The sequence below is a fragment of the Astatotilapia calliptera genome, chromosome 2, assembly GCF_964374335.1.
Source record: "Astatotilapia calliptera chromosome 2, fAstCal68.1, whole genome shotgun sequence".
NCBI lineage: Eukaryota > Metazoa > Chordata > Actinopteri > Cichliformes > Cichlidae > Astatotilapia > Astatotilapia calliptera.
Window position 1 is genome coordinate 10105057 of NC_137423.1, and position 69849 is coordinate 10174905.

General features: G+C 41.6%; 4 protein-coding genes and 1 long non-coding RNA gene across 22 annotated transcripts in view; 2 read left to right on the forward strand and 3 right to left on the reverse strand.

Annotated features, from left to right (window-relative positions):
* Positions 1-7092, reverse strand: part of LOC113031874 (polyadenylate-binding protein-interacting protein 2) — an 11307-nt gene extending 4215 nt beyond the window's left edge. Inside the window, exons 1-3 of the mRNA XM_026184366.2 lie at positions 6953-7092; positions 6553-6695; positions 4095-4274 (exon numbers count right to left, since the gene is read on the reverse strand). Coding sequence (XP_026040151.1) covers positions 4095-4274; positions 6553-6693 — 321 coding nt within the window. The 5' untranslated portion in view covers positions 6694-6695; positions 6953-7092. The remainder of the gene's footprint in view (positions 1-4094; positions 4275-6552; positions 6696-6952) is intronic.
* A 1181-nt stretch (positions 7093-8273) lies between these two features.
* Positions 8274-19857, forward strand: LOC113031851 (uncharacterized). Of its 12 annotated transcripts, none has more exons than XM_080305286.1 (23): positions 8274-8404; positions 9054-9945; positions 10902-10963; positions 11378-11416; positions 11805-11905; positions 12282-12325; positions 12429-12545; positions 12987-13112; positions 13196-13444; positions 14319-14443; positions 15216-15690; positions 15745-15873; positions 15948-16130; positions 16203-16293; positions 16481-16497; positions 16892-17014; positions 17230-17358; positions 17960-18088; positions 18171-18301; positions 18496-18712; positions 18924-19035; positions 19116-19231; positions 19335-19857. In XM_080305286.1, exons 1-23 carry the CDS (start codon positions 8304-8306, stop codon positions 19386-19388), a joined length of 3762 nt encoding a protein of 1253 aa, XP_080161412.1. In that variant the 5' UTR covers positions 8274-8303; the 3' UTR covers positions 19389-19857. The 12 variants fall into 12 exon arrangements, 11 of the variants coding, with proteins under 11 accessions (XP_080161412.1, XP_080161414.1, XP_080161410.1 ...); XM_080305288.1 differs by having other exon boundaries at positions 16206-16293; XM_080305284.1 differs by having other exon boundaries at positions 15216-15660; positions 15715-15873.
* Positions 19858-20363: 506 nt separating this feature from the next.
* LOC113031893 (uncharacterized) lies at positions 20364-33978 on the forward strand. 5 transcript variants are annotated; one of them, XM_080305323.1, is made up of 22 exons: positions 20364-20536; positions 21325-22222; positions 23226-23287; positions 23459-23497; positions 23994-24088; positions 25789-25826; positions 26013-26129; positions 27236-27361; positions 27446-27634; positions 27983-28107; positions 28356-28761; positions 28839-29036; positions 29109-29199; positions 29386-29402; positions 29798-29920; positions 30106-30234; positions 31279-31407; positions 31490-31620; positions 32307-32577; positions 32671-32809; positions 32910-33025; positions 33138-33978. In XM_080305323.1, exons 2-22 carry the CDS (start codon positions 21479-21481, stop codon positions 33195-33197), a joined length of 3345 nt encoding a protein of 1114 aa, XP_080161449.1. In that variant the 5' UTR covers positions 20364-20536; positions 21325-21478; the 3' UTR covers positions 33198-33978. The 5 variants fall into 5 exon arrangements, with proteins under 5 accessions (XP_080161449.1, XP_026040217.2, XP_080161463.1 ...); XM_026184432.2 differs by having other exon boundaries at positions 20491-20630; positions 21322-22222; XM_080305337.1 differs by having other exon boundaries at positions 20491-20630; positions 21322-22222; positions 29112-29199.
* A 5-nt stretch (positions 33979-33983) lies between these two features.
* On the reverse strand, positions 33984-45853 carry LOC113031883 (uncharacterized). Of its 3 annotated transcripts, none has more exons than XM_026184398.2 (22): positions 45674-45853; positions 41580-42535; positions 41362-41423; positions 41242-41280; positions 40094-40152; positions 39978-40012; positions 39760-39882; positions 39507-39632; positions 39065-39181; positions 38827-38951; positions 38096-38730; positions 37932-38022; positions 37691-37827; positions 37457-37593; positions 37292-37364; positions 37147-37172; positions 36933-37064; positions 36282-36412; positions 35339-36197; positions 34839-34905; positions 34590-34711; positions 33984-34506 (listed from the first exon to the last, which is right to left on the reverse strand). In XM_026184398.2, the coding sequence occupies exons 2-22, from the start codon at positions 42498-42500 to the stop codon at positions 34474-34476; spliced, it is 4050 nt and encodes a 1349-aa protein (XP_026040183.2). In that variant the 5' UTR covers positions 42501-42535; positions 45674-45853; the 3' UTR covers positions 33984-34473. The 3 variants fall into 3 exon arrangements, with proteins under 3 accessions (XP_026040183.2, XP_026040174.2, XP_080161387.1); XM_026184389.2 differs by having other exon boundaries at positions 39969-40012; XM_080305261.1 differs by lacking the exon at positions 45674-45853 and having other exon boundaries at positions 39969-40012; positions 41580-42550.
* A 21305-nt stretch (positions 45854-67158) lies between these two features.
* LOC113028852 (uncharacterized) lies at positions 67159-68260 on the reverse strand. Its single transcript, XR_013901776.1, has 2 exons — positions 67922-68260; positions 67159-67690 (listed from the first exon to the last, which is right to left on the reverse strand). It is a non-coding gene; the product is annotated as an uncharacterized LOC113028852 (long non-coding RNA).
* Between the last annotated feature and the right edge of the window lie 1589 nt (positions 68261-69849).

Here is a 69849-nt window from a genome sequence, read left to right on the forward strand (position 1 = left end):
TGGTGATTTATTAAATGTATAACTGTTATTCTAATCTGCTGCTGAGTCTCTTACACTTTTCTTTATGCAGTGATTATTACGGCTGTTGCAGTGATTATTACGGCTGTTTACATACCCCCACAAGCCGACACTGACCGTGCACTCAGGGAACTGTACAGCGCGATCAGCAGTGAGGAAACCGCACACCCAGAGGCAGCGTTTATCACAGCCGGAGACTTTAATAAGGGAAACCTGAAGAAAGTCTCACCAAAACTCCATCAACACATCCTTTTTAACACACGTGGAAACCGGCTACTCGACCACTGTTACACCTCTTTCCGGGATGCGTACAAAGCCCTCCCCCGCACCCCATTCGGCCAATCAGATCACTGCTCCATCCTGCTCCTGCCCGCCTACAGGCAGAAGCTGAAACAGGAAGCTCCAACCTGGAGGGCGGTGCACTGTTGGACGGACCAATCGGAGTCTGCGCTGCGGGACTGTTTTGATCACGCGGACTGGGAAATGTTTCACGTGGCCGCCAGAGACATTGATGAGTACACAGACTCAGTCTGTGGATTTATCAGGAAATGCGTGGAAGATGTCGTCCCATCCAGAACAGTTAAATCCTTCCCAAATCAAAAACCCTGGATTAACGGAGATGTTCGCGCGGCACGGAACACCGCCTTTGCCTCCGCGAACACATCGGACTACAAACACGCACATTACCAACTCCGGAAGACGATCAAAGCAGCCAAACGTGAGTACAGGGACAGGGTGGAGCAACAGTTTGACAACCCTCGGAGTATGTGGCAGGGACTAAACACGATCACAGACTTTAGAGGGAAAACCAGCACACCGCAGACCACGGCCTCTCTGTGTGAGGATCTAAACGTATTCTACGCTAGATTCGACGCAGCGAACACCATGAGACCGGACAGTGTGCGCACCGCGGATGACGTCAGTGCGCACACTGTGTCTGAGGAGGATGTGCGGAAGTGCTTCAGGAAGGTGAACGCACGCAAAGCTACTGGTCCGGACGGGATTCCCGGCCGCGTCCTCAGGTCATGCGCGGCTCAGCTGGCTGGAGTGTTCACACACATCTTCAACCTTTCCCTCTCTCTGTCTGTAGTCCCAGCCTGCTTCAAAATGGCCACCATCGTCCCTGTACCCAAATCCTCCACCATCTCCTCATTGAACGACTGGCGACCTGTAGTCCTGACCCCCATCGTAAGCAAATGCTTCGAGAAGCTGGTCAGGGACTTCATCTGCTCTGCACTACCTGACTCACTGGACCCTCTACAGTTCGCATACCGCCACAACAGGTCCACTGATGATGCCATAGCCCTGACACTACATACTGCCCTGTCACACCTGGAGAAGAGAGACACGTATGTGAGGATGCTGTTTGTAGATTACAGCTCAGCATTCAATACCATCGTTCCCTCGAAGCTGGACAGGAAACTGCAGGATCTAGGACTGAGCAGCTCCCTCTGCAGCTGGATCCTTAGCTTCCTGTCTGACAGACGCCAAGTGGTCAGACTGGGCAGCATCACCTCATCCCCCATCACACTGAACACTGGTGCTCCACAGGGGTGTGTACTGAGCCCTCTCCTGTACTCACTCTACACCTACGACTGCGCAGCCACTAACAACTCCAACATCATTGTGAAGTTTGCGGACGACACTACAGTGGTGGGTCTTATCACCAACGGTGATGAGACGGCTTACAGGGAGGAGGTCAGCGCCCTGACCCACTGGTGTCAAGACAACCATCTCACCCTCAACGTCGCAAAGACAAAGGAGTTGATAGTGGACTTCCGGAGGTGCAGAGAAGTACACACCCCCATCACCATCAGCGGCGCTGCTGTGGAGAGAGTGAGCAGCTTCCGGTTCCTTGGAGTACATCTGGCTGAGGATCTTACGTGGTCGGTACACACAAACAAAACAGTGAAGAAGGCGCAGCAGCGCCTCTTCTTTCTCAGGAGACTGAAAAGATTCGGCATGAGCCCCCGCATCCTCAGGACCTTCTATCACTGTGCCATTGAGAGCATCCTCACTGGATGCATCACCACCTGGTATGGCAACAGCACCGCCTACAACTGCAAAGCTCTCCAGCGAGTAGTGCGGTGCTCTGAACGGATAATTGGAGGTGAGCTTCCCTCCCTCCAAGACATCTACAGGAAGCGCTGCCTGAGGAAAGCGGGGAGGATCATCAAGGACTCCAGTCACCCCAGCCATAAACTGTTCAGACTGCTTCCATCAGGAAGGAGGTTCTGCAGCATCCGGTCCCGTACCAGCAGACTGAGAGACAGCTTCTTCCACCAGGCCATCAGACTGCTGAACACTTCATAGACACCTCAGCTTCACTACTGGAACTTCAACATTATGCACTCCATACTGTATATAAATGCCACTTGTTTTGCACATATTCAACTCTGTATATTTTATATATTTTATTATTATTATTATTATTATTTTTTTACTATTTAATTTGTAAAAATGTGTATACACACACACACACACACACACACACACACACACACACACACACACACACACACACACGTAGGAAAATATTTAGTATACACATCCAGAAATGCATACACTATTATATATTGTACATATATTTATTAGTTTCAGGTTGGCCATTCTTGTATTTTGCTCGTTTGTGTTGTTGTGTTTGCACATCTCTGTTGCTTGTGGGGCTCGCACACAAGAATTTCACTCGCATGTGCTGTGCCAGTGTGCCTGCACATGTGATGTGACAATAAAAGTGATTTGATTTGATATATTTTCACGTCTCTGGAATAGTTGGAAGTTAGATAGTCAGCTGGGAAACTTTGTGTTAACTCATGGAGCTGAGAATATCGTGGATATCGTGGCTATGCTGACCTCGCTCCGTGGTGTACAGGGCCGTTTACCCTCATGATTAATATTCACAATAAAAATATTAGCCGAACATCATGAAGTCTGTATGTGTTTCATAGTGTCGAACAACCTTTGTACAGTTAAAGCCAGCAGTTACTACATGACAGAAACACCAACGTTATCTCTTTTATGTGTTTATACACAGGTCACGCTGATACTGAACAAAAACCCAAAGATCAGATGTTAAACAGATTTATTTGCTCTCTCTCCTCCTTAAACATGTTTTTAATGTTAGTTAGAATTCAGAATTGGCGACTGAAACATGTAGGACACATAAGAACATCAGGAAATAAAACACCGATAAATATAACCTCAGTAAAAGAACTCAGCGGGGGTTACTACAGCTGTGTACCGGGGTCTGCGCTTTGTCGGTGGGATTGCTTGCGAGGCGAGCGGGTCTATCCCACGCTTTGCCGTGAGACTGGGCAGACGTCTCCGAAATCATCGAAACACTTTTGCAAAGAGGCTGTATCTTGACAAAACGACCAGACACATGAAGATTAAACCACTACATTCTCGGCTAAAAAAATATTAAAACGGTATTTGGTAACACACAAACAGGGTTTTTCAAAGCTCAGTTCTGTTAGCTTCCACATGCCGGTTGTTGTGTGCTAGAAACAATGGCCACCAGGCCAAAGCAATGGTTTTGACTCGATCAGCGTTAACCCCGCCCCCTGAGTTTGATGGGTGAGGCTGACAGATAAAATTATTTCATGATGAGAGCCAGGCGCCAGGACTGCCAAAATGAAATAAATAAATATATCATTAAATAATTAATTAAATGTGTCAATAATTAATTAAAATGTGAAATACATAAATAATTAATTAAATGTGTCAAAAATTAATTAAATGTGTCAATAATTAATTAAAATGTGAAATACATAAATAATTAATTAAATGTGTCAATAATTAATTAATTAAATGTGTCAATAATTAATTAAAATGTGAAATACATAAATAATTAATTAAATGTGTCAATAATTAATTAATTACATGTGTCATAACTATTTATTTAATTAATTAATTCCAATTTTAATTAATTATTGCCACATTTAATTAATTATTTAATGGTGTATTTAATTAATTCATTATGGCAGTCCTGGCGTTCCATACTTCTGGTGTCCTTTTATTCTTATGGCCAAAACACGAGTTTTCTCTGTAACCAATGGTAAAGGTGATAAACTCACCACCACATCCAGGTCTTTGTCGCCATCGAGGACCAGGAGGCTGATCTGCTCTTGCAGCTGGCTGACGCTTTGAGAAGGGAGATCTCTGGACGGGATGAACCACTCCCACTCCTCCTCCTCATCCAGCATCTCCTGGAAACAGCGCTCGATGAACTCCTCCTCCCACAGCTCCTCCTCCACCTGCCGAAAACACAGGCAGAGAAGCAGCAGTCACACTTTTGTTGGACCAACGAAGAACCAAAACTTTTAACATGTCGTCCAACCTGAGAGCGAACATCACACAGATAACACTTTAAGGAGAGATGCTACAATGTTCTTCGGGTGAATCTGCTCTGCACCCCCTTCTACTAATCCAGTTATCCTTGTTTCCTTCTCTGCCTAAGATGATGCTGGTTAGCAGCTCAATAAGTAAGCCCAGGCTTTCCTAATCTAGCAATGAGCGTGTTCACATGTCAGAGGCGGGGTTTGCAGCACCTGACCAATCACAACGAGATGACTACTCGAAACAGAGCGGCTGATTTTACAAATATAAATCGGAAACATTGAAAAGAGTTTAACACAGAACAGAGTTAAAGTAACACAGCAGCTGCAGTCCTCCTTCCTTTGTGAAACGTAACGCTCTCTAAAACACAGCTCCACAGACTGTTTCCTTTTTCCAAACAAAACATCCTTATGGAAATTTCCAACCGGACGCCTCCCACCTACTCCTCTGTTAACTGACTCCACACGCTGTCAGCTGATTGCATAATCAGGCCACTGCCTGACCTGAATTCCAGCTCAAGGAGCCACTGCTTTGTGGTGCACACAGGCTTCAGCTGCTCAGTGTAATTTTCCTTCAAACTGTAAATTTCCACCTTAAAATCACAGCTACTTTTAAGAATGCACAATTTCCAAATGTTAACCTTCCTTTAACCTGTAAACAAACCCCTAGATTTCCACCTTAAAAACGTGAATCTGTAGGCAATGACCTTTGTTTTCAGTTGAACAACACAGGTGTTGGAAATATTCTATTTAATCATACTTTCACCTTAAAGTGCACATTTTTTGCTGTAAAAATCACAATTTTTGACAAACAGATTTCCACCTTAAAAACCAAAATCAGCTGAGTTTGTACGTAAACATACAAAGTTTCTTTTTATCTTCAACTTAGAAGACAAATCTTAAGGTAAAAATCTGGACATCTGTATATACAAGATGTACAACAGCACAATTTCTGGATTTAGCCTGTAAAGATAATTACAGATATCCACTTTAAAAAGTCACCCATCATGCTTTTGGATACTTTCCCTGCCTTCAAATCAAATCAACCTAATTTCACTTTATCTCTCTTAATCTCAATAAACTACAATTTAAAATTCACATTACCACCTTAAAAATATGTTTCTAGATACTTCTCAAATAAACAAGTCCAAGTTAAGGCTATTTTTTCTTGTAACATAAACCCCAGATTTGCACTTTAAAAGTCTATCTATGGAAACTGATCTTCCAAGCAAAGCAGATTGGAATTATACTGCAACACTATGACTAAAACAACAAAATTCTGACATGTAGTTTCCCTTAAACCTCCAATTCCAACCAGGAAAGTCTGTCTGCAGAAATCTACACCATAACATACTGCTTTATCCGCATATGGGAGCTTCACATTAGAGCAACGTGAGTGTAATCTATAAAAAAAAGAACAGATTTCCTCCTTAGAAGTTGACTGAGTCTGTTTGAAAATACTGATCTTTGCTTACAACTAAAAACAACCGTTTAGGTACAACTTATCTTAATCTGCAGATTTCCACCTTAGAAACAGAGCTCACTGAGCTCATATAAAAATGAACAAATCTGCAACTTCATGTGTTTATTCCCACCTTAAAAATTAATCTTGGAGTGTTTTTCAGATGCCTTGTCTGACTTCCAAAATAAATCACCCTCAAGTCAAACCTTAAAGCAGTCAGAGGAGATGTGCAGATGCTGATCTTTCATTTTAAGTAGACGAATACAGACTTGAGGTGTAATCTGTCTGGAAAATGACAGATTTCAATCTTAAAGGAGAAAGCTATATTTGTCTGCATACACAAGTTTTAGAGAACAATTTCTGGGTGTAAGGTGAAAAACAGATTTCCACCTTAAAAGTTATCTGAGTCCACCTTACATTGGACATAATGTATCTATAAAACAATAGTTAATAAAAAGATAATTAGTCTGTAATCTCAGGCAATAATTACTCTTTCAACATATTATTCAAACATTAGATTTCCACCTTAATAGTCAACTGAGTCTTTCTGTAGCTACTGATTTGAGGTATAACTTCTCTTTAAATGTGTTCTACCTGAAAAGATCAACCTGCTTTGTTTTGGATGACTTTTCCTCCTCCATAATAAACTTAATTTCAGACTCTTTAACCATTTTTCCGCCCTAAACGCAGATTTTTTCACTTGCAGTCCAGGTCATCCTCGTCCCAGCTCCTCACCTGCCTGTTGAACTCCTCCTCGTTCTCCATCCACATATACTCGGCGAACGGGTCGTCCTCGGCGTTGAACTGGCTGGTGAGGATCAACTCGGTGCCGGTGGTCATGTTCGGGCCCCCGCTGCTGATGCTCGGGTCTTTCATGTCTACAAGGAGAACCAGAGGACACAGTGAGGGAGAGGGACAGGGGTCAGCGGGAACAAACACGTAGCTTCGGCCGTTATAATGCTCGCTGTCATGGCCGCTGTCTGACGGACAACAATAGCAAGCAGCTAGCGAATAATTTTTGGCGAGAACACAACAGAAACAGAAAAATATCACCGCGAAAACACCACCGCGAGCACCCAGCCGCGTTAGAGGAGCACGGGGGGACGGGCATCTGTGTTCTTATGAAGCACAATACCTTCGGGGGTGATTTATTCGACGACAGAGAAGACAAACAGTCAACTCGCTGGAACTCGGTTGTTGCTGTAATGGCCGCGCTGCTTCTGTTTGTTTACATCTCCACCGTAACCGTCACCGTGCGCTCGCTCCTCATTGGTCGTTGACGTGTTGCCTTCACGGGCCTCGTGGTTTAACATCGGAAAATAGGAATCTGACAAGAGGACCACATAAGGTAAACGTTATTTATACCAGAGGTTAAGAATCTCCTCTGGGTCTCTGTTTCATTTTTTATTCATTCACTAAATATCACAGTTGGGTACAGAACCTTATGTCTGGATACACATTATAATTGACGCTACACTTTAGCTTGTTATTTTTTTTATATTTAGTCATCAATGTAAGTAGATCACTGGACATCATGAATAAATATCAGCTTAGGTATTTCTCTAAATTGATGTAGCTACAGTTTCCATTCGAGAGAACAGTCATGGGTCTCTGTTGATTATTATGTTTACAGATGACATTGTGGACTGCAGTGAGAGCAGAGAGCAGGTGGAGGAGAGGTAGTCTCTGGAGAGAAGAGAAGTAAAAGTCAGTAGAAGCAAGACAGAATACATGCATGTAAATGAGAAGGAAACAGGTGAAAAGGTGTACATGAAAAGAGCTCAGGTTGAAGGTTGATGAGTTTAATTAATTGGAGTCAACAATCTAAAGCAATAAACATTGCACAAGGGGAAGAAGAGCATGCACACTGGGTGAAGTGGAGTGGTTGGAGACGAGTGTTGCGGTGACCCATAAGGGGAGCAGCCAAAGTATAAAGGTTCAGTAGGTGTAGGTGTTGTGATTCTTTTATGTAGAACGGTTTCAGTGTTGTCTGGATTAAAAAGCAAACAGTGAGATAACTATTTTGTGTGGGTTTACAAGTAGAGTAAAATGTTTGTAGATCTTTTACACAACTATAATCTGCCTAGGATAAGAAAGTCCATGTTTGAGCAGTCCTTGTGTAGTTGTTTTTTTATCTGGAAATCCACTCACACCCAGCATATTTGTTTGTTTTGTAAATTGATCTAATTCTTTCAATTTGAGAAGGGCTTTCATCACGTTAGGTGCTGGCACCTTTTCTGACCTTGAATGCAGCACTGTAGTCCAAACTGTAGTCCAAACTCTGAAAGCCCGCCTTCCTCCGAAAGTTTATAAAATCCACTGATTTAACAAGCCTAAACCCATTTTTTAAACCAAATACATATCCTCTATAGTGATAAGAGAACCTGAGAGAAATTATTAATATAGAGGAGCTAAGTGTGTGTTGTGTTAATAGCTATTTTCATAGAAAACGTTTAAGCAGCGAACAGAAACAAAAACACCGCCTGATGCAGGAGGAGAGGAAACATCGCGATACTTCACATGCTCTAGTTTGGTCACCCGTCTCGTGCTATTTACTAATCAGCTGCGATCGGGTGTTGGAGAAAGGGTAAGAGTGTCCGTAATTACAGATAAATCATATTATACACGTAAATGCACAGTTAACAGCTTCATCCACAGTTTACACGTTAAATATCAGATAACTTAAGGCTGTTAGCTATGCCAGTGTTGGCAGGTAGGAGGACATGTATGTTAGCAAAGTTAGCTGCGCAGCTTATCTGAGTCGTTTTTGGTTTCATTTTTCTCATTAATGACAGCGTACTTAATCTTTTAGTTAACATGTCAGGTTAAACAACGTAGACATCATAGCGCTGTTAGCTCGACCCGTAAAGCGTGTTTGGTACACCTTTCCTTCTCCTCTCACTGTACCTGCACAGATGTTACTCCTGGTCTGCGTCAGGCTGTGATTCACTCAGAGGCTCGTTGTAATCTCGCCTCTTGTCGATGTTTTCGAGGACTCAAGAGTTTCTCTTCCTCAGTGAGGCGGTCTCCAGCACTCTGTTTGCATCAGGTCATGTTCCTCCTGCTGGGCTGAGGTGAATCTTTCTCTCTCTCCTCCTTTAACCGCCTCCTATGTTCCCTTTGCAGTAAAGATCAGAGTCGTGCTCCTCCGTCTGTTGCTCAGGGCCTCCACTGGCTCCTGTTTTCTTAGGAGAGGCTTTGTTTGAAGCTTTTTCTACCTCATTGTGTCTCAGCAGAAATAAGACTTGCCACCACAGAAGAAAAGGAGCTCCTGCTCTCTTTGACCACATTAAGTTCCTGTCATCTTTGAAGACCTTTCCAGCGCCTGTTTCCTTCTTTATCTTGGCTCTCTGTGCTGAATCCAGAGAGCGGGACAGAATTTTTGATATCATGTCTCAGAAGACGCAGGCTGACGGCGCTCAGAAACACTTCGCTGTGGGTCGGGGGCTCCTGGCCGCTGCAGAAACCTTGAACTTCAACATGAACGAGCAGCGTCCCAACAGACCAATGGGTGTGGGTGTGGGCATGGGCATGGAGGGCCAGGACGGCAGCGGGCAGATGCCCCGACGTGGCAGCGGCGGTGGCGGCAGCACCAGCAATCTTGGCAGCACCATGAAGCTGTTTGCCAGTTTGGGGCTGTCGCCCTCTGACCTGGACGCTCTGGCTGAAATCCCTGAGGAGGAGATCAGTGTGGAGACGCTGCCACACATCCTCAGACAGCTGAAGAGTCGCAAGGGGGAAGCAGGAGAGCGGCGGGCGGCCATGTCCTCTGATGCTGCGTATCGAGGAGGAAGCTGGGAAGAGGGACACGTGGGGAGGATGGGTGGTTCTTCTCTGGGACAAGGTTCAGCCAAGTCCTCCACAGACTTTGGGTACAGCTCCCTGCAGGACGTCTCCTCCGGCCGGGGCTACGGCTTAAATTACAGCGGTGGAGGTGGGAGCAGAGAGAGGCCATACTCTGAGCTTTCCCACCGCAGTGGGCTCGGCATGGGCCCGTCTGAGCCAGTCTTTATGCAGAGGAGGATGGGCTCCCCGTCAAACGGAAAAGTCCAAGACTTCTTGGGAGTCATGCCCCCCATGTTCCCCCACGTGTGCTCTCTTTGTGACTTTGACGTTCATTCCACCATGGTGAGTACGTCCAACCTGCTTCCTCTTTTCTTCTCGGACTAACTGTAATTGTTTGAGCTCCAGTCTTCCTTCAGTCAGTGACAGGCGCTGATTCAGGTCCGGTTTACTTCATATAATTTCCTTGTTGTATCTCCTCACAGCATGTTCCCTGTCTCCATTTTCTCAGCTGAAGCTCTCCAGCATTGACCAGTTAGATTTGGATCTTTCCAGCGGTCATCCAATTAAACCAAAAATCTCTTTTTATAATTAGTATCTGTTCACATGAGCTGGTAAAGCTGTTCATGTTACACATTCAGTCTGATATACTTGATCTTTTCACTTTTCACACTCACACATTCATGGACTTATCGAATTGGCGGCTTTTAAACCTGTGAGACTTTTGGCAGCAGGGGTCTTGTGTTTGTTTTTCTTTAGTTTGTGGTGTCAGGAGTGAGAAAGAAGGATTTAATCGATTATCACTCGAATTTGGAAATTTAAATTCTCTCTGAGAAGAAATGTACACTTTTTGGCTTTAAAGCAAAAATTTTTAACATGGTTCTTTTCAATGCTGACAAAAACATAATTTACCAAAAATCAACAGGAAGTTCGTAATCTACTGACCAAAGTCACACAGTGAGCAGGTTTGAAGATATGCGGGTGAGCTCTTCTTGCCTGTATGACTGTCACTGATGGCTTAAGAAAGCATCAAATACTGTCTGTTATAGTGATTATTGCACACAAAATATAATGAATTATTCGTTTTTGTAGGTCTTAAAAAGATCTTAATCATGAATTTTTGGTTTTAAAATGGAAACCTGATGAAGTGCATTTAAATTCTTAGTAAATCTGGTCCTAAGTGATTGTCTGGGTGACGCTATGAAGGTTAATAACTGTGTGAACTGTTCCTTTAATATACAGGTTGTATTTTAGGAGAAACGGCCTGTTGAGTGTCAGTAATGCTCTGTTTGTGTTTGTAGGAGTGGAACCAACACGTTAATGGACTCCGCCATGCTGAAAACAGACGGCACCTTCTGGACATGTGAGTTGTTCTTAATACACAACAGTGAGCCAAAACAGATTAAGTTATAAATCTGTTAACAGCATGTTCACATCAGAAGAAATTAGGTTGGTTTTTAGAGTTTCAGTACCCAAACCAACGCAAACGTGCTCCTGTGCAGCCCTCCAAAATCCCAGCGCTGGACGGGGATGACTCTGGCGTTAGTCAGATTAGTTTATGACGTACCTGGTAAGAAGTAAACCGACCTTTGTAGTACAGAAAATTTAAGGTTAACCCTGAAGTTACACGAATGAGATGAAATCCTGTTCCGTAGTACCGATCTCTCTTTGACCTCAGCAGGAGGTTGTAATCATTCAGCTCATCGTTGTTGACTAAATGTTCCTTTGAGGTCTGTTCCTCTTTATCAGATGTGTAACACTGAATGTTGTTTTTCAGGTATCCAGAGTGGGACCCTGGTATGGGCCCAGGCAGAGGGTAAGAGATGCTAACATTAAGCTCCTCATTTAGTGTTTGAGATGTTAGATTTAGAGTCCTAAAGGACCTCGACCTAACCTCGGAAAAGTGTTATTACTGACAGCTGTGCCCAAACAGATTGTCCTGCACTGATTTGTCTTTCTGTTGTTTGCATTGTATGTCATGTATGGGCCACAGCAGCAGAGAGAGCAGCAAGCATACTGTACACCTGACAGGCAACTTCCTGTTTGGTCAGATGGGCTTCATTAGATTAGATAAAGATTCAGAAACTCTCCTGCCTCCAGAGGGTTCACACACTGTCTCTGTGGCCTGGTGTTAACAAAGCTTTGTGTTGTGTGTTAATAATCCAGGTGTCTGATAACTGACGATCTCATGTTTTTAATTCCAGTGGTCGTCCTTGGGAGACCCCCAACCTGTCTGCAGGACTGCTGGGACCAGCCCCCATGTCTTCAGGACCAATGGCAGGGATGTCCTCGAGCTGGGGTGGAGGTGAGGGACCCACAGATGTCTTATTTTATCACTATTAATACTATTAGTATTATTTTAAGTCATTTGTCACTTTCTCTCTGTGCGGGGAGTCACTATTTTATTCATAAAGATGGTTTCAGACAGCTGACGTCAAGTCTTTAACTTCCAACTGATCAAGTCTGGTTCTCCTGTGAGCTCAGTGTTACATTTATGTGCCACGCTTGCTGACTTTGGGATAAAAATGGTTAAAAAGCTCAGGTACAGTAAATACAGAGAGCCATTAGAAAGAGTGGGTGAGGGTTAAGAGACCCAGCTGTTTAGTGCCCTCAGAAAGCTGCAGACACCTTTTGAAATCTGTCTTTGGTCATGTGCGAACATCGGTGTGTTTGTGTGTCAGGAGTAGGTGGAGGACGTGGTTCCGGTTCATTGGGACAGAATAAGGTGAGTCTGACCTCCTCTGTCTCTCTGCTGTGTCTTCCTGTGGATCAGCTCATTTCTGCAGAGCTCAGCTCGTTTCAGTAAAGACTATGTGTCGTGTCCTCAGCTGAGGAGCAGGGTGGTGGTGGTGAAATATGAAAAGAAGCCTCTCAGCGACAAGACCCTGTTCGCCCTCGTTGAGCGCTTCGGCTGCCTGAGGGAGCACCTCATCCTCAAGAACAAGGTAGGAAAACTCACCTCGCTGTTTCCACCTCAGTTACTTCTAACTTAGATGTAGACATTAGTTAAACTTTCTTCTTCATAAATGTAACTGAACAATACAATCAGCTGCCTCACACTCTTTCATCCTGCACATGAACTTCATCTCCTCAATCTGAAACTGCAGCTGGTAGTACTCATTCTCCTTCGCAGCCTCGCTGAGCTGAACCCACTCACAGAGGATCTCCACACCAGGAGGAGGACTGCTGGCACCAGCTGCAGTCCAAGATGGTAGAAATGGAGTCAGACTGAGCTTGTGATAAGAGACTATAGATAGCTGGGGATTAAAGAAGTCTAAATATAATCCAGTAATAACAACATTAAATACGTGGTTGTGAAACTTAAAGCAAACCTCTCTGAGGAAAACTGAATTTCAGCATTGAAGTCTAATCTTTGTGACCATCAGGCTTTTCTGGAGATGAGCACACATGAAGAAGCTCTGGACGTGGTAAACTACTACCAGCAGCATCCACCGTTGTCGTACGGCAAACCCGTCACCCTGTACCTGTCCCAGACCCTCATGTTCATTGAGGTAACATCCCCTCGCTTGCTAAATAAAACTCACCGCTTCCCCACAGACTCAGATCCTCAGAAGTTTCTGTTTCTAACCTGCAGAAGGACGAGCGACCAATGGATCGACTGATGGACCGACTGACAAAGCGGCCGGTAGACCGACCAGGGGACCAACCGATGACCCGGCGGGTGGAGCGGCCGATAGACAAACCTGAGAAAGAGGTCAAAAGTCAAGGCAGCAAGGTGGTCTTCTTCTACCATCTGCCCCGAGAGGACGAGAAGAAACAGGAGCTGCTGACCCTCGCCGAACGCTTCGGTGTGGTTGAGAAACACCTCTTCTTAACCGACCGGGTAAATAAACCAGAGCAGGAAACTCCAAAAGTTGATTTTGTTCATCTGGACGTAGTGTTTTGAGGGAGAAACATTTCGTCACTCATCCAAGTGACTTCTTCAGTCTCAGCTGACTGCAGGTTTCCCCAGCCTTATAAACAGCCTTATACATCAGGGGAACCAAACAACCTCTGGCGAAGTGGATGGCACATCACAGAAGAGCTACCTCGTCAGGTCAGGACTCTGCAGTCTATTTACACCTACAGGCCATTGGACACTCTTTCAATGATGAGGATGTGCACATCCTGGACAGGGAGGAACGCTGGTTTGAGTGCGGAGTCAAGGAGGCCATTTACGTGAAAAGGGAAAGACCATCTCTGAATCGAGGAGGGGGCCTAAGGGTACATCTTTCACCATCTTACAATGCTGTGATTGCAGCCATTCCCCAACTCTCTGTGAATGGTACTCATGGCCATTGATCAGTGGTCTTTGATCAGTGAGCTTTGGTCAGTGGTTGTAGATCAATGGTCATGAGAATTTGCATAATTAAGATTAAGGAACTGACCTCCCAGCCCATTGTTCCTTAAGTGGCCTGGTTTCAGTCATTATGCAAACCTGCAGTCAGCTGAGACTGAAGAAGTCACTTGGATGAGTGACGAAACGTTTCTCCCACAAAACGCTACGTCCAGATGAACAGAATCAACTTTTGGAGATTTACTTACCTGGATGATTGACCATCATCAAGACAGAGCAAGAAACACTGCTACTCTTTGAGTGCTCATGTGATGCCAGCATTACTACAGAAAGTGTGGAGATCAGATTTGGCTGAGTATAGTCTGTGATAAGGTGAATAAGTTTGAATGATGGCTGCTTTTGTGTTCGTCTGTGTGTCCAGGCGTTTATTCAGCTGGCAACTGTGGAGGACGCAGAGATGCTGGTGAATCATTACACCGAGAACCCCCTCGTCTTCAATGGGAGAATAGTTCGTCTCAACATCTGCACCAAATACAAAACCCTCAAGTGAGTGCCCGGCTTCAGACACTGCTACCATGACATGGTGTAGGAACTGTAAACACATACATGAATGAAATGCAGTGAAAGGGACAGATACACCCTTTGACTGGAGGTTGTGGGAAATAAATGACATAAAAGACAGTTACCTGACCAGAACTCTCCTTTCTGCCGATGTGCAGAACCATAACTATGTATCTAATCCATGAGATATTTTAATATAAGAAAAATGGACGGGTATGGGGAGCATCTGTATCAGTAGTTAAAGCTGCAAAACTTATGAAAAGACACTTAAAGATCTTCCTCCAGATGTTCCAAAGCCATCCAGTGGGCCAGATTGGAGTGTTTGCCAGGCTGATTCTGGCCCCCAGGCCATATGTTTGACACCCCTGCTCTAAATTGTGGTGATACGAGCTGTGAAAATGTACCCAGAATGCATTTTTTCAAGTTCTGTCAAGTCAATTATAAGAAAACATGCAGGGTACCAATGGTTGTTCCTGTTCCTCTGTGTCACAGACTTTAAACTGGTGCAGCACAGCTGATCCATGATATTTCAGCTTTCGTAGATCATAGCAGACGTCATGTTGAAAACAGCAGGGTGTCAGCAGAAGTAGCTCCAGATTAGCCAATGAGCAAACCCAACTCTTTATTAAAAGTTAGAAACTGAACATCATCTCTGACCTCGTTATGAGAGGTGGTGTTAGCTGGCTAACTGCTAACACAGTGTATATATGTCAGGATACACATGGAAGCTTAAACTCATACACACTCGTTCATACAGTGTGAAGCACAAACAGGGCGGAGGAGACAGTTCGAGCCAGAAGAATGGCAGAGCCGAGTCCTCCAACTCCAAAACCTCCTCATCCAGCTCCAGGAGCAGACAGGAAAATAAGGAAGAGAAGGACAAAGTGAAGATGGTAACAGAGGAGGAGGACGAGGAAGTGTCAGGAGTGATGGAAGGAAGGGAGGACGGAGAAGAGCAGCAGGCACCTGATGGCGAGGAGGAGGAGGAGCAGGCACCTGATGGTGAGGAGGAGGAGGAGCAGGTACCTGATGGCGAGGAGGAGCAGGAGCAGGCACCTGATGGCGAGGAGGAGCAGGAGCAGGCACCTGATGGCGAGGAGAAGCAGGAGCAGGTACCTGATGGCGAGGAGAAGGAGGATCAGGTACCTGATGGCGAGGAGAAGGAGGAGCAGGTACCTGATGGCGAGGAGAAGGAGGAGCAGGTACCTGATGGCAAGGAGAAGGAGGAGCAGGTACCTGATGGCAAGCAGGAGCAGGTACCTGATGGCAAGGAGAAGCAGGAGCAGGTACCTGATGGCAAGGAGAAGGAGGAGCAGGTACCTGATGGCAAGGAGAAGGAGGACGAGCCTAAGGGAGAAGAGTCTGTGAAGGAGACGGTAGAGGAGTCTGAGGATGCTCGACAGGAGGAGGAGAAGGTGAGAAAACAAAAAAGTTGAAACAAATATTAAAGCCAAAAGTGATTCCTGGAATTAAACCGAACTGCACACAGGTTACCGATGATGTCACTAATGACACACCTGGAGACACGGGTGAGGTAAAGCAGGAGGCCGAGTCAGAGCCACAAGCAGAAACCTTGGCCGAGGAGCACAAGGGCAAAGGGGAGATGAACATGGAGGCGGCTGAGAGCTCGGAGGCTCCAGAGGCAGCGGAGGGAGATCTACCCGAAGAAGAGGTGATGCACCTGCTCTGTCCTTCAGTCTGTAATCCAGGAGTGGCACAGGTGTGTTAATGATGTCTCTTCCAGCAGGACTTCCCAGAGAACATGGAGGACTTTGTGACGCTGGACGAGCTGGAGGAAGACAACGACGAAGCCCATGGAGAGTCGGACAATATCGGTACCTGATCAGATCAATATTTAGAGATCAAAGTTAACACTTGTACCTGTAATGTGCTGCAGCACCAGCTTTTCCTTAAAAAAGTCATTTTCCTTCATGGATGTGAGGACGATGTCTTCAATCAACAAAAAGGTGTTTGAAATTAACGCACATCTTCCTCTCTGTTTGTGTCTCCTCTTCTCTGCAGACAACACGAGGCGAGGGGTACGTACCCGAGCGCCGTCGCTCTGATACCTTTAATATTTGACTTCATGTTTCTGTGGATCACTGCATCTCAAGAATCTCAGTTTTTCACTTTATTAATACATTTGAAATATTTTGACCTTTTCTGTGGTCTATTGTTTTACAACTGAAGGGTGGAGAGCTCATTGGTGAATTAATGACTCCCTCAAGTTGAATAGTTCAAATAGTTTGTGAGTGAGGGGAGATTGACAAAGTTCAACTGCAGTTGAACTTTTGATTCACAATAACTTTAGTTTTATATGAAATTGCACTACTTTCGACATTTTATGAGATTTCCAACATAATCTGTGTTCAGAAACCTGTTTTCATTCACTCTGTTTCACTGGAATTCCTCAATTCTTGCTCCTCCCATCAGGGTATGAGGGTGGTGAACATCGTCGGCTTCAGGCGAGGGTACCAGTACCTCAACGAGCTGCTGAAACTCGCCCAGCCTTTCGGGAAGGTGGTCAAACACCTGGTGCTGGACCTGAGACCCGAGGTACTCTGTTCAGTGTTAAGTGAAAGTTTAATCCTGGACATTTGTATCACACCAGTAAAGCAACTTTTTCAAACATCAGTTGAAAAATGTTCCAAATGCAAATTTGGAGAAGTGGTAAATATAGAAGTGGTAAACGAACCTGCATCCAATTGAAGTAGTTGGATATTTCCTGAAAAGTATTTTTGAATATCGCATTGTCTCCTCTCCCTCTTCAGGCGTTCCTTCAGTTTGCTACAGAAGAAGAAGCACGGGCGATGGCCAACTTCTACAACGGGAACATCACGGCGTCAGTGTGCGGGCGGACGGTGAAGATCAGTCACTCCATGAGCTACCCCACCATCCAGGTGATTTATTTAAATTTTTTTAACCTCCATGTTATGTTTTCATCTGATTTATTAATTTCTACAAAATTTGAAACCTGAGAATAAGGTTTGTGTCTAAAATGTTCTAAATACATACACCTTAGCCAGACTGCAGTGGTCATTGGTTAACGCTAAAATATAAAAAATAAATAAGTAAAATTATCTTTGAGCAGTCATTTAAAACAAACCCCAGATTCAGCTGTTCCAATGTTTACGAGCTACAACCTCGAAGTGTGATCGGCTCTGGATTTACAATAAGATCATGGATCAATTAAAAGATTCTGATCAGATGATCAAACTGCTGTTTTAAGGTTTCAGCAGGTCTGCTACATAAGCAGATGCCTGGCTGTGTTGGGCTTTATGTTTATAGTAAAACTAAAATGAATTGTGACTTACACTGGAAATCGGTGACAGGAAGCAGGATCAGAGAAGATGTGGATGTTATTAGTGTTCCAGATTATTGTGGGCCAGTAAAAATGTGATATTTGTGACATTTGTCAGATAAAAGAAACACGACCGTATGAGGACAGTCGGTGTTTGTTTTCTTCTTTGTGGGCTCATTTTCTCTGTGTTTGCTGTTCAGTCCGGTTCCAGCAAGGTGGTGTACATCGGGCAGATCCCCAACAGCAAATACACGGACGAGGAGGTCCTGAAGCTCGCCGAACCATATGGGATGGTCAAGAAGTACTTCCTGAACAGGATCCGGAGAGAGGTACGGAACTGGGACAAATGCACGTCCGACCTGAATCCACATAACTCCTGCTGCTTTAAAGCCGTCTGATGCTTGTCCTCAGTGTTTCCTCGAGATGTGTAATGCCGAGGACGCAGAGAAGATGGCTGCCGATTATAAAGCGAAGCCACTGAGATTCAGCGGGAAGCGCCTGACCCTCTACGTGAGCAGGAAGTACAAGCAGCTCAAACACGGGTGAGTTTCTTCTTTTACTTCTTGTGTGCTCGCTGCACGAGTCTGATTTATTAGTTTCTCTTCACAGCAGCAGTCGTCTTCAGGCCTTTTATCTAAATGTAAACCTGGAGATGACACCTGTCTTTTACAGCTTGTGGATGTACTTTGCTTTAAGCTGAAGCCTCTGAACCCCTCAATCACGTCTGTCCATTAAGCCATAGAGTGCCGAACACCAAGAAGAGAGCGAGCGAGAGCCCGCCACTAAAATCCTCCCATGACAGCGAGGAGCCTCCAGGGAAGAAGCCCAAAGAGGAGGTCAAACAAGAGGAAGAGGAGAAAAAGGAGGAGGAAGTGCAGAGCTGTGAAGTCAGTGGTGAAGAGACGGTGATGGATGAAAATTTGGGTGCTGAGAAGCTGAAGGACAGCGAGGACGTGAGTCGTTTGTACAGCTCGTTATTGAAACGTTCAATCAAAGACGACTTCGGTGACATCGAATTCATTTAAACATCTTTCCATCAACTGACCAGAGATTTGAGCTAATTGCTAACATGCTAACAATGGGGAAACTTTGTTTTTAAATTTTGATTTGAAATAAAACAGGTAAACAAGACGAATCTTTTGTTTTTCTCTTTTATTTTCGCAGATGGAGACATCGACTAATCAGAATGAGCAGACAGAGGCTGTTCCTGTCGCTGCGAACAAATCCAGCACAGCGTCTCTGCCCCTGCCGCTGTACGATCCCTCCACACCCATCGGTGAGAAAGCTTCGCCAGGTCATCGTCAGGTTCACGTAAAAAAAAACTCGCCGTCATCATCGTCATTGTTACTATTTCAGGTATTGAACACGTGAAGGCGGGGTTTTACTGCCGCATCTGTTTCCTGTTTTACTCCAACGAAGACACGGCGAAGAAGATGCACTGCAGCAGCCAAGCTCACTACAACAAGCTGCAGGTGCCCACATAATGATACACCTTAGACCTAGCCACATTATAACATACCTGAAGTACATATGCGACACTGCCCCGCCCACATTACAGCATATGTTTGTTTTCAGAAACACCTGGAGAAGGAGCAGAGCAAAGCAGAGAAGAAGGCGCTGCCGACCTGAGAACACCTGAAGCTGAGGAAGAGACGTGAATGTCAGATTTTTTTTTTAAGGTTTTAATTTTGTTTCTTTAGCCATGTGTGAAACACACATCTGAGTGACTTCCTGCTGCTGCTCTGTGGGCTTAAAGCCTCAAAGACTCTGTTATTGATTAGTTATGTTATTGATTAGACAAAACAAAATGTTGACCAAACAGTATAAAAACATTTTGCCTGTGCAGGTTTTTCCTTTGATTTTTGAAACATCTGGTTTTTCAAACTAACATCTGAACAATAAATTATTTTTTTAAGACTCATAGATGTGAATATTTGTTTAACGTCTGAAACGGACTTGATTTTGTTCTTGGTTTCTCAATAAAATGTGTTAGAATTTTGTTAAAATAGACATTTTTATCTTGTATTTTTATTTATTTAGGGTTAGCTTTTTTGTAGTTTTTTGTTCCAAAAATAATAAAAAGATTTTTTTTTTTTTTTCAAAGACATCAGTTTTTCTTTGATAATTTTCAGTTTCAGTACCACATAAAGGGCAAAAAATTTTACTTCTGCATGAGGCAGCATGTGGTTGGCTGGGCTTCCACTGTAATTTACCCGGTTGATCAGGTGATCCATCTACCTGGATTATTTTCTGCCAGGTAATCAACCTCATTCTCTCAACAGTTTTCCTCACTACCTTCCTCTAGTTTGACTGATGCTGCTGTTCAGAAAAACAAGATGTTTAAGCAGAAATAAGTAAACCTGTGAAGCTAAAATAAATGCGAACGAAGGAGATTTATTTCCTTTCTCCTCTTATTTTTTATTATCCTAAAATTACAAAAAGATGACATTCAAGATGATGTATTTAAATGATGTATTTAAAACTGGCTGCAGATTTTTGAGCTTTCATACAAACTGAACAGACACCTTTTGTTTGATCGTTACATTCAGACACGTGATCGTACTGAGACGTACCATTAAACGGAGCACGGGGGGAGAGTCCATTGTTTAAACTTTATTCACAAGCCCTAACTGTCCTTCCAGCTCTTCGGTCTTGCTGATGATAAGAGTAGTTTAATTAACTAGTAATAAAGACAGAAGAACTTGCCGAGCCCTCTATTTGCACTAGAAAGAAGAAAAAGAACCGCGAAGAGCGGAGAAACCTCAGTAAAACCCGCTGTGAGTTGAGACGAAATATCGCGATACTTCGTAGTGTGCGGTTGTCTCTCACGCAGGCTCATAAATAACTGATCTAAAAGGTTTTGGAGAAAGGGTAAGAGCGTCTGTGTCTACAGATTAATCCTCATTATACACGTTATATATCAACAGCTTCATGTACAGTTTGCACGTTAAATATCAGATAATTGAAGGGTTTTACCTATTCTAGTGTTAGCATGTAGCAGGCGACGTGTGTTAGCAATGTTAGCTACCTTAGCTACACAGCTTGTCTGAGTCATTGTCGGTCTGCTTTTACTCACTTTTGGACGCCTAGTTTTAATTATCTATGCTTTTAGTTAAAACATGTCAGGCTAAACAGAGTAGTGTTTATGGATGATATTAGCGCATTTAGCTTAGTTTAGCTGTTAGCCCCTCCCCCGTAGGCGTGTTTGCTGCAGCTTTCCTTCTCCTCTCACTGTACCTGCACAGATGTTACTCCTGGTCTGTGTCAGGCTGTGATTCACTCAGAGGCTCGTTGTAATCTCGCCTCTTGTCGATGTTTTCGTGGACTCAGAGTTTCTCTTCCTCAGTGAGGCGGTCTCCATCACTCTGTTTGCATCAGGTCATGTTCCTCCTGCTGGGCTGAGGTGAATCTTTCTCTCTCTCCTCCTTTAACCGCCTCCTATGTTCCCTTTGCAGTAAAGATCAGAGTCGTGCTCCTCCGTCTGTTGCTCAGGGCCTCCACTGGCTCCTGTTTTCTTAGGAGAGGCTTTGTTTGAAGCTTTTTCTACCTCATTGTGTCTCAGCAGAAATAAGACTTGCCACCACAGAAGAAAAGGAGCTCCTGCTCTCTTTGACCACATTAAGTTCCTGTCATCTTTGAAGACCTTTCCAGCACCTGTTTCCTTCTTTATCTTGGCTCTCTGTGCTGAATCCAGAGAGCGGGACAGACTTTTTGATATCATGTCTCAGAAGACGCAGGCTGACGGTGCTCAGAAACACTTCGCTGTGGGTCGGGGGCTCCTGGCCGCTGCAGAAACCTTGAACTTCAACATGAACGAGCAGCGTCCCAACAGACCAATGGGTGTGGGTGTGGGCATGGGCATGGAGGGCCAGGACGGCAGCGGGCAGATGTCCCGACGTGGCAGCGGCGGTGGCGGCAGCACCAGCAATCTTGGCAGCACCATGAAGCTGTTTGCCAGTTTGGGGCTGTCGCCCTCTGACCTGGACGCTCTGGCTGAAATCCCTGAGGAGGAGATCAGTGTGGAGACGCTGCCACACATCCTCAGACAGCTGAAGAGTCGCAAGGGGGAAGCAGGAGAGCGGCGGGCGGCCATGTCCTCTGATGCTGCGTATCGAGGAGGAAGCTGGGAAGAGGGACACGTGGGGAGGATGGGCGGTTCTTCTCTGGGACAAGGTTCAGCCAAGTCCTCCACAGACTTTGGGTACAGCTCCCTGCAGGACGTCTCCTCCGGCCGGGGCTACGGCTTAAATTACAGCGGTGGAGGTGGAGGTGGGAGCAGAGAGAGGCCATACTCTGAGCTTTCCCACCGCAGTGGGCTCGGCATGGGCCCGTCTGAGCCCGTCTTTATGCAGAGGAGGATGGGCTCCCCGTCAAACGGAAAAGTCCAAGACTTCTTGGGAGTCATGCCCCCCATGTTCCCCCACGTGTGCTCTCTTTGTGACTTTGACGTTCATTCCACCATGGTGAGTACGTCCAACCTGCTTCCTCTTTTCTTCTCGGACTAACTGTAATTGTTTGAGCTCCAGTCTTCCTTCAGTCAGTGACAGGCGCTGATTCAGGTCCGGTTTACTTCATATAATTTCCTTGTTGTATCTCCTCACAGCATGTTCCCTGTCTCCATTTTCTCAGCTGAAGCTCTCCAGCATTGACCAGTTAGATTTGGATCTTTCCAGCGGTCATCCAATTAAACCAAAAATCTCTTTTTATAATTAGTATCTGTTCACATGAGCTGGTAAAGCTGTTCATGTTACACATTCAGTCTGATATACTTGATCTTTTCACTTCATTAGCTTTAACAAAGTCCTGGGAGGATCTTGATTTGCTCCTTGTGTCTCCAACATGAAACATTTAAAGCTCCTCACACATTCATGGACTTATCGAATTGGCAGCTTTTAAACCTGTGAGACTTTTGGCAGCTGGGGTCTTGTGTTTGTTTTTCTTTAGTTTGTGGTGTCAGGGTTTCTTCTGGGGCATTAAGTATGAACTTTTAAAAAAGGAATTAAAATGGTCTTAAAATGTTCTATTTCCCAAGCCTTTGCTAAAGATTTGAGAAATATACACATGGTATTTTATAACCTTCTTAAAATCAGTGACTGTTACTGTTTTGTCTAGCCAGTTTAGAATCCAAAAAGATCCACATTACCCTTTTCTTTTCTTGGAAAAAAGGCATCAAATGCTGTTTTTCATTTCTTTTTTTAAGTCATTTCTAAAAGATCTTAAAAAGCACTCCTTTAATTTTTAAAACGGTACAGGAACCATTTTATCATACCCTTTAAGTAACAGGTGATAATATATATATATATTTTTTACTTAGTTTAAAAAACAAAACAAAAACAATTCCCTGGGTGCTTTTCTGAATGAACCACTTAAGGTTAATAACTGTTTGAACTGGACCTTTAATATAGAGGTTCCATGTTAGGAAATGAAAGTGTTTGAGCGTCACTCATTCTCTAGATGTATTTGTAGGAGTGGAATCAACACATTAATGGACTCCGCCATGCTGAAAACAGACGGCAGCTTCTTGACATGTGAGTCGCTCTTAATACACAACAGTGAGCCAAAACATTGAAACCATCTGCAGTCAGTCAAGATGTGTCACCTACTTGGTTTATGCTGGATTGAACTCGGAGGTCTTTCCCTCTTTAATAGATGTTTAATATTGTGTGAATGTTTTTTTGTTTGTTTGTTTTTTCTTTTAGGTATCCTGAGTGGGATCCCGGTATGGGCTCAGGCAGAGGGTAAGAGACACTGATACTGTTAGCAAAACAGTAATTATAGTGTAGAAAATAATTCATCTGCTGCTCTCTGTAATCATGACTGAATTGTGGACTCCATTTCTAAGCTAAGTGATAGCAATGATAGCACTAGCATTTCTAAGTTAGCTTGTGCTGTCATTGAAGCACTCAGAAGTGAAATCATGACATGGACTAGCAGAGTCGGCCCACATGCTGCTACAGGCAACTGAGGGGGACATTACACTTCAGTCTGTTCACACACTGGAAGTAAAAATACTTTAATACTTCAAATTAAAGTAAAATCTGTGATAGACTGCAGTTGAGAATCAGACATCATATCATAAAAAATCAAATTCTGGGGTTCACAGACTCTTTGCAGCTTCTATAGCTTGTTTGTGCTAATTGAGTAATTTTTATATTGTATTACATCATATTATATTTTGTTCTAATAATCCAGATGTTTGATAACTGACTCACACCCTAGTTCATTTATTTCCAGTGGAGGTCTGTCAGAGACCCCCAACCTGTCTGCAGGGCTGCTGGGTCCCGCCCCCATGTCTTCAGGACCAATGGGAGGGATGTCCTCGAGCTGGGGTAAGATACATGCAGATGCCTTTTCTTCTTCTAATTATTACTGTTATCATTATTGCTGGAGGTTTTAGTCCACTCCAGGACATAAATCGTCTTAACTTGTCCTTATGTATTTTTTAAAATTCTAAAGGGCCGATCGTGATATTTTAAATCCATCATTTTTTTTAATATAATGAACATTTATTTGTTCATTTAATGTACTGACTTCACTTGCATCCTTAGCTTAGTCTTTTTACTCAATTTAATTTAGTTACTTTAGCTTATTATAATATACTCATTTAATTACTATACTTATGTAATTAAAGGAATTGAGTAAATTATCTTTAATTTTGTTTCAATACTTAGTTGTCTGTCTTATTTACTTTACTTATCTTACTGTACATACTGTACTTACTTTACTTACTTACCTAGTTCTTATTTTCCCTCATTTACTAGCGGTACTTGTTTTACATATCTTACTTTACCTTCTTTACTTACGCACATTCTTTTCTTACTACACCTAGTTTTGTTACCTACTTTACTTATCTGAATGAATCAGCCAGAGCTTTCTTATTTTTCTCATGGACTTGACTTAGGTTTGAACAATTTGAGAACAAGGTGATGCAGGATTTTGAAATTCATACCATAGGTGCATCTACTAGGAGGCTGAGAGGTGGCAGAGGCTGCTGCCAGTATTTTCTTTAATGTAGTTTTACTCTTACCGTCCTTTACTTACTGACTTATTTAACTCTCTGTACTTTGTTAACTTTACTTTCTTTGCTTACTTTTTTCAATGTACTCAGTGTACTCCTTTGTTTATTTAGTTTACTTGTCTTACTTAATGACTTCATTATTTAACTTTACTTTTACTATTTCTGTTTATTTACTGACTGTACATACTTACTCTATTTAAGTAAGATAAGTAGCAAAACTAAACATGTTTTACTTTTGCTTTTCTTCCTGTAATTTGTTTTCTTCCTTGTCAGACTTTACTCACTTTATTAGCTGTACTTACTTTACCATATTTTCTTTACTCTTCTCACTTCATTTACTGTTTATTGTACTCACTGTATTTAGTGTACTTTACTTACTGTGATCACTTTAGTGAGTAAAATAAATAAACTATAGTTGCTCTACTTGGCTTACTTTACTCAGCTTTCTTACTTTACTTGTTATACTTACCTTATTAATTTGGTTAGTGTACTTACTATACTTTTGTTACTGTACTTACTTATCTTACTTTATTTACTTGCTGACTTACATTACTTATTAAATAATTGCTCTGAAAATGTTCGGGCACAAAAACCATCACAGATAAAAAAGAGAAGTCAGGTGCTCAAAATAATCTTTAGACTCAAACATTAGAACAGGCTTTTCCCAGCAGCACGCCATGTAATAAATACTCACAATGAAAATGGCAGGCATTACAGCTTCTATCTAAAAATGTATAGATTCAGGCGTCGTGTGCTCCAGGTATACTTCACGCAAATCGAGTTGCCCGAGATTCACAGCATTTACAGAAAATGCGCTATTTTGTGATATAAAGTGTTATCAGGATGGGAAATGTTTTTGCGATATTTTGGTCATATCGCACAACCCTAATTTAATGTAATCAGAGCCTTTAAAAAGTTTATTTCTGTATAAAATAAAAACCCTGCATGGTAATTTTGGTCACTTAAAAGATCCTAAATTGGTGGCCTAAACATTGTGTTTTTCTGTGTCAGGTGGAGGTGGAGGTCCTGGACAGCTGGGTCTGAATAAGGTCAGTCTGAACGCTTGTGTCACCTGCTGTGTCTCTGACCCTGTGGATTTCAGAGGGTTTCAGTAAACATATTTCCTCCCTCTGTGCCAAACACATTGTTTAAAAGTTCACGTCATCCAGAATATCTTTGAAAAGCTTTGTGGTGCTTCAGTGACGGTGCAGCAGTGTTAAATGTCGTGTCCTCAGCTGAGGAGCAGGGTGGTGGTGGTGAAATACGACAGGAAGCCTCTCAGCAACAAGACCCTGTTCGCCTTCGCTGAGCGCTTCGGCTGCCTGAGGGAGCACCTCATCCTCAAGAACAAGGTAGGACAGCTCACCTCGCTGTTTCCACTTCATTCATTTCAAATCTGAGGAAGGGAAAAAATACCTTTTAATAATTTTTAAAAATCATAGGGAACAAAAAAACAAACAGATTTTGGCTTTAGATTGGGACACTCACATGAATTTGATGTGGAAACCAGCTGTACTCATGAAATTAAAGTAAAAATAATAACACAAATTAAAAGTGCAAAATTCTGAGCACCCCTATGAACTCTGAGGGCTGTAACTGGAAATATTCATTGTGTGAAGGTAAGATTTTGCTGGGCTTTGCGAGGTTAGCTGATTCTGTCGGGATTGGGTCGGAGGTAGCGATTGATTTTAAATGTGACGACTCATGTAATTTAATATAAATCAGAAAGGGAAGACTAATGAGTCATAGGAAGGTCAGTCAGTCGAAGATGTGTCAGATGTCTGGACTTTTTCTTTTTTCTTCTTCTTTTTAAGAAAATACAAATAATTTTTTTGATGTGTTGTTTGAAGTATTTGTGTTTTGCTCTGACTCAGAAGAACAATTTTCAAAATGTTTTTTAAAAAGGAGAGAAAAAGAAATATCACGTTAGCGCATCTTAAATAAAATGCTGTAATATAATAATAATAATAATAATATATGCTTCAATAAAACAAAGTGAGCTTAATAAAAATCAAACTAAAATTCAGTATAAGTTAATAACGTACTGACTGCAGCAAGTTAAAATCTACATAAATGGCAAAAAATGATGTCTGGATCAAATATAATCAAAGTTTAAAAAAGAACAAAATGTTAACTACAAATTTTATTTAAATTAAGCTGAATATGTCACATAACTCATAAAGTTAAATGGGTCAAATAAGGGTTGATTTTTCAGAAGGATTTTTAAACAAGCGCACCAAATAAACCAAAAAAGAGAAGGGTGACTTGAACTTAAGGAAAAACTTCCCCAGAAAGTCTGTATAGAGGAAAAACTTTGACCATCGCTCAGTCCAAGCCCTCACACTTTACAGAAACGAGCCAAGCTTCAGTATCGTCGTCCTAAAGATCACAAACCACAGGATCTGACCTGTTTCCTGTTTCACAGTAAGACCTGAAGTCTAATATCTGTGTCCATCAGGCTTTTCTGGAGATGAGCACTCATGAAGAAGCTCTGGATGTGGTGAACTACTACAAACAGCACCCGGCATCTCTGTACGGCAAATCCATCTCCTTCTACCTGTCCCAGACCCTCATGTTCATCGAGGTAATGTTGCCCTCGCCGGTTAAATAAAACTCACTGCTTTCTGACACACTCAGACCCTCACAGGTTTCCGTTTTTGACCCTCAGAAAGACGAGCGATCGATGGACCGACCGATGGATCGACTGATGGACAGACCTGTGAGGGAGGTCAAAGGTCAAGCCAGCAAGGTAGTTTTTTTCTCCAACCTGCCCCGCGAGGATGAGAAGAAGAAGGAGCTGCTGACCATTGCTGAGCGCTTTGGTGTTGTGGAGAAACACCTCTTCTTAACAGACCAGGTACTGGTGCCATCGCTGACTTTAAGCTTTAGCAAAAAGGAAAGTTTGAAGCCTTAAAAGTCGAGCAGGGATCTGTCTGGATCCAAACTTCTCATCCCTCGACCACCACCCCAAAATTTTTCAGACACCAGTGTTGCTTAAACCTGGCATGTCAGCCATGTGGTCTGGTAGTTCTAACTAACATTCAGTTATTCATTAATGTTTTTTTAATGCTGCTTTTCGTGATTGTGGATAGTGTGGAAAGTGTGTTTTTTGTTTTTTTTGTTTTTTTTTGTTTTTTTATTGGTCACAAAATTGGCCTGTACGCCCTCCATGAGCTAAAATGAGTCTGACTTTCCATGTGTGCAGGCATTTATCCAGCTGGGAACTGCAGAGGATGCAGAGATGCTGGTGAAGTATTACACTGTGAACCCCCTCACCATCCGAGGAAGACGGATCCGCCTCAATGTCTGCACCAAGTACAAAACCCTCAAGTGAGTACCTCAGACGCGTGATGGCCGTGACATTGTCTGTGACCTGGTGCAGGACTCTTTCCTCTTCTGTGCAGTAGGAAACACTAACAGAATTTTGTAACTTGGATTAAGTTAACAAAAAGCAAGTAAAGAAAATAAAGTAAATTTGACCAAAAAAAAGTAATTATAGAAAGTAAATAAGTAATAAAGCTAACTTGAGTAAGAAAAGTTAAGTCAGTAATGCATTAATGCTTCTGTGCTTCACGCAGTGTGAACGCAAGGAAGGGCGGAGGAGACGCTTCGAACAGGAAGAGTGGCAAAGCCAACTCCACCTCCTCCGGCACTGGAACCAGGACCTCCTCCAAAACCACCTTATCCAAATCATCCACCTCCAGGTCCAAAGAAGACAAGAAGAGGGAGGAGAAGGAGGAGGAGAAGAAGGAGGAGGAAGAGAAAGAGGAGAAGAAAGTGAAGGCAGAGCCAGAGGAGGAGGAGGAAGAGGAGGAGGAGAAGGAAGTCTCAGGTGTGATGGAAGGAGGGGAGGATGGGGAGGAGCAGGCAGCAACTGATGGAGAGGGGGAGGAGTCAGAGGGAGCAGAGTCTGTGAATTTGACGGTAGAGGAGTCTGAGGATGCTCGACAGGAGGAGGAGGAGGAGAAGAAAGAGGAGGAGAAGGTGAGAAAACAAAAAAGATGAAGAAAAATATATTAAAGCCAAAAGTGATTCCTGGAATTAAACCGAACTGCACACAGGTTACTGATGATGTCACTGATGACACACCTGGAGACACGAGTGAGGTCAAGCAGGAGGCGGAGTCAGAGCCACAAACGGAAGCGGCAGAAACAGAAACTTCGGCCGAGGAGCACGAGAGCAAAGAGGAGGCGAACATGGAGGCGGCAGAGAGCTCAGAGGCTCCAGAGGCAGCGGAGGGAGATCTACCCGAAGAAGAGGTGATGCACCTGCTCTGTCCTTCAGTCTGTAATCCAGGAGTGGCACAGGTGTGTTAATGATGTCTCTTCCAGCAGGACTTCCCAGAGAACATGGAGGACTTTGTGACGCTGGACGAGCTGGAGGAAGACAACGACGAAGCCCATGGAGAGTCGGACAATATCGGTACCTGATCAGATCAATATTTAGAGATCAAAGTTAACACTTGTACCTGTAATGTGCTGCAGCACCAGCTTTTCCTTAAAAAGTCATTTTCCTTCATGGATGTGAGGACGATGTCTTCAATCAACAAAAAGGTGTTTGAAATTAACGCACATCTTCCTCTCTGTTTGTGTCTCCTCTTCTCTGCAGACAACACGAGGCGAGGGGTACGTACCCGAGCGCCGTCGCTCTGATACCTTTAATATTTGACTTCATGTTTCTGTGGATCACTGCATCTCAGCTGCATGACACTCCCTCTAAATCTGATCCTCTGAGGTCACACTGTCACTCTAACTCTATTTAGTGCTTCGTCAGACGCGTTTACTTTGATAAATACTCTGAGTTTATAATAATCAATATGTTTATAATGGTGTTTGCTCAAACCTCCACACAGAGGAAAATTTTGCATTAATAATGGTTTTTGATCCATAATATCCTTGCTTTTGTATGTAATTGCGCTAGCTTCAGACATTTTGAGATTTCCAACATAACTTTTGTTCAGAAACCTGTTTTCATTCACTCTGTTTCACTGGAATTCCTCAATTCTTGCTCCTCCCATCAGGGTATGAGGGTGGTGAACATCGTCGGCTTCAGGCGAGGGTACCAGTACCTCAACGAGCTGCTGAAACTCGCCCAGCCTTTCGGGAAGGTGGTCAAACACCTGGTGCTGGACCTGAGACCCGAGGTACTCCAGAACTCACTCACAGTATTTAAAATATTTAAAATTAGAGATTAATTTTGAAAATCAGTAAAACTGAGAGCTCCTTTCAGTCACTTGTGAAGCATCTTTTAAGGTTAAGGCGTACGCGTTACAGACATTTGTTCTGTGCCGTTTAAACACCTCTTTGTTTGTCTCCTCTCCCTTGTAAGGCGTTCCTTCAGTTCGCCACAGAAGAAGAAGCACGGGCGATGGCCAACTTCTACAACGGGAACATCACGGCGTCGGTGTGCGGGCGGCCGGTGAGGATCAGTCACTCCATGAGCTACCCCACCATCCAGGTGAGCATTCGGCTGGTTTTATTTCATTACACCACGCGACTTTGTTTGACTTTGTCAGACATGTTTGAAACCTCTATTCATGTGTCTGAGTCTGCTCTGTCACAGAACTGAGCCACGAACAAATGAAATGCACCACGTGAAACATCGGCCATCTAAAATCCAAAAAACTGGTGAAGATAAAGGCAGCCCCCAGTTTTAATCTCCAGCGTATATTTCTGAGCTTCTCGTAGGGCTGTGCGATATGGCCAAAATCTCATATCCCCACAGAAGACAAAGGCTGTTAATGGTCCCACAATCTCCTTTTAACCCCAGATTGTGGAATGCCTTACCTCCATCTTTGCACTGTCTTGATTTTGTTGATTGTTTAAAGAAGCAGCGGAAGACTCATTTGCTCAGAGTCTCTTTTAACCAGTTTTAAACTACAAAAGCAGGCTGATGATCTGACTGTAACATGTTAGACTTTTAGTATGGAGTGAGAAAGTATTTAAGGGAACTGAACTCCTCATCTTGAGTTTTAAGGTCATTTCTGATCCCTGTAAATACAGACGAGGTCTGAAACATTGTGAACATCGAAGCGAGATGTTTGACCTTCTGCACGAGAGTCTGTATATTTCACACTCTTTCCCTCATAACATTTGAAACATGACAGCAACTACTCCAGTTTAGAAAAGGGCTTCAAGGATTACTCCCAGTATGCTTCATGTTGGTAACGATGGACAACAGGGCAGTGGATGAATAGTCAGTTTTGCTTAGGAAGTGTCTGAAGTTAAATTCTCCACATATCAAAAAAATAGCTTCAATGCTTCCTCAATAAATCTACGGTCACTCTGGATTAAGAGATTTATATAAATACTCTTAATCCAGATTATGAGCTAGATTAACTGATTCAGAGTGTATTTAAGGTTCTATAAAGCTCAGTTTGCATCAGTAACGTCTGTTTTACGGCAGCCTTTAGGATTATAATGAATTAATTTTGAGACCTTTTGAATTTCCCCCACTCCTTTCTTTGATTTGATCACGTTTTCTTTTCTGCTTGCTGTTCAGTCCGGTTCCAGCAAGGTGGTGTACATCGGTCAGCTCCCCAACAGCAAATACACAGACGAGGAAATCCTGAAGTTCGCCGAGCCATTTGGCAAGGTCAAAAAGTACTTCCTGAACAGGATCCGGAGAGAGGTACAGAACCAGGGCAACCGCACGCCTGAACTGAATCCGTTTAATTACTGCTGCTTTAAAACTGTCCAACATTTTTCCTCAGTGTTTCCTCGAGATGTACAATGCCGAGGATGCCGAGAAGATGGCTGCCGATTATAAAGCGAAGTCGCCAAAGTTAAACGGGAAGCGCCTGACCATCTACGTGAGCAGGAAGTACAAGCAACTGAAACACGGGTGAGCGTCATCGTCGTCTTCTGTGGCCCCTGGGTGCATGAGTCACCACTAACGGCTGTTCGACTGGCGACCAAATAAAAACTACAACCAATCTAGAAACACTCTTTTACCACAAGCAGCAGGAACTGTCGCTGGAACATGTTTCTGCCATTAACTGCTGGAAAATCCTGTATTTCCAGAATGATCTCCAGGCTGACATCTGAGTGCATGATGTCATCACTGTGCAGGAAACAAAAAAAATTATCACAAAACTTAAAAAACAATTCAGTCATGAAAACTTCGACTTGTTTAAACTTTAAATACTGTTTTTATGTTGAAGTGTCCCGAGAGCCTGCCCTCTAATGTCGGCCAGGGATTTTCACTCTTTGGTTTGCTAATTTTGAGAAAAACATTCGATGGTGAAAAGTCAAACAACTCTTTCTGATGTTTTATAAGCTTTGTTGAGGTTCTATGAAAGCCTTGGGACCAGCTGACTGTCGGGTCAGACGACTATTCTGTAGTGTTGATGAAACATCACATTTTAAAGCTTTGACCAAGGGTCACACCTTGTTAGTCCAAAGGTTCTGTTCAGTTTTATCTGCAGTCCTGTTTTTGAGGCTGTGGTGAAGAGCATACTGAGGTGCATGCTGGGAGTTTGTGTTTGTGTCACATTAAACGCTCTGTCTCATCTCACTGTGTTCACTCAGCCATCGAACGCCGAACACCGTGAAGAGAGCGAGTGACGACTCGCCACAAAAGTTCTCGAAAGATGCTGAGGAACCACCGGCCAAGAAACCTAAAGAGGAGGCCCAACCAGAGGTGGAGGAGGAGAAAAAGGAGGATGTGGAGAATCAGAAGGAGGAGAAGCAGCAGGAGGAGGAAATGGAGACCCCTGATGTGAGCGAAGAGACAGCGGTGGAAGAAAAGTCGGCCGCGGAGAAAGTTCCTGAAGTTTCTGCTGAGAGGAGCAGCGAGGACGTGAGTCGTTTCTGAAGATCTTTAATGACCGATAACGGCGTGATTATTGATTACTTAAAATACAGTTGGATTAAACAAATTCTCTCCTCTCAGGAGAAACAGGAGGAGCTGGTGGAGCAGATGGAGACATCGACCAATCAGAGCGGGGAGACCGAGGCTCCTCCTCCTGCTGAGAACAAACCCAGCGTGGCGTCTATGCCGCTTCCACCGTACGACCCCAACACGCCCATTGGTGAGGACACTTTCTGATCACCAGGCAGTTGGCTGGTTTATGTTTAAAAAAAAAAAAAAAAAAAAAAGGCGTCATCATCAATACGATTGTTTTCCTGCAGGTGTCGAACATGTGAAAGCAGGTTTTTACTGCCGCATCTGTTTCCTGTTTTACTCCAACGAAGACACAGCGAAGAAGACGCACTGCAGCAGCCAGGCGCACTACGACAAGCTCCAGGTGAGAACCCGCCCCACTCATAGCTCCACCCACACATGACCTTTGAGCCTGAATCAGCTCCACACATCTGACACACGGCTCCACCAAACAAACTGAAGTTTTTGTTTTTCAGAAATACCTGGAGAAGGAGCAAAGCAAAGCGGAGAAGAAGGTGAAGACGACAACGCCGTGAGAACATCTGAAACTGAGGAAGAAGTGTGGATGGACTTTTTTAAAAATCTTTGTTTCTATAGCAACGTTTGAAGCACACATCGGAGCGACTTTCTGCTGCCGCTCTGTGGCATTGAACCCTGAAGGACTCTGTTTGTAGCCACGCCTCCTTTTTTTTTTTTTTGCTTCATTTCTGCAGGTATTGATTAGCTCTTTTATTGGTTCTTCTTCTGTCTAAACGGTCAGGAAAAGGAATACTGTGTTTAAGATCCCAATTTTAAAACTAAACAAAAAATTGATACCGTACAGGTGTTTACACAGCTGTCAATCACTTTCTTTATTCATCTAAAAACATCGGATCAACAGAATCATCAGGCGACCCCAACTCCCCCTCTGCTCAGATCTTTCCCATGATTAAGCTACAGCGTCCTGAAGATGGACTCTCCTTACACGTCACCTGAGTTCACGCAGGTCACATAAAAATGTGATTTTACTCCAGATTACCTCCGTGATCTTAAAATAATCTGGTTATTTTCAAAATAAAAGACCCAGTGTTTTGTGCTGTCACCATTGGTCTCGTGCCATTTAGTCACGGCTCGATTTTCATCTCTTTACCGCAGTCTCACCGCTACATCAGTGTTACGTTTGTAAACAATGAAGCGACAGATCAATGGCTGTGATCGTGAACTAGTCTTTGATCTATGACGGCGTCACGACTTCCTGGGTTGACATGTTGAACTGTAAGTCTCACTTTTTTTGGAGTTTTCTGTTGATGTTTTAGAAAAATAAAATAATAAAACCACTGTTGTTCATGTGAGATTATTTATTTGACAACACCACAGATTCTTAAATTACATAGCTTCTGTGAAGGTGCGGCATGAGTACAATTAGACAAAAACTGATTAGAGCCCAGGGAGCAGTTAATATTCTGACAGCACTAGAACCTGGTATTTGTTTCTAAATTTTCTGGGTTGACCAATCAACACCTTTTAGGACTAGAGCACTCGAGTAGGAGAGAGCCTGGAGCTTAACAGAAATGTAGGCAAGTGGCTTTTTACAGTCACATCTCACCCTTTCTCAAACATACAGTTGCTGTTCTGCATGACATAAAACTTAAATATTTATACATTTTTGGATTTTTCAGCAGAAGCTTTTTAAAAAACAAAATCTTTGTACAGAAACTCAAAGTCCAGTGGAGAACAGACAGAAATCAAATCATGTTTAGGATCTCAGTCCCGTTTCAGCTCTGATAAAGTCAATTAATAAAATCTGAAGGTAACCAATTTCTCTGCAGATGTTCAGCTCGTCCACGGATCCCTCCCAGTCTTCTCCTGAAAAACCAAACAAAACAAGGACTTAATTTAAATTCAGCTGAAAAATAAAAACTTAACATTAAAACCTTTTTTCCCTCCACCTGGTATTTGCTGTAATGCGACAGGCTGCTGCAGTGCTGCTGTTTGGCTTCATCCTCTTCAGCGAAGATCTGCTGACACAGGTTACAGAAATAACCGACGACCGGTCGCACGAACTCCGTCCCTACAAAACAAACAAGCGACAGTGAATGCACCGCTGCACGTGTTTAAACTTCCTTATTATGCAACAGGAAGCAACAAACTAAACTGTAACTAAATGGGATTTCAAATAAGCTCAGAGGCTTTCTTACCAACAGGTTTGGTGGGTTTCTGAGGTTCAGCAGCGCCCTCTGCAGGTTCAAACTGGGGCTTCGCGTCCTGAAAGTAACAAATCAGTCATGAGCTTTAATCCTGCACTTCAGGGCAGATTTTCATTTATTTATGGCCAAAAATCTTTTTCCATCATTAACTGTGTTTTTAACTGCTGTGCAATATATTTACATTTAAAGTCTATTCATCGCACAGGTAATTTTAATAAGAAATATTTCATGGCTGAGGCAATTTGAACAAAACTACATATTTAAGACTGAACTGCAGATAAAATGAATGGAGCTATTTTAACAGCTGATTCAACATTTGAGATCTGTCAAACACAATGGGAATGCCTTTTTAGAAATTTTGTTTCTAAAAAGGCCGTTTTGTTTTGGCGTTTTGAAACTATGTGAAATGGCATTTAAGACTTTGATGTTATCCTGGGGAAACTAATATTTCTGTTGAGCTGGGATCACAGCACCTTCGCTTTCAGTTATACCTGTTCAGGTGGTGGTTTTGAGGGCTCTGTAGAGGAGACTGGTGGATCTGGACTCTCTGCATCTTTCACATTTGGTCCTGCTTCCATACAAACGTCTATTGGTGTTTCCTCCTCCTCCTGCTTGAATGTGCGTGGTGTTTCCTTTTTGATATAATCTTTTTCAGATGGCGCTTTATCAGCTGCTGGTTCCTCATTTTGTTGAGCATTTTCTTTCTTTAGTTCTTTCTTCACAGTTGTCTGAGGCACTGAATTATTGTCAGGAGCTCCTTTTGGTTCCAGCGTCTCGCTGTCTGGAATCTCTGCACACGATGACCCTTTCTCAGGAGTCTTTCTCCCTGCGGATTCCTTCTCCGGGCTGTTTTTAAGGACCTTTTCTGGAGGCTCTTTGTCCAACGATTCCCTCTTTGGAGACTTTTTGGACTCTTCTGCTGAAGTTTCTCTGAATGTAGACTTGGTTTCCAGAGTCTTTCTGGATGCGGACTTTTTCGCTTGAGTCTTTTTTGTTGTAGAATCCTTACCTGAAGTTTTTTTAGATGGCAAATCTTTCGCTGGAGTCTTTTTCCCAGTGGATTTCGTTTCCAAGATGTTTTTGGCATCCTTTTCTGGAGACGTTTTGGATGTGGACTCTTTCTTTGGGGTCTTTTTCCCTGATGAGTCTTTCTCTGGAGGCTTTTTTGACCCAGAATCTTTTTCTGGAGTCTTTTTGCCTGATTTCTCTGATGTCTTCTTCGGGGACTCCTTCCTCCCTTTAGACCTCCTGTCGGTCTCGTCCTGGTCTGAGGTCTTGGATTTGCTTCGTTTCTCGCGCTTCCTGCCTCGACTGTCCTTGTCATTGCTGCCGTCCGAGTGAACAACCCATCTGCAAGAAAGGGGTAAAGTATGAATTTCATGATTAAAAGTTCACAGAAAAGAAATTAGGAAGAGTGAAGAGGCGGTTTCGGACCCGTTGTCAAGTCTGTAGTATTTGGTGGAGATGCGGGCTTTGAGTTTGGGGCAGTTGTGGATGGCTGGTTTGCTGACGAGCTCTTCAACAGCTTTCACGGCCGCTGAAGAACTCGACATCTCAATGAAACCCTGAAACACAAAAAGAGTCTGAAAATGGTCCCAAAGGTAAAGAATCCACTCAACTCTGAACTCTAAGGGTCACAACATAAACAGGATCAACGCAATTACTATAACTCTTACTGCTAGTAGCAAATACCAAAGCCAACATACACAAACACAGCAATGTAAGATAGCCTCAAGCCAACTTGGCTGGCCAATCAATTTCCATATTATTATTTTTTTTATCCAATAGGATGGAGCCGCCTGATGATGCACAGGGATTATAATCATCATTCCTATTGCTGGGCTGAATCAACACAGTTTGGATTCCTCTATCAGCTGACAGAGGTCATGAAAATGACTGTGATGAATGATGTATATGATCAATGTATCCTTTATGCAGTTTGTATTCAGGCTAATAACTGTATCAAATTTGATTTTCATTTACAAAGATATTCCCTTTGTATCATGTATTTATAATCGGTATTTAAATTTTAAAAAGCTAAAAAAAATAAAAAATTTTTTAATCTCATCTCATTTTCTTACTGACCTCTCGTCGATTGCCAATCAGGTAATAGCGCACCACCTTCCCAAAATTTCGCAGCAGTTGGAAGAAGTCAAAGAGGGCGTAATTAGGTGGCAGGTGGCCGAAGTAAAAAACCCTGCTGGATTTCGATGTTGACTACAAGCAAAGAAAGAACAAACTGTTAAATCAGCAACATATCAGACAAAAACTCAGCCGTTATATTAAAGGTAACACTTACCTTGGGCTCATCTGCTGATTCTCCACCTGCAACAAAATCAAACAGGAAGAATATCAGAAACTGAACAGTGAGCTTTAAAAGTCAACCAAACGTGCTGGTACAACAATATGTTTTGTGTTCAGCATCACAAGACTTCCAGGTATACCTTGGTCGTCAGAGTCATCTTCTTCCAGTTCATCCAGAGTGATGCAGTTTTCCAGGTCTACAGGGAAGTCCTCCTGAAAAAGCACATCGCTGCAACTGAATCCCTTTTTTCCACTTTAAAGCTTAAAATATGTCCACACTAACATGTTCATCTAAAAGTCTTTACCAAATCCTCCTGTAGAGGAGTCTCTGTTGCTTCCTTTGACTCCTCTACTTCCTCCTTCTCTTCCTTCTTTATCTCCTTCTCCGACGCAGGTTTCTCCTCATTGCCAGGCTCTCCACCTATCACCTCCTTTACTTCATCTGTAAGGGAGTTTTTTTTTTTTTAACAAAGTCAAGCATTTCCTTTGTTTTCCTTTAAAGCCAGCTTTGCTGTGAAAGCTCAGCTCTCATTTTCTACCTTTTTCAGGTGCTCTCTCTTTAGGACTCTCTTTTTTCTCTTCCTCTTGCAGAGCCTCCTCATCGTCATCTGCCAGATTCTCTCCATCCTCAGCAATCACCTCCATCCCCTCGATGTCGCTCTCCTCTCCAGGCAACCTGAAGTGGCATCTTTAGTTAAGACTGTTCTAGTTTCACTTGCAGAGGCTTTTCTGCAAACAAAAAAAAACCTAAAACAAAAAACAGCAACATGAGGAACTCACGCTGCCTCCCCCTCCACTTCTTCTGTGTTTGAAACTTCAGGTTTGGAGTCTTCGAGAGGAGACGGTTGTCCTTTGGATGTGGACTCTGCATCTGTGTAGAAAAGAAGATTTCACACCAGCCTGTCTGGAGCGACTGGTCCTGGCATCGTGTTGGGTTTTCTTACCTGGTTTCTCTGGTTCTGCCGTCTTTTCTCCGTCCCGTCTGGAGGACTTGTTGCTGGATCTCTCTCTAGACCTGGATTTCTTATCTCTGCTGGATTTTTCCACGGATCTAGATTTGCTCCTGCTTTTTCTTTCTTTGCTTGACTTTTCTTGGGTTGTAGACTTGGCTTTTGTCTCTCTGCTGGACTTGTCTCTGGATGCGGACCTGGTCTTCTGGTCTCTGTTGGATTTTTCTCTCGATTCGTCTGGCTTCTTCGCTTGGGACCCTTTCTTGCTTTCCTTGTTGGATTTTTCTTTTGTTTTTTCTCTGGACCCTGACTTAGACCTGGTCCTGGTCCGCTTCTCACTAGTGGACTTATCTCTGGACCTGGACCGGGTTCTGCTCTTCCTTTTTCTATCCAACTTGTCTTGGGACCTAGATCTAGTTTTGGCATCTCTGCTGGATTTTTCTTTAGATTTATCCCTGGACCTGGACCTTGTTCTGGTCCGTTCCTCTTTGCTGGCCTTGTCTCTGGATCTGGACCTTCTTTTCTTATTTTCTGTCGTTCTGTCTCGGCTTGAGCTCCTTGTCCTCTTGGTGGTACTCTTCTTTGTACTTTCGTTTTCTTCTTCGTACCTCTTGGCTTTTGAAACCCGCCTACAGGACAGACCAGACAAAAGCAGGACCATTATCACTGATCACCCCTGGATGATAATCCGCCAGTTACCTTCCTATCGGGTCGGTCGTACTCACATGAGAGTCTTGTACTCTCCAGAGAAGGAGACACAAATCAAGTCACTGTTGATCCTCAGAGTGTTGGACAGATAATAATCCACCAGCTTCTGAGCATCAGGGGCGTTCTTCATCTCAACGAACACCTGAAAACAACACCTTGTATGTGTTTTCTAAAGTCTTTTAAAGTGATTATTTAAGAAAAACAAAGAAACTGTCTTCCTCTCCGGTATAGTTTTTTAAATGGGCTGAGCCTTACCATTGATGGCAGGAACAGGGTGTAGAGCGGCGGGCCGAAGCGTTTGATGATATTGATCAGGTCGGATTTTCCGTCTTCTCCCGATGGAGCGGGCGTGAAACTCACTACCCGGGAGCTCTGAGGAGACATCAAAGTGTGAAGAGACTTTATCAACAATGAAAACAGACGTTTTTCTAAATACTGAACTGTACAACGTCACAAAGAGGGAATACTCTCATATGGCCCGGCTGTAACACAGAAGCCCCACCTGCCTGCAAGCAGGGATTTCCCTGCATGTAAAAAAATAAATAAATAAATGTTGACACCTCTCGCTGTGTTTGTGAGACGGGAGCTTTTCCAGACTGAGATATTTTTCTCAGTAATAACCAAACGTTTGACACTGGGACTTTCTGTACTTTTCGTATGCAGGAAAAACTGGACACTGGAAGTGTTTCTCTTCTACCTGGAGAAAGTTGAAGGCGCTGGAGACGCTGAACACGAGCTGCTCTCCGTTCACAGTTGGAGGATAATTGCTGTGAAACTTCACCAAGTCTTTGGCCTGATCAACCGAGCCCATCTCCACGAAGCCCTGCAGGGTTTAAACCCACTTTAATAATCCTCATGTGCAAAAAAGAGAAAGAAAGCTGCTGCTCGTCTTTAAATGAACGAACATGCAAATATCATCGGTGTGATGATGAAGAACCTCGCAGACTCACCAGAGACGGAAACATGATGACCTTGATGATCTTCCCGAACGGTTCTGCAAGCTTCCTGAGGTATTTCTCATCGACAGACTGAGACGGAAACTTGATGCACACTACCTTCCCTTTCTCCAAATTCTGACAGGAAACAAACACAAAGACTTTCAGCTGATTCAGGAGGGGCTAAAGCGAACCTCATCGAGATCTTAGACACGTGTCTCTACCTTCTTTACCTTCTTCTGCTTCCACTTGCTATTCGACTGCGATGCTGCCGAACAGAAAGAACAAGTTTAAGCAGAAAAACCTAAACGTGTAAACACAAAGGCACAGCCGAGTGAGGCAGACTTACTTTGACTAGCTGCCGGGGCGCCTTTTCCTCCATCTTTCTTCTTCTCAGATTTATCGTCCCTAAAAATGACAAAAAGAGGACGATCAAACAAATTAAAAACAGAGCCACTGAATGAAAAACAAACATCTTATCAATAAAAAAAAAAAAAAAGCTGATCACAGCAGCTTTGGATCAATATCAGGACCGCTAACATCTGGACCAAAAACCCGTCCTTCAATTATTAGAAAAATAAAAAATTGATTGATTTTTGGCAGGGTCACAGCTTTTTATTAATTTTTTTCCCAGACTTAGTTGGCTGTGCTGAATGAACATCGCTCATATTTGCCATTCTTTCTTTTTTTTAATTTTAGAATTGTTCTCTCAGTTCCTTAAATTAGTTTAAAATAGCTAAGCTACACAAAAATGGCCACATTTCATCCTGGAGCCAAAAAATGCTCAATTGAAAATCACTGATCCCACATTTATCTTGACATCAACCAAAGCATTTCTTTAATGTTGGATCACTCGCCTTCAATTTGAAATTTTTATTTTATTTGTCCGCCAGATGGCACTACTTTTTACTATTCAAAGCATGGACACAGTAATTCGGTGGTCATTTTCAGTGGTCACAAGTCAAAAAGTTAATCAATTCAAATCTGCTGGCTGCTGCTGCTGCTGCAAGCCCCTCTCCTCAGCATGCGTAAGGGCGGTGTGAGTTTTGCACGAACAGAAGAGCCAGCAGTGCCACGTGGGAAGCTTACACGCAATAACCAGTCTGTCCATTTGCAGCCTCTGCTCCACCTCAGCTGGGGTCCCTATTCTTTAAAGAACTATATCATTGATACTTGACATTTATATTTCAGGCTGAAGTAGTTTTAAAAGATCGAGCAATTTAAAATGGGAAACTTACTAAAAAATATTTTTACAGTCGTTTGTTGAAATGTGGCGCTTTGGTTAAATGTCATATCCTTGTAAATTGGTCAACGTTTTTCAGGGTTCATTAACATCCACGTTGTTCAGTTGATCCATGTTTTTTTGGCTCGCTGATTATTTATTCACATCAAAAAAACAACATTTCATCTTTGAGACATGCCAAAGTTTTCCACTTTGATAAAATTCAGATCTCTGTTCAGAGGCGTGAGAACGATGATGTGGTTTCGGTCACTGACCTTCGGACCGTCTGCATGCGGCAGTCCCAGTTAGGAAACCTGTGGAGGAGATGGGAGAGTGTTATTAAACCCTGCAAGCAGTAGATGGAGAAACTTGGCGTTGATGTGAAGTAAACTCACTGCTGCAGGAGGCTGAGCTGTCCATCTGCATGGTGCCTGCCAGTCACGTGCTGAATCCAAACCTAAAAACAACAGGAAGTAAACCCGTTACCATCTCTCTTTGTGGCACTCCGGTCTCATAGGACACGTGCAGCTCCCATCATCCTTTGTTGCTGAATGTAGACCCTCACACCACCCACACAGACTGCAGAGAGAGATTCGAGGACAGGTGCACTTACCTTCTGCGACAGTACAGTGATATCACATAGCGAGCACGAGTACGGGAACGACGGCGGGACCTTCCCGTGGAAATCCAGAGCTTCTTTCCGTGTAGGCATTGAGGGCGAGGACTGACTGCTCCTCGTGGAGGACGTGTCACGGCGGCTTGCCAGAGGTTTGGACTGGTGCTCGCTAGGAAGAGGAGAAGCCGTCACCAGCGCTGATGACCTGTAATCAGCTGGTCCAGCCTCAGAGAATCGAGATGACGGCGCTCTATCTCCTCGCCTCGCTGGGCTGTAAGAAGGAACTGGACCAGCCTTACCATAATCAGAGGGGCCCTGCCTGCGGTGGAAGTCCACCGTGTACCCCAACGACGACGATGATAAGGATGACGATGGTGGCAGCTCTGCTCGGCCGGAGCTCACGGTAATCGGATTATTCCAGCGATCCATGAGCTGCTCCGAGGGAGGAGGTGGTGGTGGCAGGTGGTCCAGCGGGTACTGGACCGACGTGCGATGGAGCTGGTCCCAGTCTCTAGAGGAGGAGGAGCTGGGAGGGTAGGAGGAAGAGGAGGAGGGAGACGGAGCCCGGGGAGGGAAAGGTTTGACGGTCCCTTTCTTGCATTTGATCTGTCTGAGGATGTGTGGCAGAGACTCAATAGTGAGGACGTCTTCGGGCAGCTCAGCTAGCAGCGCCAGATCACTGGGCTCCAGACCGCAGCTGCTCAGGATGCTCAGAACATTGTCCTGCGATGACTGCAGCACTCCAGAGCCCCTGGACGAGGACGGGCAGGAGGAGGAGACAGAGAAGGAGTCTTGTGGCTGCCTGTAAAAGTCACGGTCCGCTGAGGAGTGGCGGTAGTCCACAGATCTGTAAGGCCCGGGATCAGTTCTGAGGTCGGTGTCAGGCGGCGGCTTTCTGTACGGGTAATTCTGAGACATGATGGCGAGCTGTGGAGAAACGCTCTGGGCGTTTCCTGCAGACAGAAGGTGTCAGGGAAGACAGAAGACGTAAAAGGTGATGTGAAGGTGGAGGACGAGTTGCCCTGAGAGAAAACACTTAAGAGTGAACACCACGTGCTCAGGAAGTGAAGAAGGAAAAAAAACATTATTTTCTAGATTGTGTCACGTCTGCCTCGGCTACTTTATGATAGGAAATTGCTGATAATGTAAACAAAAACATAAAAAGTGTTCATCCTGATACAGTTTTGGTGAAAGATGAAGTACACCCTCTGTCAGATGTAAGGTTTTAAGTATGAGGACATGCAGAAGCAGCGTGTGAAAAACGACAAACCCAGCAGCAATAACTGAGTTATCGCAGTGGAGGAGTTCTGGTCAAACTCTTCTTGCTTCAGTTCATTGAGGTTTGCAGCAATCACTCATGCACAGCTCTGTGAATGTCCCACCCACAGCATCTCAGTCAGGCTGAGGTGTGGACCATTGCAGCATTGGGATTATTTTCTTTTTCAGCCACTGGTGGAGATTTGCTTCTGTGCTTTGGATCACCGTCCTGCTGGACAACTGAACATCAGCTGAGCTTTAGCTGTGGGACAGGTGGTCTCACGTTTGACTCAAGAATACTTTAGTAGAGAAAAGAGTTCACTGTTCACTCAGGGACTGCAAGGTACCCAAAACATGAACCTTCCACCACCGTGCCGACAGCTCGTTTGAGGCGATTGTGCTTTGCAAACCTATGTTGTGCTGCCATGTTCTTCTCAGAGAGAAGAGGCTTTCTCCTGGAAAACCTTCCAAACAAGCCACACCTGTTATTCTAATTGTGCTGTCATGAACTTTAACATGCTAACTGAGGCCTGTAGTCTGACACGGAGCTCTTGGGTTTTCTTGTAGTTGATCATTGCACGGGCTGAGCTCAGGTGAATTTGCTGGGATGTCCCCTCCTGGGAAGATTGTTCTGTTAACACACCTGAGTAATCCAGACCACCATAATTCCGCTTCGATGAAGATCAACTAATCAATGCGTTTGATTACCAGCACCCGGCTGCTACTTACCCTCTTCATTCCCATGTAAGCCGTAAGGATGAACTTTGTTTTTCACACTCTGCTTCTGTCTAGGTTTTTGTGAAATAAATAATGACACATGTAATATGTCATCTGTTGCTGTTCATCTGAGGTTGTATTTAAATGATTTTAAGGCCTGCTAAGAATCAGATGATTTTCATTACATCCTGATACTGAAAACCTTTGAATTTGAAGCAGGTGTACTTTTCTTTTTAACCATAGTTGTACACAGTTAACGTAAAATTACGGCTGTTCATATAACGATATATATCGGATGACGATATAAAAACGTCTCTTTCATTTTATGCTATTGTTTGTTTCGGCAATATTTTTTTCATCGTTTTGATGGTCACCGTAGTGGCTATATTAATTTCTTAAAGTTCTCTCTTTCTCTTATATTTAATATAACCACACTACAGACGGACAAGCGCCTGCTTTATGCGTTGTTAACGACGGTAAAACCATCGCGTGTCCGCTGGTTTACTTTGCACATAAACCTTTCACAATAAAGCTCAAGATCCTGTTGAGACTTTTCAAAATAAACCGAATCACGTGAAAGAGTATGCAGAGTATTTACGGATGAGAAGCCAAAAAGAGCCGCCAGGTGCTAAAAAATAAACCTTGGACTCAAACGTTAGAACAGGCTTTTCCCCGCAGAACGTGGTGTAATAAATACTCACAGAGCAAACGGCGGCTGTTACAACTTATGTCTAAAAATGCATCGTTTCATGCATCAGTTAAAACACTCGACTCCAGGTACTAGAAACGCTTCACGCAGGTCGAGCTGCCCGAGATTCACAGAATTTACAGAAAATTTTAAATTTTGTGATTTGTATCGTTATCGGGATGATAGATGTCTTATATCAGGTTATGAGATTTTGGTCATATCGCACAGCCCTACGTAACATTATAGAAAACCAGAAAAGTGATAAGAATATCCTGCTGATCCCTAAATGCTGTTAGTTTAAGCTTCAATAAAATAAAGAAGAAATTAATAAAAAATAAACACAGTTCTTCTTTAAACTGCTAGCTTTAGAGGTCTGTACAACAGATTATCTGCCATCATCTTCTCCTATCCCAGCACCCTCCTCTGTCACACCAGACCATGTCCTCCTTCATTAAATCCATGAACATCTTCTGACGTCTTCCTCTTTTCTTCCTGCCTCGCAGCTCCGATACATCCACTCTCCGTCCTCTGCAAATGTCCATGATACCAGATATTCAAACCTATCTAAACGTTTACTCTCTCTGCTCTTCACATGTCCACCTCCCCACCTCTCATTCACACATATATTCTGTCTTGCTTCTACTGACTTTCATTGCTCTCCTCACCAGAGCATATATTCACCTCTCCACACTTTTGCTAGAGATCACAGTGTCGTCAGTAAACATTAAAGTAAACAGAGACTCCTCCCTGAACTCATCTGTCAGCCTGTCCAAACACGAAGGAGCTCAGAGCAGATCCCTGATGCAATCCCACCTTGAAACCATCTCGCTGTCCTCATTTATATCCTGCCCTTATACCTTCACTTCTCAACCACTCCTGACTTCCTCATGCAGCATCAGTTTCTCCTCTGCCTACCATATTCTTTTGACCATTTTTATTATCAGTGTTTTGTTTTTGTTTTGTTATTTATTTATTTTTATTTTTTTTTGGGGGGGGGGGGGGGAGTATCAGTTTAACCAGCTGTTTAAATATAGAGACACTGACGCAGGTAGACTGTGTTTTACAGGTGGAACTATAACGCGACACAGAAACATAGAAAATGTTGGCCATAGAGCGGGAAAAATGCATGTAATTTTCATTAATGTAGAGCAGGGTTTGTGCAGGATTGGTGTAACCCGAATTAATCCTCTCTGATCAGAGATGTGTTGAACGTTCAGAGAAAGAGGCTTCTAGGAAATTCAGCGCGCAGTGGTTTCATTGTGGTCGAGCTGAAAGTGTGATCTAAGAAAATGCCGAGTTTCAATCAGAAACATCGTCGAACAAAACCGAACCAAAAAACCCGTCTAATTTCTAACCTGTGTAGAAAACAACTCCGCTAACAGTTAGCTAGCGGCTAAACGTAGAGGAGGAAATAAAATCAGCGGCTCACCTCAAATCACCGCTGCACCCTCTCAGGTGATCCACGCAGCTCCAGGCAAAAAAACAACTCGTGGACCTTGGACCTGCCGCTGGCTTCGTTTTCCACGAAAACAGATGCAGAAAGTCGACGATTGAAAGCCGCAAGCAACCTAGCTGTTTCGTCGTCTTCTTCTTCTTCTTCTTCTTCTTCGGTTTACAGGGGTCTGTACATCGACGCATTCTCGCCCTCTGCTGGTGGGGAAAAACAAGTTGAAACAAAATAGATCAATTAAAAATTTTGTCAAATTAAATGAAACCAAAATAAAAAAAATTTGGAGGAAAACACATTTATTATTAAAATATAAAATAAGCTAATATATTAATATATTACACTTGAAATTATTTATTAAAGAAAACATTAATAAACATGAAAATAATGCATAATATATACATAAATTTAAAATTCATAAAAAATATATTAGGTTAGTAATATATTATATATATATTGAATATTATATTAATTTAAAGTACAATCTAAATTAATACAATACAATATTTTCAGAGATAAAAGTAACAAACACTAAAATTTATAAATAATGAATAAAATTAAGACATATTTATAGATTAAATGTAAAATGACATGATGTAAAAAATGTAAGTAATAAAATACAGTCCATTCAAAAATGTATGTACTAAAATAATAAAGTAATAATAAAAATAACAAAACAATCATTTGAGATAAAATTAATGGAAATTAAATAAAATGTATATAATAAAAATATTAGAGAATATGGATGTAAATAAATGCTAATTAATCAAAATAACTAAAGTTACTTTATAGCTTATCAACATTTTCACACATGTCACACATAATGTCTGAATTAACTATTTTAAAAAATAATGAAAAACAAGGAAGCTGAATAGTATCAGAAAACTAATTTTAGTGGACGCAAATCATGTTTTGATTGCCCCACTTGGCCTCTGTTTGAGAAGCACTGGTCTATAGAAATATATTTATTGTATTTTACTGACCTTTTCACTCAGTGTTTTACTGACCTGCTATATTTTACTAAAGTGAACGCTTAATTTGTTGTAATTTTATGTGTTGAGATACTTTATTTGTTAGAGGGACTTATTCTTTTATATTCTTATGGCTTGTGTTTACTGTTTATATACAGTAAAAGTGTATATGATCATATATGATGTATATTATCAAATCTACCCAAAGTGATTCAGCATTTTGCTTTTAAGTACTTTTAATGTACTTTGTTTTTGTTTTGTTTTTTAGTTTATTTAATTAATTTGTTTAGTTTCAATTTCTGTCCTCCAAACTTAAAATCTTAACTTGTTTTTTCTCCTACTGGTGCTCATCTGATAGATAAATGAAATGTTTTGGGATAAATTTGTGGAATTATGTTAGAGAAGTTCATTTGCAGTAATTTTTTTGTTGTGTTGTTGTGTGTAACCACAAGGTGGCGATCTAAGACTTCGGTGTGCTTGTTAAACGTTTACCTCTCCTCCTCCTCCCTGTGTGGATTGGAAAGCTGAGGCAGATGAAGAAGACAACATTCAGATTCAGAGCAGACAGTAAAAAAAAATAAAAACACGATATACTTTACATATGACGCTCGCACTAAATATAACAAATTTAACTAATAACAAAAACATTTATTCACAAAAAGGATAAAAGAAAACAAAGTGATGTTAATAAATGTATACTAATATACTGATAACCAGGCGGTCTCTAACGAAACACACCAAAAATTTTAAATCATTTTTAAAAGCTAAATTAAAAAAGAAATCAAGAAATAAACCATAAATAAATAATAAAAGAATAATAATAATAATAAAGGAAATTTGTTTTAATGCAGTAAATATATGACAGTTACAAAATATAAATAATTGCAAAATACTGCAATTAAAAATAAAATGATCACTGGGTAAATTAATATAAATAAATATTTAAATATTAAAACACGTTACATGTTTTACAAGTTAAAAAGGAACAAAACAAGGATCTATACATTTTTGATAAAACAGTAAAATATTTTAATAAAAGGTTAACATGATAAAAAATCAAAATGAAAATAAAATATAAACAAAAACGTAATACAATAAATATAGTAACAGCAGAATAACATAACTGGTTTAAATACATTGAATTAATAAACTATATAATATATAATAATATATATATGTGTGTGTATTGTAATGATCCAAGACAAATCTAGATTTCACTTCACTTTCACTTCAAGATTTCAAACCAGGAGAAGAAATACATGAAAATTATAACACTTACAAAAAAAAGGAAGAATCGTAAAAAGGAGAGAAAGAAAGAAGAAACTGAGCCTGTCTCATTTTTGTTGCCTTAAAATCAAAAATAGAAAATTTACTGTTAAAGACACAAATATCATAAGAATAAGGACACTTTATTCAGCAACATATGTGAAACACAATAAAAACAAAAACATCTCACTGAAAAATTGCTGAAATAAAAGTAAACTTGTTATTATTAGTAGGAGTCATACAGCAGGTGGAGCCACAGACCACATGTTGTACATCACTGAGGCCGCTATCAGAGCTGTGAGTACAGCAGAATGTGTACTGCAAGTACCATAAGTATTTGTACTGTTTCAAATAACTCAGTAAAATACTCTTCTTTTTGTGTCTGAACTACGCAATAAATTCATACACAACCTCAATAAATTTCACAATCAGTTCATTTATCAGCGCTGCTGATAAAATCGACAAAATCGGAACAATTTGTAATTTGTAACAATTTGTAACAATTTGTAAATGTAACATAAAACATGCAGTATTTAAAACATTTCAGTCACAAAACTTTGCATTCAAACATTCAAACAAAGGGAAAAATCTGTCTTTAATATATTCAGGTTTTCAGGATGCATTACTGCTAAATTAATACCAGTCTACATATGCATTTATACATAAATGATACATCAAGAAATTCTTCATTCATGGAAATGGAGATGATATAAACAGTATTGATACTAGTCATAATAGCTGTAATAATTTTAATGATAGCACATACAATTTCAACGATTATTATTATTATTATTATAAAAATTCTTCCTTTGATACAAATCCTTTCCTGTGTATATATATATCACTGTGCAGCAGTGCTGCGGGTGTAGTTTAGTTGTGTGTTGGTTCCATGCAGAGCCGTCAGCCCATCAGTTACATGTTGTAACTGTTTATTGTCACCAGGTGGAAGCATGACAAACAGCCATCCTTCAGCTGCTGGAAATTTATACAAAGAGCTTTAATTAAGTACACACTGTAATGAACTTTAATTCCAATTTTGATAGCAAAGTACTCTGAGGTACCTTTCTACAGGAGCCTCGTCTTCTTAAGTCATTATCGGTTTCAGCAAATGAAAGTATTTTTTTAAAGAATATAATATAATATAATATAATATAATATAATATAATATAATATAATATAATATAATATAATATAATAGTTAGTAGTTTTTTATGTAATATTCTTGCATTCTTTAAATAAAGTAAACAGGGATAAAACTTTTTTTTTTTCTAATTATACAGCAGCTAAGTATATATTTGTCCTTCTCTTCAACTGAACGCTAACTGGAGGTAAACAGTTGTGCTTAAATGAGCTGTTAGCCAGTGTAGGCAGCTTACTGAGCTAAAGCTACATCTGCTTGGTGTTTGCCAGCCTAATGTGTTTTAAAGCTTGAAGCTGTTTTTTCCGACTGAAATAAAGTGATTATTACAGCGTTTAGCTTTTCTAAGTGTTTTATGTTATTTTTGGTGTGTAATGATGTATTCAGCTGTTATTCAAGGGGAAAATGTTGGAGCCCACAGTGAAGGCTTACGCTTACTTGAAGTTTAATTTATTTATAATGTAAAAGAAAAGAAGCTGAAAAATCTCCACAGTCAGCCTCATACATGGAAAGAGATAAAAATATCCAGTAGACACTCGTCCATTGACTGATTACAAGAAGTTTGTGTCTTTAATCAGCTGATGGGGTCCAACATTTGGTCCTGAGGGGATAATTAAGATCCTGCTTCTCTGTTAGTGGGAGTCATATCTGACAGCAGGTGCTTTTAAAGGAACAATCCCTCCAAAATTAAAGCTGACTGTGGGACCATGTTGTGCCCTCTCCAAACCTCCCTTTAGATTTTTATTCTGTGATAATGACAGTAATGAGGTGATCTTTGTTTCTGCTCCCTGTCACACTCAGAGATGACAAATGGATGTTTCTACATTATGCATGGCTGTTTTGTTCGTCGGAGCACTTACTGTCCAAACCTGATGAGATCCTCTCCTTCAGGTTTCTGCCCCATTTCCCTCCTCTGGATATACATCTGCAGCGGCATTAATGTTTAAATCAAGTGTTTTGTCATTAAAATGGAGGAGCAGCTCACATCACTTCTCTCAAACACAATCCTGCTAAGTGAAATTAAAGTAAAATATTCATCAGTGAAGTTAATCTGCATTTGTGTAACAACAGCTCGAGCTAAAGTGGCTCCTGAGCATCGAGGCGAGTTTTTAAACTGCTCCGAAAACCATAAAACACTGTTCAATGATCCATATTTTATAAAAATAAATTAGTTTAGTTTAGCTATTACAAAAGCAAGCCAGCAAACAAAATGAAAGTGCTACTTCAATAACTTTGCCTGGACATCCTTGTTAAGAGTTTAAGAATTGTTTTATACGAGCTTCTAACTAATTGGAAGAACCCCCCCCCCCCCCCCCCCTCAACCTACAACTTTCAGGCCCATATTTAGGTTCACCATGCAACACATGAGTCAGAATTCACAATAAATAAAAATAAATGGCCTGAAACTAATTTAAAAATCATGCTGCACTGTGACCCGTGTTAAAACAAAGACACATGCATTCATCTCATTTTTGCAATAATCTCGTTAATGTTTGGACCTCTACTACATGTTAAAACATCAGCATCTGTCCAGTGTAGTTTGCGCTGTTATACCGCACGAGATTACGCTGCTAGTTCAACCGGGTTTCCTCAGAAAGCTGATTTAAGAAATTTAATTAACCATAATAGACTTTAGACAAACTTACAAACAACCCTTGTGCTCTAAGAACTCACCCTGAAAGTTAAATCACGGTAAAAATAAATGTTAATCAGAAGTCATCTGAGGAGTTCTTATCGCTTAAAGGTCGTTCATGAGCTTCGTAAGGAGCAGAGACCTGAAATTACATGACATAACATCCTGTTAATCTTCACCTTTAAGCTCCAGGGGATCCAATCATGACATCCAAGAGAACCAATAAAAACAAACTGACTGAACAAGGCGGAGATATTCAAGGTGGGTTAAGAAACAATGGAGAGATGGCGACTGTTTCTTGACTGCAGTAACTACATTTGCAGCCTAACTTTGATTGTTTTCTGTTTTCATTGATTCCATTACTGTAGAAAGGAGTCGGATTGTGCATGCAGGTCTCCGCTGATTTTAATGTCATATCATACTCAATGACAGGTTCAGCCACACTGGATTCTAGTCTTTTTAAACCACTGTGAAGGGGCGTCCACACAAGAAGCAACCAGCAGCGAGGTGATGACCAGAGACCACAGAGAGTCACTGACATGTCTGCTGAATGCTTCCCATGTGGGCAGAGCTTTGAGCTGGGAGTGCTTGTTGATATTTTTAGGGTAAGCTACAAGTTCTCTGAAAGTTTGTAAATGCAGGACCAGGTGATTTTATTTCAACTTGGCAGGTGCGATGATTTTGCAACAAAAATATGACTATCAAGGCAAAGTCATGCTCCTCCCACACCTCCCTTGACCCCACCTTTCCATCCTTTTTTAAAAGCACTTCTAACTGTTAATCTAAGAAGATTTTAACGATTGTAACTGCCTCTCTACACTTTGTTAAATGTCATACCTCACTTTAATCTGCTAGCTTTAAACCACCATCGAAGGAGGCCCTCTTAGAGAGGTCTCTTATTAGCTGCTACAGAAGAATCTCCAATCCCACTGTGTTCAGCAAAACCACTAAAGAAGCTGTTCACAAGCAGTTAATGGAGTCAGAACAGGGCTCGTTTCTAGCTCAATATTTAGTAAACAATCCCTCTATGACGTCACACAGAGCCAAAATAAACAAACAGTGAAACAGTGAAGTCTGAAGGCTGAGCTTTCAACTGTTGGATCTGTATGATGCCATCAGTGATGTCAGGCACAGAAGCCCCACCCACCTGATGTTTAAACAATCTGTTTCAGAAGGGCAACCAATCAGAAGGAAGTTGACTGAGAGGAGGGAGGAGCTAAAACAGCATTTTTCATATAGATAATGAACCAAAACCTGGTGTAAGGCAAAGAAAGAACTGAAAATCATAGTTGAAATGTCAGCTATTAAGCACTGAGGCGCTATACTGAACAACAGTGCTGATATGTAAAGTGTAACATGACAAAAATGATATTGCATCAAAACATAAAAGCAGAATTAAATACAAATGTAAGTGGATTCTCTGCTGTTTAAACACTGTGACATTTACCCAGCAGCAGCAGCTTCTACCCGACAACAGGCGAGTCATCAGCGAACAGATTTACTGTTGCCCAAAGTTTTTACAGTGCGACATAAAAACACGCTAAGGTCATGTTTTATTTATTTGTTCCATCATAATTAGCAATTTAAATAACCCTGCTACATTCAGGAGGACTATTACACTGAATCCATCCTCTGGGACCCATCAGGCCTCAGAGAGCCCAGCAAAGGGGTCCAAACTGAGGTCTGCAGCCCTCCAGGAGGTCACAAAGGACTGATGGAGCTGTTTCCTTATCCCTCTGTTTGATAAGTGTAGTTAGTTTTATTTTAATACCAGATAACAGAATGAATGAGCCCTATGAAAACTTGCATCATAAAAAAGCTTCAACTTTTAACAATCAGTCCACCTTAACACGGATTAAGGTGGACTTTCTGGATTTAAAGTGTTTGTCATGAGCTTCTTATAACAAACCCAATGACAAATTTTTTAAACTCTCAAAAAATGTACATCTCATACTCAAAAAGTTAAAGACGCTGCACTTGGGTGGAGGTCGAAGGTCGCTGCACCTCATGAATGATGTGAGTTCTATGCTTTCACGGTTCAAAGTTGCGTTCTCCGATCTCCTTCACGGCTTCATGTTTCCTCCATGTTCGACAACCTGATTATTTAGTCTGATCTTCATCAACAGGGCCGCGATCAAAGTCACGTCTTCATCACTTTGAGCCGGCGTGAAACAAGCTCAGCATCATCCCCTTTGCAGTGTGACACTCTGCGGGACGGCGGCAGATCCGCCAGCGTCACCGCTCGTCCCGCAGGACCACAGACGCTCTGAACACAAAGACGACTGTAATCACAGTGAGTCTCAAGGGTGAGCCAGTGCTGACCTGACAGGAAGGTTATTAATAATTTTATAATGAGAGGCATCAAAAAATGCCACCTGCTCTTATATCAGTGTCATTTAACTCATAATATTTACAAAGGAAAATACAGGTATAAACATACTTCAGACTACAGCTGATTTTAAAGGCCTGGAGAACATGTCAAAGCGAGACGTAACCAACAAAACGAGCACAAAATTAATAAAATGTCCTGAACCTGCACTTTTTTAATGACCAGCAGGGGGCGACACACCCGCTGATCAAAGAAGTCTGATTCTATAGAAGTCTATGAGAAAATGACCCTACTGCTCACTTGATTAATGTTTTCAGTGAAGGTTTTAGTGATGACTTTATGGTCTCAGTTGCTGTTTTTAACTCTTATTAAATAAAAAATAGTTTTCATTTTGTAAATTTTGACATCACTAGAGTAAAAAAAGACGATAAAGCCGGGGACGAGCTACAGTGTCAATAAAAGGTCACTGCCATGCTCAGTTTCTCAGTCAGAGAAACTGTTCATCACATCCTGTTTAAAAACACATAGCTGACAGCACAGTACTCTGTCCAACTTTTATAGTCAGTCTGTCGTGGGTTTTTACCTTTTTAATACGGTAGCGACACTGCAAACAGGTACAAAATGAACTGTAGCAACTGTGAAGTGCAGTGGTTTCTTTATCTTCAGTTGGATTTTATCAGGGGAAACAAGTGCACATAAAAACACACAGATTTAAAAAATAAATATATCTTCATACAGAACAGAACTTTTACATGGAGTATTAAAAGTTAAGGAGCTGAGCTTCTACACGTCAAACAGGAAATCTTTCTTCTTCTTTCAGCTGCTCCCTTCAGGGTCATCTTCTGCCATCTCCTCTTATCCCGGCATCCTCCTTTGTCACACCTCCTTCACTACATCCATGAACCTCCTCTAAGGTCTTCCTCCTCTCCTCCTGCCTGGCAGCTCCGGTATATCCACTCTTCCTCCTCTGCACATATCCAAACCATCTCCACTTTCTTTGACTCTGAGCTCTCTCTGACGGATGATCTTCAACTCTTCCACCTCCATCTCAGTCTTCATAGCAGGTCTTCTAAACATTCATGGTTGTATGAGTGAAACCTATGGAAGCCCGTTTCCGCCACTAAAAAAAAAAAAAAAGCTAGTATCCATAACTCGAAATTTCGAGTTATTTTCTCGAAATTGCGAGTTATTTTCTCGAAATTTCGAGAAATATAACTTGAAATTTCGAGTTACTTTTCTCAAAATTTCGAGTTAGCTCTGCCAATCAAAAATATACGTGAATGAGGTCGCTTTCTTGTTACCCGGAAGCATATGGCGCAGGACCGCGCACTCAAAAACGGATCCCAACAAATTAAAGTATGTTTGCTGATAGTAACACCATGCGATTCAGCTAATAACACAGGGATTTCATCATTTGTGAAACCAGGCTGAAAACACTCAGCAATCTGTGCATTCACGACTGGATGTAATACCGGTAGCTTAGCTGTAGCATTTGTAGCTGAGGGCTTCAGCTTCCGGGTAACATGGAAATGATGTCATTCACGTAGATTACTGATTGGCAGCGCTAACTCGAAATTTTGAGTTGCTTTCCTCAAAATTTCGAGATAATAACTCGAAATTTCGAGATAATAACTCGAAATTTCGAGTTATGGATCCTTTTTTTTTTTTTAGTGGCGGAAACGGGCTTCCATAGAAACCCACTTTTGATTCTTAGTTAGCTTTAATTATGTGACAGATCTGAACCCTACAGGCTTCATCCCTCATCTTCTGCTTATTGATTATCTTTGCAGCTCATAACTTCAGTGTTGTCTGCTGAGTCCATCTGCATTTACAGAGAAAAAAAATCCACCATCATGGAAAATTAAAAAAAATGATAGATCAAATAAAGGATAATTTTATACACTATAGTAAACAATTGACTCTAATTTGATGACTTTTGGAGCTACAACACAAAACCCTGCATGCAAAAACAGCCATGCAGGAAAACTGTACTGGAGTCTGAAGTCCTGCAGAGGAAAGTTTTGTCTTTTTTTTTTCTTTTTCCAGCAGCGGAGAGGTGTACTGAGGATAAATTCTTTCTTCTCTTCAAACTTTCCTAAATTTCCATGAAACAAAGAGCAGAAATAAAAGAGTGAAGCGAGGCAGTCAATGTGGCGCTCTGATGTAATATTGATGACCCTCCTCCTCTCCTGACGACCTCTGTTTGGTCGTCTCATGTTTTATCAAATATTCATGAAGCTCTGCGTCCCCTCGCCCTCCTCCCTCAGACCCCATAATGCATCTGTAATGTTCTGTCAGGTGAGGCATGATGGGAGAAAGGATGATGGAGCAGAGATCCTGGAGGGATGGAGGAGGCTAATTCCTGATCACAGGCAGTTTTTTCTGTCTTTTCTTCTCTCAGTTTAAAATTGCAGAAGTTTGAGGAGCTCGATGTTGAACCCAGAGGAACTCTGAGCTTCTTTTTATTCTTTTCTCTCCATTTCTCTGTCTCTGGTTTTAATCGCCGTCTCACTCTTTCTTTCTGCCTCTCCAGCTTGGGCTTTCTGAAAAAACAAAAAAAAAACAAAAAACATTTTTCATCTGCTGTCATCTCTCAGAACCACCAATGGGAGGAAACCTAACTGTGACCAGATGAGGAAAGGTTGGTAATGATTTGTTTGGAAACATGTTCACGCTGAAATTAAATGTTGGCACTTCATACTTGGAAATTCTGAGTTCCCAGTCAGAATTTTAATCAGGAACAAATCCTGTTTTGTGTTTTTCGCAATTCCAAATGTATTAGTTCAACTAATGAATCTTTAGCACCAAAACCACAATGACTAGTTGTTAGCACCTAAACATGAGTGGTTTAGGTGCTCTTTTCAGGACCTAAACTAATCAAGTAGTATTTATTGCCTAAAACTTTCAGAATAGTTTATAGCATCTAATTCTGTGTAGCTTTAAGTACATAATCTTAATCTGAACATAATCCTAACTGATACGTTTTTAGCGCCCAAAGCTAACCGAGTAGATTTTAAACACCAAAACCTTTCCAAGTAGTTTATATCAACTAAAGCTAACTCGTAGATCGTTGCATGTAAATTTCCACAAGTAGTTTTTAGCCAAATTTATTTATATAGCACATTTAAAACAACAACCGTTGACCAAGGTGCTGTACAATTAAGATAATTGAAAGAAATGAAAACATAGGGAGATATGACAAGAGTTAACAATAAGAATCATAAAATTAGAAGATTTGAGTGAGATATAAGACAAATAAAAGTAATTCAAACTCATTCTGATTTAAAGCCAAGGAATAAAAGTGGGTTTTCAGACAGGTTTTAAAAGTGTCCAATGTTGGGGAGGTCCTGATGTGAAGGGGAAGTTCATTCCACACTTTAGGAGCAGTTACATCAAAGGCCCGATCTCCTCTGGACCTCGGGACAGCCAGGAGCATTTGATCTGTAGACCTCAGTGATCTTGCAGGAGTCTACCAATTTAAAAGATCAGAAAGGTATGAGGGTGCTAACCCGTGCAATGCCTTAAAAACAAATAATAAAATCTTAAAATTAATTCTAAAACTAACTGGCAGCCAGTGTAATGATGCCAGTATGGGGGATATGTGGTCTTGCCTGCGTGTGCCAGTTAGTAACCGTGCTGCAGTATTTTGGACCGGCTGCAGGCGGCTAACTGATGACAGACTAACACCAGAGTAAAGGTTAGGTTAAGGAAGTTTAAAACCATCCATGCCTTAATATGTAAACTTAATGGAGAAGTTTTAAGCACCTAAAGCTGTGTAGTAACAAAGTAGGCTAGATATCAGTACGTCAAGTTAACAACTGTTTTTAGCCTGTAAAGCTAACCAAGCAAGTTTTACCGTGTAAACCTTTTGAGCATTTTTTAGAACACAGACCTAACTTGGAAGTTTTTAGCACCAAAACCTAATTAAATATTTGTTAGTGCCTAAAATTAACCAATTTGTTTTTAGCACCTAAACCTAACATTGGCTTTCAGTGCCTACAGCTAATCGAGTAGCATTGATAGCCTCAACCAAAAGAACGCTAGTTTTTAGTACCTAAATCTGAGCAGTTTTTCGTGATAAAACCCAACTGTGTACTATGTGGAGTCCAAACATAACCAATATTTGATTTCATTGTGTAAAAATAACCAAGTAATTTCTAATTCCTAAACCTGATTTTGTGGGTTTGTTAGTGTGAAAACGAAAAAGAAAAAAACCTAAATGGCTAAATTAGGTGTAATGAAGCCAAACAAAGGAAAAACATGAAGGTCCAAAGGCCATGGAAGCCGCAATAATTTGGTAACTTCCACCACCCCTTTAACCTGCCTACTAGCATTGATTATGTTGGACAAGAGCATGATACTCCCACAGATACAGCAAAGACACCTTGTGTTTAATGCAGAGATGCAGGCAGAGTCTGACAAAACGGCATTATGGGATGAGAATTCGTTAGGTTTTGGCTTTTTATGGGCAGATTAGCAGAACTTTGGGGGCAATAAAATCCACAGAAGAGAAATACCAATAAATGAAAAGGAAGGTGAGAGTATGATAATTAAGCACTAGCACTCTCTTATAATTGTTCGTGTACAGGTGGTGTTTAATGAGGAAGTTTGGGTGCACATGCAAACAAACTGAACAAAACAAAGCAGGAGAGATGTCCAGGAGGAGAAAATAAAAATGTTCCTGGGGGTTTGGTGAGAAATACAGATCATAAAAATTTGAAGGTTTTATTGGTTTTTATTAAATACATGTTGGGAGGATTGTGCAGCCTGGTGGAGGTCTGCATGGTTCAGTCTCTCTCGTCTTCTTACTTTCTTCTCTTGCTCGTCTTGCTGCATCATCCCTTCTCTCTGCCTCCTGTTGTTTTCTTATTTATCACCATCACTATTATCTCTCACCTTGCTCCCCCTCGACGCCCCCTTGAGCCTCACCTCACTCCCTCACTCGCCCTCATCTCCTCATTAACGGCGAGCCCTGACGGATGTCGAGGCGAGGCCGGGCTCACCCTCATTCTCGCCCCTGTTGCTCAGTGCCGGAAACCCCTCACCTCTCAACGGGGGCTGGCACTCGAAGTGGCCGTTTGGTTCCCTGTGGGGCCGTCGGCCATCTGCCGCCACACACCTCACCGCAGCCGCCGCCACAGAGCCCGGTGACTCTTGATGCAGCCGCCACACCGAGGTGATGATGGGAGGAAGACCTGCTGCTGCATTCAGGGCCCACTGGGAAGATCGTAAAAAATAGTTTTCTAAGCTAAGAGACGCTAAAGAGCAGAAACACAGTTACAGATGTATTGTGACATATTTACTAATAGTGTGTACTAACCCAGAAAGCCTATTTAGGCGTTAAAAGCTACTGTTGGGATTTACTTTGTCGACTTTACAGCTGAAAAGAGTGGACATGAGTATTTATCTGGCTAGCTCTTATTTACAATGTATGTATTTGTACAAGTTTCCCTTTCAGCGTGTGATATTTTGGAGAAGCCTCTTTAAAAGAATCACAGAGACATGAATTTATGAGTTTTGCAGCATTAAATTTACTGCAAATTGTGCTCAATTTATTATAGACAGAAAGCTTGCCTTGCTTTGTACCCGATGTGGCTGGGGTGCCGATCTATTTGGAACGACGGGGGAGATGTTATTAGTTTGGTTGCGTAATTGGCACGGGTGGATAGCTCAAAGCTGTGAGCGTGATGCCAAAACTTTGTCCTGTAGCTGTTCAGTGAGTTCTCACTTTGCATGTTAGAGTTGAACGCCGTGTATTTCAGGTCCTCAGTGATACTCGTATATACTTTGTTTATAAATGAGCTCATGGTTAGCAGAGCTTTCTGCTCTAATAGGCACATTTTCACAATGGTGGTATCACACAGATGTGGTCCTAAGCTGGCCCTCAGTGTGTTTTATGTTGTGTATTGTAGATTCAGCGTGTTGTGTATTTAGTGTAGTGTGAGTATGTTGTATGTTCAGGGTCTTGAATAAAGCGTCTGAGTCTGGTTGTTCTTTCCTCTCTCAGTGTTCAGCGGCAGCTCTTTCGGGTGCTGATCATACCAATGATGATGATGATGATGATGATGCAGATGACCACGCAGTCATTATCATTCACTTCACTCCCACAATCCTCTGCTCCAACTCCAATTAACGTGTGATTGTATGCTTGGCATGGAAAACATAATTAACAACCTGCGTCTCTGCCAAACTAAGCAGCCAACACGCTGTGTGTGCAGCGCATCGTCGATCTGAACGCAGCAAAGCAAACACAACAACAACAACACAAGCAGCTCCGTGTTTTTGGGTTCAGAGCGCCGGCTCAGCGTCCCGCGAGAAAACCACCATTCACCATAATGGTGGCGGCGGCGGCTCGGCGCTCTTCTCTCTGATGGACTGCAGGCTGCTGAGGGATGGCGCTTTGTGGTGTGGACAAGAGGAATTATGGGAAAGCGCGCCAAGAAAGGCCCGAGGGGGGGAGGATGGATGTGTGTGTGTGTTGTTAATTCAGCCTCTTTAAAAAAACACTGAAGATTATCAGTGAATCAGAAACACAAATGTGCACGCTGGCTGTTGGAGTGAATTAAGAGACTGAGTGTGGACGTGAACACGCGTGCTTTCATACATGTGCAAGTGTGATGTCCAGCCTCACATCATGAACTGAGCAGTTCTCATTGGAACCATTTCCACATACTAACTCCATCACCTTATTAGAAAGAAGGCGAGTTCGTGTGAAACAAAAAAATAAAGTAATATTCAAAGTTTCTGTATAACTTTAATAACCACAAGGTTAGTTTTCTACATTTGGACAAAAGAGATGCATAAATAGAAAAAGATCTGCTATAAAAAGCAAAAAAGCCTCAAATTACAACGACTACACAAAACCTGCATGAAATGCATATCTGTTTTAATAAAGGAAGATCTGAGAACAATACAATATAAAAAAGGTTCCAAAAAAGTACAACAAAAATAAGTCACAAGAATTTAAAACATGACAGCACATGAGCTTTTACTTCTTTATTTGCAATAAAGAATTTAAAGTTGTGCTCCAAATGTGCTAATGTTGGAAAAGTTTACATCCAGGTCCAAAAGCTGCAGTTCCTCTAATGTCCAGAAGAGGCGCCAGCAGTGAGTCAGCCCCCAGAGATTCCCATGTTAAAATGTCACAGTAGAACTACACGTTTGCAGCCTGATTTTGGTCTAGATAACTTCCTCCTTCATAACACCTGTACAGGTGGAAAACGTGTTTATAACTGTTTCAATTTATTAAGGCTTAAAGTTTGCATTATTAGGGGTGTGGCCTCTTTGACTGACTGGCGGCTGTAGCTGCTAGCTGTTTGCTAGGCTTATCCTAACATCACTGGAGTCCCTGAACTGGACCTCTGGATTGTGTTTGTGCTGTTGGAGCATTTTTAATGCAGTTATCTGATCAATAACATGTCCTTTTAATCGTACTAACACAAAGTCCAAGTCTGAGCACTGTTTTTGGATGTTACTTTGCATTAATTAGCATGTATCAGCACACAGTTTATGGATGGAGCTTGCTAATCAAACTGTCTTCCTGCTCCTGAAAACCAAGATTACAGCAGCCTTAAAGCAAAGGGGGAGGGTTCAAAACTAGGCTTCACAAATCTACAGGGGACATGATGGTGGATACTAGAGATGGCACGATACCACTTTTTTATGTCCGATACCGATACCGATATCATAAATTTGGACATCTGCCGATACCGATATGAATCCGATATAGTGTTTTTTAATCAACAAAACTGTTTTTTAAAATATCTTGCTGCATTTTGCAAGTCTGCAAGTTCATACTCAAGTTTAAAACAACAACTACACTAAAGCTATTCTGTTATACCTGTATACAAAAAAAATATTTCATAGTTCAGCAATACTGATCAATCTAATAAACTTAAACCTACACCATCCTCACTATTCTGGTATTTTAAAGAGTACTTAGCGTAAATATTAAGCAACCTAACTAATAGGGTTCCAACTCCCAGCAACAACAAAAATAAATAAATAAAAAATAGGGAACCACCCCTCACGCTCCACCTCATGATGCTTAATCGACGTAATCAACCTTAATTTGATGCAGTGTGAAAAAAAATGCACAGAAATCAATTATTTTTCAAGAAATATTAAATAGATTCAGCATCTTTCTTCAACAAAATTGTAGACTGCACAGATGGTACCTTCCCAAAGTAAAAAGTACTATAGCTTACTAGGGTATATATATTAGACTTAATAGTGACTATATACAGTAATTGACTTCTATTCATTTTACATCAAATTAAAACTTTGGGTGTCAGATAATTATTTATTAAAAGCTCGACATTTTAAATGAGAATAAGAAAGAAAAGTATGTCTTTGTGCCCCCTTTTCCCTGTTAATGCCCTATCGGCCCCCCTGGCTAAACTTTGCTAGATCCGCCCCTGCACAGTTACCAGCGTCAGCTACATAGAAAAAGATCCTCGAGTAGAAAGTAATAATAAATACATTCTAACAACAGCTGATCAAGCTTAAACGTGCTGCTGTTGTTCAGCCGCTGGTTTCCTCTTTCTGGTGCAAAGTGGGCCAAAAGCAAACTAGAGACAGGACTCACGACAGAAAAGCCGATCAGCTGATCGTTAAGCAGTTTCATGATTGAAGTAGCAGCCGGAGAGCGAGAGGCAGTCGCTTGTTTAGCTTAACGCAGGAATGCTTTACAAAATTCAGAGGTGGACTTACACACTTGCTTTACTTCTCTCGGGATAACTTTGTCGGAGATGAAATGCCAGGTTGCTAGCGAAGCTCCACATGCTATCCAGACCACGACAGGTCCCGCATGCCACAGCCGCTCTATCACGTGATGCATACTGCTCCGACGTGCTAACGTTCTGAGGCGAGTTACGGTGTGTTGCAAGTTTTGTGAGGTGCTTTCGTGATATTTAATGGATCGGATTACATTTTTTATTTTTCTCCGATATCCGATCCAGTAATTTAGGTCAGTATCGGACCGATACCGATACGTAATATCGGATCGGTCCATCTCTAGTGGATACCTCCATCTTTTATACGAAGCTTATAATTTACACAGACCACTATGTTAACCAGAATATTCTGAAATCAAAATATTAACAAACGTTCCTCAATCAGATTTTTTGGTGGTGCTTTATATTGTGAATTCAAAGATTTTCATATATTTTATCTTTAAAAAAAAAATCAAATATGATCAGCACTCATATACAGCTGGGACAAAATACTACATGTTTGAATCGTGACTGAAAGCAGACACAGCTCCATGTTTCTGCTGGTGTTTTTCCCTGCATCCCTCTCACACACCGCTTCAGTGTGAAATGGATCCACACCAGCGAGTTTAATTCAGCTTCACGCACACAGACACGAACATGATGTCGTGTTCATACAGAGAATCGTCTGGAAAACACTGAGGCAGAAATGTGTTTTCTGTGTGGATAAACTGCTGCCTGCACACACACTACATGACTAACAGCAGCACTGCATGTGTGTGTGTTGGTCTGTATCCATCATGTCTGTCAGCACATGAGGAAAACAATGTATGCCTGTGTGTGTGTGTGTGTGTGTGTTTGTAGATTCAGCACAAACTGGCTGCTGCCTCTTCTTCTTCTCTTTTTATTTATCGGGTGGCAGCGAATCGGTGCTGCTTATTTACAGCAGATTGTTTCTCCAGATGTTTTAGAGGGAAAGAAATCCCCAAACGCACACACACAAAGACACACACACACAAACACACGCACACATCTCCGTCCAGATGGAAGTCATTCTTTATAAGACTCTATAATCCTTCTCTCGGTGAGAGGAAACAGAGGAAGGTGAAGTGAAGCGTCTCCTCCTCCTCCTCGTGTTACTGATGTTCTCCAGTTGTGTCGACATGTTTTCTTAAACATGGACATTCGCCCTATCACGCTACAAACATTTGTTTTAATTCATGCATTTTTAAATATAAAGGAAACTGTTAAACATTAGTTGGTCCACAGTGATAACTGAGGCATTATGGTAATGAAGATGGAGGAGCTGACATGTGGACTGTGTTTCAGCTGAGATTAACATGAGACCTTTAACAAGTTCAGGTCAGACCTTTGTGATCTGACTCAAAATTACAAGTGTAAAATCTCCTCTACTAAACCAGTTAGCTAATATAAATCAAAAATAACTAGTTAACTAACAAAAACATTAACTAAGCGTTTACCAAACAAAAAACAACATAAACTAAATCTGAAAGTAGAACACTTGTTTACATAAACCTCAACTTAGTAGTTAGCTAATGTAAACAAAAACCAAACTTTTAGGTTATATAAAAGTTATAAGAAGTTAGCTAACATAAATTAAAACTGATTAGTTAACCAACAAATAACAAATCTAAGCTTTTTGCTAACCGTAAATAGAAAATAATGGTTAGCTAACAAAACTAAAGAAAGAAAGGGTTAGCTAAAGTAAACTACAAATTATTTGTTTTCTAGAATATACCAAAACTGAGAATTAAGAAAAATTAAAACATTAGCTAATGTAGAATAGATTAAATAGCCCTTATTGATATTATACAATAAAACTGTGGGAAACTACAACTTCTGTAAACTACAACTTGTAAACCATTGCTGTTAGCTAATGTAAACTGAAATGGAATGATTAGTCGTGTCCAAATTCATGGGCTGCATCCTCCTGAGGACCCGGCCTTCACGGTCTACGTGGGCCGGGTCCTCAGAAGGTCGGGTAGGCTGGAAGTAAACAGCTGTGGAATTGGACGGTCTAGCCTTCTGATTTGCGTCACCGCTGTCTCGGTGGAGTTTAATAAACTCGGCCGTTTGTTCCTTGCTATCTAAAATATAACAGGACACTGGTGTAAATTCTCGACCATCTCACACTTCTGTTTAATTAGTTTTCTGTTAGACGTTTATTCAGCTGTGTGAAAACCAAGGAGGAACCCACCCGGGGGATTAATACAGTTTTATTTTATCTAATCTAATCTAATAACTTTAATCTCAGCCAAACCGATTTACTCACGAACAAACAAAACACTGAAAAAAGCCAAACAATAACATTTTTAGGTTGTCTAAATGACTTATATATTACGTTTAACCTGAATAGCGAAAGGCCACGGTGATCTGAAAATGATGTGCCGAGAGTTTGCCGTTCTCGGCAGCTCTAGTGATCCTCGAGCCCCTGGCTAGCTATCCAGCTGGTGGGTAGCAGACGTCTCCGAAAATGTCGGAGCACTTTTGCAAATATGCGATACCTTGATAAACCGAACAGATATTTGATGTTTACACAGCTACTTTCTCGCCTGAAAATGTGTTAAAAGTTTATTTTGTGACCCAGAAAGAGTCATAAGAGTAATATTAAAAACTTAGCCATTGTTGGAAACTGTAATCGGCTAGGCCACACTATGAATTCTGGGATATGGAAGCCCACGAAGGATACACCCGACTCTTCCTTCTAATTCGGGGAAAAGGAGGACGCATTTGTCAGCTGCATTCAGAGGAGTCTAATAATTTGGACAGCCTTCGTCGCATCGCTGTGATGCAATCGGCCTACAAATGCGGCCTCAAGAGGATGCAGCCCATGAATTTGGACACCCCCATTATGTTCTTTCAGGTAACCTAAACAAAAGTGAAGAAGTTAGCTGACAAAAATCAAAACTAAGCCTTTACTTAAAAGCTAAGTAACTAAGCTTTTACTTTTACATGCCTCCAAACTATTAGCTAACATGGACCAAAACTAACCACTTAGCCAATATAAACCAAAGCAGTGTTTGATAAACTGTTTAACCAGCTAAACCCAGTTATTATTTAGGGTTTTCTAAGTTTTATTTTTAAGATTATTTATTACTGTTTCAGCTCATAAACTTTCACTTACATTTGCTAAAAGGTTAAACAGCCAGCATTATTAGCTAATGTGACCTACATGTATTTTGCATTTGTTGTGTATGTCAACACATTTTTCAGTTTGTCTGTTTGTAGCATTGCACAGGAATGTTTTCTGCTATTTTAGCTCACAAACTGATGATTTACATTTGCAGCTAATGGTTTAGTTTCATGTCTGCCTGCTTTACTGAGAGGATATCACTTTGTTATTAAAGGAGCAAGATCTGGTTTCTTTTAAGTTACTAGCTGATGAGAACCTTTTCTTTTACAAAATATGCTCTAACTTTGAAAAACGAGCAAAACTTTGACGTGCATAACAAAGAGATTTCATAATATTCCCAGAGCTTTTATTGGAAAAACATCCACCTCTCTCAAGTCCAAGTTTCCTTTGAGATTTCAGCACAACAAGAGCTGATTTTTTAAGTGGAGTACAATAAAAAAGCCGCTTTGTTCTGGGTCTTTGTATCGCTGTTTCTCACTCAGTGTAGGCGAGAGGGAGAAAAATAACAACCCCCCCCCCCCAAAAAAGGAAAGAAAAGGAAATGGCAGATTGATGAAAAGCCAAACTGGTCCCAGGATGACACCTTCTTCTCCTCTCCACAATATTAAAAACTCCCACACGTTTCAGGAGAAGAGCAGAATTAGCCTTGCCGGGACGCTCTGAAAGCTGCCGTAATGACTCATTTGTTTCATCCTGATAGATGGCTCTCTGGATGGAAGAGGACCTCGTTTAGAGGAGCTGCAGACAGCCAGCGAAGGACGACTGCACCATCGTGTAGAAGGCCTTCAAAGCTGTTCAGGCCACCGGAGGTCGCTGTGAGGGCCGACGAAGCAGGGATAAAGTCCTCTGAACAAGAAGCCAACATACACTGTGGCCCTGGCTTTGAAGCTGCTGTTAAAAACCATGCAGGAGGGCAGGTGGTGCTGATGAATATTCAGCCGGGAGTCGAGCCTGCTGCCAAACAAACCGCCTGTTTGCCTCTGTCACCTTCCAGAGTCTGATAGACTGTTTTATTAGTTATGACATGAATGCATACAGCGAGAATAAAAACATCCAGGGTTGAGGAAGGGATGGGAAAGCAGCCTGAGTCAAGTAAAAATAATAAAAAGAGTTAATAACAAAAATTTCTGTCTTTTTACATCCTGTGGATCTGTAAACAAAACAAACAAAAAAACTTGCAGGTTTTGCTTTGAACATTTCTTTTACACTGAAAACAATCATGCTTATATGTAGAATGAGCCTGGTGACCAACTTAATAAAAAAACATGGATAACGCCACATTGGTGCGCAAAGTCACGCTTTATTTTGAGACTTTTTTAAGTTGAACTTAATGTTTTGACAGTTATTGTCTTGGTGTTCTGAAACCTGATGTCATAAGCAAGTGATAGATCTGGATCAAAGGTTAGCCTCACCTTAAATCATCGCCTGTTTTATTGTCCTTTTTAATACTGATGGAGCCAAAGTGAACGTCACACTGTATTAAAGAAGATTTGGAACTAAGCTCATAAATTCATCAAGACAGTGAATCCTGAGCTCATGAATAAAGAGAGGTAGATAGCCATTTTCATACAGATTTCTACACACCCAGACTTTTTTTTTACAACCAAATGTGTCGCCCTCTGCTGGTCATTACAAAGAATCCAGGCTTAAGATGTTGTTTAACATAGACTTGATTCAACTTTTGGGAAGTCTGTTTGTAAGAAAGACAATCATTTGAATGCTTTATAATTCAATTTTTTTGTCCCTCAGGAGGCTTTAAAATTCCTGCTGTCACATCTGAAATATCACTAACGGCTGTTTGGGTTTCGGTTTTTTCAAAGAGTGATGTAGTCTTCTGTTGGGGGGAAATTTAGCCTCCACGATCATTGGGACACATAAACCAATCGGCACGGTAAGGTGGCGATTGACGGAGGAGTGAGGAACACACATTTGTACAATTAATTTGTAGAATTAAAATCTTTTTATTACAAATTAAGTGTAAAAAACTGTGACATGTAAGACTCAAAACTGGGTATTTCTAAGTGTAGTTTTATGGGTTTTTTGCCTTTTAAAAGGAAAAAAATCATGTTCAGGGACACTAAAACAAACAAATCAATGCTCAGAAAGCAATAGATTAAACATCTGAACCGTTTCAGATAAAACTGCTTCAAATTCATCCATAAGACAACTATGCCTACCATCATTTATAACGGGACAAAATTCCTGCCTTTGTATTCTTCTTTTCTTCAACCTTTAATCATTTCCAATTTTGTGTTTCTTTCCTAACTTTCTTTTTCCTTCATTCCATCTTCCCTGATTTTCTTTCCCCTGGAATTTTCCTATTTCTTATTTCCCATCCTCTCCTTTCTTTCTTCTCCTCATCTGCTATCCCTTCTTTTTTTTTCTCCCATGACAAATTTATGTCCAGCCCCCAAGGTCACGATAATCTGTCCAAAACTACTGACTATGGAACAAATTTAAATCACCACTATCAGACCCCATTGTCAGCATCTTTGTTTTTTCTTTTTTTACTTCAACTTTAGATCATTTCAGTTAAAAAAGAAAGAAAGATGTCAAGTTAAACTCAAACACATACAGAGTCCAATATTTAATTCCAGGCTGCAGTTTGAGCTGTAAACAGATTTTTGCAGACTCTCATTAACTGTCAGCTTCAAACGGCCTGGATTGGGATTCCTCCTCGGGTTAATATCTCCTTTGTTAGGGAGTTGTTTTGTCAGTCCCGGGAGATCTCCCTCTGCTTCCCACGTTTCTCACATCCTCTCCGTGCTGTCGAAGCCTCCGTACGGACACCAGCTGGCTGTGGAGGAAACACAACTGCTTAAATGTAGTCTTTATTTCATTTTGCTGCATTTAATCTCAAATGAAGCAGCTCGTTTGTGCGTCACAATGCAGATTTGTACTTTTGTAACAGATTAAATGTGATATGTTTATTTCTGGGTTGGGAAAAAGATCCAAGGGGCCTGCAAACACACTGATTTCTGACTCTGTTTCAGTGTCTTTATTAATCACTTGTCTTAGCTCAACTTACCAGCTTGTAAACTCTGATTTAACCACAGAAAAGCAGCCAGCTGCTGAGCATTAGCACCGCCACTTTACGGTTGGACTGTTAACCTGCGGCGTGTCACAGAGGTGAAGGATAATTCGGAGTGACAAGTTACATTGAAGGTGGCAGCATGTGGGCTGCAGACGATCCTCAGCTTCACTACAGCGAAAAAGACACAACCTTTGTACACATCTGCACTAGTTCATCACAACTATTAGGATTTTTTGATTTGTAAAAGCTTCTTTGGGACAGTAAAAATCCTGATGACACTTCCTGCAGCTGACCCAAAAGTTTCCCCACCTGATCAATGAATAAAGAGCCTCTTCGTGCACATTTTAAGTTGCACATAAAAAGGGAATCATCAGTGTGCCCCAGGGCAGCTGTGGCTACAACGTAGCTTGCCATTGCCAGTGTGTGAATGTGTGTGTGAATGGGTGAATGACTGAATGTAGTGTAAAGCGCTTTGGGGTCCTTAGGGACTGAGTAAAGCGCTATACAAATGCAGGCCATTTACCATAAATTGCCAAAAGTAAATGTTAGTTAGACTTCTTTGCTTTGTGCCACATGATTTACTGATGGATAAAGTCAATATTAATGAAGCTAGTGTCATGGAAATAATCTGAGTAGTCAGCTAACAAGCATTTTGACTAAGATACAGTTTTGTAGCCCTAACGTTATTTAGCCAGCTAGCTGCATCAATCTGGTGATAGCTTTTAATGTTAGCTGACCAAGTAATTTGAACAGCTAGCAACATTACAAGATAAAGCCCAGGAATTAGAATAAATTATTCAGTGTTATCCATTCACAGCTTCAGGCTTCATGAGATAATACTGTTCTTTTTCTGGCTAATATTATCTTACGTTAGCTTACCTGCTAACGCAGACAAACTGCTTGATAATCACCATAGCGCTAGCTGGCTAACTTTAGCTTGCTTGCTAGCAGCTAAGCCAAAGTCCTATAAACAGACTGCTTATCGTTTTTGTCCTTTTGGAGTTTGTGTTGGAGTCTGTGTTGAGGTAAAAGTCAGTTGTTTGGTGATATTGGTGAGATATCTGTTAGGCAATGGAAATAAGAAAAAAAAACACTGAATACAATAAACTGCAACATAATTCACATTTTCAGTTAACAAAGTTACAGGTACACACTTCAGTTTGAAGCTGATGACTAGTCACTTGCAGATATTCCAAGATTTGGTTGCCTATTTTAATGTATTTGCTACAAAGTCAGTCAATGTTATTTGTCACTCTTGTTGGTAGTCGTTCCAATCACTCGCCTAGATGTTGAGAAAAGTTCCGCTCACTTCCAGTGGCTATTATGGTCACTATGTAATTTCAAGTGTGGACACAGCTCATAAATCCTCTCAGGCACAGAAGCCCCACCCACCTACTGGACAAACCTCCTGGTTGTGTGAGCCAGCCTATCAGAAGAAAGTCTGTGGAAGTGCATTCTGTCTGCAGTTTCAGCTGGACTAGATTAAAAACAATGAGAAGAGCAGGTACAATTATAATCTCTCCACCTAACCTATGCACAGAAATCCACACCAAATAAGGTGTTACTCAAGAAACTCAACTGTAATCACACGACTTAAACATCACTCAGGATTCCATGTATAGGATGATGAGTTAATCATCAGTTAACTATCAGGTACGAACAGAAACAAGCACGCATACATCTTATTGGTTAAAGGGTTTAGCCCTGATGTCACGCACACCTGCATTTTGGGCTAAATTTGGCCTTCTTAAGGTGTTGACTTGTGGTAAGTCTGGCTGCTTCATCTCAGCCACAGGTAAACCTGACAGAGGCCAGATGTCACATTTGGCCACATCCTGCCTACCCCACGCTTATGACCTCATCAGGTCCATCTATTACATACAGTCTGTGTGTGGCACCTGAGTGAGTGTAATAAACATAAA

What these genes read in the sequence shown, in the direction of transcription:
- LOC113031851 (XM_026184327.2), top strand. Translation starts at nt 8,304, where the DNA reads ATGCAGGAGGAGAGGAAACATCGCGATACTTCACATGCTCTAGTTTGG. An exon ending in AGACGGCACCTTCTGGACAT is followed by an intron (nt 10,964 to 11,377) that starts GTGAGTTGTTCT and finishes GTTGTTTTTCAG; the next exon opens with GTATCCAGAGTGGGACCCTG. An exon ending in GTTCATTGGGACAGAATAAG is followed by an intron (nt 12,326 to 12,428) that starts GTGAGTCTGACC and finishes TCGTGTCCTCAG; the next exon opens with CTGAGGAGCAGGGTGGTGGT.
- LOC113031893 (XM_080305323.1), top strand. Translation starts at nt 21,479, where the DNA reads ATGTCTCAGAAGACGCAGGCTGACGGTGCTCAGAAACACTTCGCTGTG. An exon ending in ACCTCTTCTTAACAGACCAG is followed by an intron (nt 27,635 to 27,982) that starts GTACTGGTGCCA and finishes CCATGTGTGCAG; the next exon opens with GCATTTATCCAGCTGGGAAC. An exon ending in AGAAGAAAGAGGAGGAGAAG is followed by an intron (nt 28,762 to 28,838) that starts GTGAGAAAACAA and finishes AACTGCACACAG; the next exon opens with GTTACTGATGATGTCACTGA.
- LOC113031883 (XM_026184389.2), bottom strand. Translation starts at nt 42,500, where the DNA reads ATGTCTCAGAATTACCCGTACAGAAAGCCGCCGCCTGACACCGACCTC. An exon ending in CGCATGCAGACGGTCCGAAG is followed by an intron (nt 40,153 to 41,241) that starts GTCAGTGACCGA and finishes TGTCATTTTTAG; the next exon opens with GGACGATAAATCTGAGAAGA. An exon ending in CCCTGTTCCTGCCATCAATG is followed by an intron (nt 38,952 to 39,064) that starts GTAAGGCTCAGC and finishes TGTTGTTTTCAG; the next exon opens with GTGTTCGTTGAGATGAAGAA.